The sequence below is a fragment of the Pseudorca crassidens genome, chromosome X (genome assembly GCF_039906515.1).
Source record: "Pseudorca crassidens isolate mPseCra1 chromosome X, mPseCra1.hap1, whole genome shotgun sequence".
Classification (NCBI taxonomy): domain Eukaryota; kingdom Metazoa; phylum Chordata; class Mammalia; order Artiodactyla; family Delphinidae; genus Pseudorca; species Pseudorca crassidens.
In genome coordinates, this window is record NC_090317.1 from 6,860,829 (window position 1) to 6,931,301 (window position 70,473).

The following is a 70,473-nucleotide window of genomic DNA, read 5'->3' on the forward strand; positions in this document are numbered from 1 at the left end:
AATAGATAAACCACTAGCCAGACTCATCAAGAAAAAAAGGGAGAAGACTCAAATCAATAGAATTAGAAATGGAAAAGGAGAAGTAACAACTGACACTGCAGAAATAAAAGAGATCATGAGAGATTACTACAAGCAACTCTATGCCAATAAAATGGACAATCTGGAAGAAATGGACAAATTCTTAGAAATGCACAACTGCCAAGACTGAATCAGGAAGAAATAGAAAATATGAACAGACCAATCACAAGCACTGAAATTGAAACTGTGATTAAAAATCTTCCAACAAACAAAAGCCCAGGACCAGATGGCTTCACAGGCGAATTCTATCAAACATTTAGAGAAGAGCTAACACCTATCCTTCTCAAACTCTTCCAAAATATAGCAGAGGGAGGAACACTCCCAAACTCCTTCTACGAGGCCACCATCACCTTGATACCAAAACCAGACAAGGATGTCACAAAGAAAGAAAACGACAGGCCAATATCCCTGATGAACATAGATGCAAAAATCCTCAACAAAATACTAGCAAACAGAATCCAACAGCACATTAAAAGGATCATACACCATGATCAAGTGGGGTTTATTCCAGGAATGCAAGAATTCTTCAATATACACAAATCTATCAATGTGATAAACCATATTAACAAATTGAAGGAGAAAAACCATATGATCATCTCAATAGATGCAGAGAAAGCTTTTGACAAAATTCAACACCCATTTATGATAAAAACCCTGCAGAAAGTAGGCATAGAGGGAACTTTCCTCAACATAATAAAGGCCATATATGACAAGCCCACAGCCAACATCCTCCTCAATGGTGAAAAACTGAAAGCATTTCCACTAAGATCAGGAACAAGACAAGGTTGCCCACTCTCACCACTCTTATTCAACATAGTTTTGGAATTTTTAGCCACAGCAATCAGAGAAGAAAAGGAAATAAAAGGAATCCAAATCGGAAAAGAAGAAGTAAAGCTGTCACTGTTTGCAGATGACATGATCCTATACATAGAGAATCCTAAAGATGCTACCAGAAAACTACTAGAGCTAATCAATGAATCTGGTAAAGTAGCAGGATACAAAATTAATGCACAGAAATCTTTGGCATTCCTATACACTAATGATGAAAAATCTGAAAGTGAAATCAAGAAAACACTCCCATTTACCACTGCAACAAAAAGAATAAAATATCTAGGAATAAACCTACCTAAGGAGACAAAAGACCTGTATGCAGAAACTTATAAGACACTGATGAAAGAAATTAAAGATGATACAAATAGATGGAGAGATATGCCACGTTCTTGGATTGGAAGAATCAACATTGTGAAAATGAGTCTACTACCCAAAGCAATCTACAGTTTCAATGCAATCCCTATCAAACTACCACTGGCAGTTTTCACAGAACTAGAACAAAAAATTTCACAATTTGTATGGAAACACAAAAGACCCCAAATAGCCAAAGCAATCTTGAGAACGAAAAACGGAGCTGGAGGAATCAGGCTCCCTGACTTCAGACTATACTACAAAGCTACAGTAATAAAGACAGTATGGTACTGGCACAAAAACAGAAAGATAGATCAGTGGAACAGGATAGAAAGCCCAGAGATAAACCCATGCACATATGGTCACCTTCTCTTTGATAAAAGAGGCAGGAATGTACAGTGGAGAAAGGACAGCCTCTTCAATAAGTGGTGCTGGGAAAACTGGACAGGTACATGTAAAAGTATGAGATTAGAACATTCCCTAACACCATACACAAAAATAAGCTCAAAATGGATTAAAGACCTAAATGTAAGGCCAGACACTATCAAACTCATAGAGGAAAACGTAGGCAGAGCACTCTATGACATAAATCACAGCAAGATCCTTTCTGACCCACCTCCCAGAGAAATGGAAATAAAAACAAAAATAAACAAATGAGACCTAATGAAACTTCAAAGCTTTTGCACAGTAAAGGAAACCATAAACAAGACCAAAAGACAACCCTCAGAATGGGAGAAAATATTTGCAAATGAAGCAACTGACAAAGGATTAATCTCCAAAATTTACAAGCAGTTCATGCAGCTCAATTACAAAAAAACAAACAACCCAATCCAAAAATGGGCAGAAGACCTAAACAGACATTTCTCCAGAGAAGATATACAGACTGCCAACAAGCACATGAAGGAATGCTCAACATCATTAATCATTAGAGAAATGCAAATCAAAACTACAATGAGATATCATCTCACACCAGTCAGAATGGCCATCATCAAAAAATCTAGAAACAATAAATGCAGGAGAGGGTGTGGAGAAAAGGGAACACTCTTGCACTGCTGGTGGGAATGTGAATTGGTACAGCCCCTATGGAGAACAGTATGGAGGTTCCTTAAAAACCTACAAATAGAACTACCATATGACCCAGCAATCCCACTACTGGGCATATACCCTGAGAAAACCATAATTCAAAAAGAGTCATGTACCAAAATGTTCATTGCAGCTCTATATACAATAGCCAGGAGATGGAAACAACCTACGTGTCCATCATCGGCCGAATGGATAAAGAAGATGTGGCACATATATTCAATGGAATATTACTCAGCCATAAAAAGAAACAAAATTGAGTTATTTGTAGTGAGGTGGATGGACCTAGAGTCTGTCATACAGAGTGAAGTAAGTCAGAAAGAGAAAGACAAATACCGTATGATAATACATATATATGGAATCTAAGAAAAAAAATGTCATGAAGAACCTAGGGATAAGACAGGAATAAAGACACAGACCTACTAGAGAATGGACTTGAGGATATGGGGAGGGGGAAGGGTAAGCTGTGACAAAGTGAGAGAGTGGCATGGACATATATACACTACCAAACGTAAAATAGCTAGTGGGAAGCAGCCGCATAGCACAGGTAGATCAGCTCGGTGCTTTGTGACCACCTAGAGGGGTGGGATAGGGAGGGTGGGAGGGAGGGAGACGCAAGAGGGAAGAGATATGGGAACATATGTATATGTATAACTGATTCCCTTTGTTATAAAGCAGAAACTAACACACCATTATAAAGCAATTATACTCCAATAAAGATGTAAAAAAAAAACCAAAACACAGATGACAAAATTGTATTTCACAGTTATTTCATTTAAATGTCTTTTCCAGGGTCTTCCCTGGTGGCACAGTGGTTAATAATCCGCCTGCCAATGCAGGGGACACGGGTTCGCGCCCTGGTCCAGGAAGATCCCACATGCCGCGGAGCGGCTGGGCCTGTGTGCCACAACTATTGTGCCTGCACTCTAGAGCCCATGAGCCACAACTACTGAAGCCCGCTTGCCTAGATCACCTGCTCCGCAACAAGAGAAGCCACCGCAATGGGAAGCCCGCGCACCGCATCGAAGAGTAGCCCCCGCTCACTGCAACTAGAGAAAGCCCATGCGCAGCAACGAAGACCCAACGCAGCCAAAAATAAATCAATAAATCAATAAATAAAACTATTACAAAAAAAAGAAAAGTCAATAAATAAATATATTTTCCAGTTTGCAGAACACTTCCATATATACAGTCTCATTAATAAAGGCAAAAGGGAATACAAAGTTATTAATGTTAAAAAGTGCTTCTTCAGCTTTTGGAATCCTGAGAATTTTTAGTAAGAGTTGGTTAGCTTCAGCAAGCTACTTGGGTGGGTTGCATTCTTATCCATAGGACCATCCTGCCTAATATGTGAAACCCATTAATTAACATAAGCCTCTGACCTTGGTCAAGCCTCCTAATCAGCCACCCCTCGAAGCAAATAAGAAGAGTAGGAAGTCAGTCCCAGGAAGGGCTTCTCATGGTGCTGTCTCTGCAGCTATCTCGCTCTATAAAATAACCTGAATGTTTCTACAAGACTCCTCAGAGGAAAGCACAACATAAGTTGCTCGTTTAAACTTCCAAAATTCCTCTAGAATATAAAGCGATTCAGCTTTCATCACGTAGTAGGCCCTTAGGAAGATAGTCCTAATATACAGTTCTTCCCAACTCTCTTTTCTCATCCTGGAGAAGCCAAATAACTTGAAGGCAGGAATTATAACTGTATCTTTGCATCCTGCATGGCACGGTTTTTGTACTCGTAAGCTGCTCAACAAATGTGGAAGGCAGTACAGAGCAGGAGAATTCATGCAATCTGAAGTCACACTAAACAGACCTGCTTCAAGTCATAGATCTACCACTTATTCGGTCATATGGATCTGCCAACTGACCTTAGGTTCAGGTTACTTGATTACTTGTCAGATTCAGCAAATAAAAATCCAGGATACCCAGTTAAATTTGGGGGACATACTTATATAAAAATTTATTCATTGTTTATCTGAATTTAACATTTAGCTGGGCATCCTGTATTTTAATCTGGTGATCTTACTTTGAGCAAATTACTTGTCTGTGTTTCAGGCAGTTTTCCCGGGAGAAACGGCCCACAAGGAAGCAGCATACCCTATTCAGAGTCACACCATGGATGAGGCCAGAGCCCTGGCTTCTCCAGGGGATGGGTTCAGAGCTACTTGACACTTAGTGCCCTAAAGTCTACTTAGGACAGCCTTTCCCAGTGAAGGACAGTCCCTCCCAAAGTACTAATGGTGTCTTATTTGAGAAACACTGTACCAGATGTCTGTGGGATAAGGGTAGCTGTGCTTAATCTAGTGTTGAGTTGGGTATTTTATACTGGATGGAGATTGTTCTCTTCCCCTTCACTTTGACCATGTATGGTCCTGTGCCACACACGAGACTGGAATGGTGAAATTATGAGATAACAAGTTAAAGAATGAGTAGAAATCACTCCAATTCTGTTGACATCACTCCAATGACAGGCAACAAATTCCCATCAGTCAGAACTCAAGGCTTTCTGAGAGAAACTACCTTTTTAACTAGGAATTTGTTTAGATAAAACAGTGGACAAATGCAGGTTATTTCTCTTCCTTCTTCTGCTTATTTTTTTCCAATTTATTTCCCTATCTAGACCCCGAACACTATAGGAATACGCAGAATGTACTATAGTCTCACCCCACAATAAGGGAAGATAAGGAGTATCTTGTGTTATGTCTGCACTGAAGCAGTTGATTATTCAATAACCAGAATAATAACCAGACAGACTTTTGGTCTTGCATCCTTGTCTGGGCATCTCAGCTTATACCAAAAATGTCCCTTCCCCTCCTAAACGTGCTATTACTCTCAATATTGCCGTTCCTGAGTCTGGTCATACATTTGGCCAAAATAGAGGGACTAAAGGGATAATAAGAGTAAAACAGAAAAGAGGTCTCAGTTCCACAAGTAATTTTCTGAGGTTCTCTTCACTGTCATGTAAGGTAGTGGAAGCTTTAGCATCAGGTAAATGGTTTGAATTTTGGCTCTACCACTTACTAGCTCTGTCACCTTGGAAAATTATTTAGCCTTTTTGTGCCTCTTTCCTCATCTGTAAAACAGGGTAGTAACACAGACCTCAAAGTGTTATCATAAGTATTAGAAAAATAAATATATGTAAAGCACTTAGCACAATGTTAGGCAGAGAACAAGTGCTCAATAAACAGCTATTATTACTGTGATGCTTTCAGAAAAGCATCACCTCTGACTCCAAGCAAACACAAGCACAGGCAGGCTGGAGGTGGCCATGAATAACCCATGTCTAGACAACCAGGAGAACGGCCAGCCTATCTCCTAGCTCAGGAAAGCCTTCTAGGAAGCGTCCTCGCGTGCGTGCGCGTGTGCACGCACACGCACACACACACACACACACACTCATGCACCAAGCAAAATGATGGGATGGCAGTTCACATAACTCAGAATCAGTCACGCACATACTTAAAGAAAAGATTTTTCATAAGCAACTTATTATTTGTGAAACATGTGATTCACAAATTCTTAATTGAAGGCATTCGGCTCAGACGCTAGTGCCAATAACAAATGCCATTTTGGGAACAGAGCCAGCTACAGAATGTCTTCTATAAAAGGGAAAAATTAATTTCCATTTTAGCCTGTCTGGAAAGAGTATCTCATTCAGCCTTACAAGCAGATGGCAATATCTCCATGTTTTGTGAATCTCAGGGCTTTCCCTAGCCAGTTAAATCCAGCTGCTTAGCATTTTTGGTTCGTGATTTTACTTGACAGCATCCTTTGACACTCAATATCCATTCCTACTCTCTTCCACGTACCTGCCTGTATACCACAGGGATAGAAAAACTAAAAACTCTATTTCCCTGGCTCTCTTGCAGCTAGGATCCTGGATGTGAATTCCATTTCACCAATGAGATGCTCTTGCACAAGATTTGGAAGGCAGGAGTGAGGCAAAGTCCATCTTCCTGCTGCTATTCTCACTGTTGGTCAAGTGTCACTGGTAAGCCCTGAGCTCTGTGTGGAGGTAGTGGAGGCAGCAGCAGTGGTAACAGGGGCTGGAGCAGCAGCTTCCTAGCCTCTGGGTCCCTTCCTACCCTCTGGAGATCACAGAGCTGCCTCCTGATCTCCAATCTTCTAATCCTTCCAAGGATTTTATAACGGAACCCTGACACAATTCCTTTAGTGCTTTAAAAACCTTTCCATCAAAATACTTTAACAGGGGCTTCCCTGGTGGCACAGTGGTTAAGAATCCACCCGCCAATGCAGGGGACATGGGTTCGAGCCCTGGTCCGGGAAGATCCCACATGCCACAGAGCAACTAAGCCCATGCGCCACAACTACCGAGCCTGTGCTCTAGAGCCCACGAGCCACAACTCCAGAGCCCATGTGCCACAACTACTGAACCCACATGCCACAACTACTGAGCCCGCGTGCCACAACTACTGAGCCCACGTGCCACAACTACTGAAGCCCACGTGCCACAACTACTGAGCCCACGTGCCACAACTACTGAAGCCCACGTGCCTAGAGCCCGTGCTCTGCAAGAAGAGAAGCCACCGCAGTGAGAAGCCCGCACACCACAACAAAGAGTAGTCCCCGCTCGCCGCAACTAAAGAAAGCCCACGTGCAGCAACGAATACCCAACGCAGCCAAAAATAAATAAATAAATAAATAAATAACTTTAACGGTAGTAAGGCATGAACTCTACCTCCTCGGGGTCTGGGAAATAGCCCCAAATGAACCCTTGCATGTACTACATGTCTAAGGCTCATATTTTATTTCAGAAATTAATGCAAAATTCAAATTATGCTTCATAATTCATCTGTTTTAATAGGAAAAACGTTACTTATCTTCGAATAAAACATATGCTAGAGGAAAATGTGCTATGTTTATTGTGTAGCATAGATCAGTGGTTCTCAAACCAGGATTTGCACCAGAATATGCACAGAGCACCAGTAATTACAGGTTCTCAAGCCCAATGCCAGATCTCCAGAATGAGAATCTGAAGATACATGGTAGACCATGGAACCTGAACTTCTAAAAGCCTCCCCCCAGTTGATTCTGATATGCAGCCAGATTTGAAAATGATTTGTTTGGATCATCAGGAAAATATGTATCTGGACTATATTCCCTCAGTTTCCCCAAAGAGACTTTTTCAGTGATTTGAGTTATGATCTGACATTTTGGCTGCATTTTTAAGAGGGCATGTGAAGAAAATATTCAGTCAGAAGTTTCTGTGTCTTTGGTAAACATATAATAAAAAACATTGTCCGATATGTCACTCAGTGTTGCTTATGTAAGACACCATACAATATATTTCTTTTAACATTCTTCCTTCAGTATAAACACAGACAATAGAGCCAACCTAGTTACCTTTCTTTGCTTGGGAACCAGAAACCTCAGAGCTAAACTCTGTGCTTTGTTTAGTAGAAACGCCATTCCATATTCCTGTTACAGTTATCTCATTCCTTCTAAATGGTTATCTCATTTCTTCTAAACAATTTGCCTTTTTTAGTTTATACATTTATTTTTATTGTTCCACTTCAGGTCTTTTAATATTGTAAACAGTTTCAAGTGTAGAAAGGATATAATTTATAAGTTAACTAATTGGTTTTCTTTGGCTTTGGTCTGTTCAAGATGAGTGACAATTGATTATACTGAGCAACAATTATATTCAGCATTATGAAAGTCTCAGAGGATTGTGCCAACATACGCTCCCTCCACATCATTATTTATTCAGATTACTTTTTCATAAAAAATCCAGGCGATAGAAAAATATATAAAGTAGAAAATATAAGCCCCCTTTCACTGCAATACTACTCTCTCCTTCACAACATAAACCACTTTAAGCAAATTAGTGAATAATCTCCTAGATCTTATTTTCTGAACATATAAAAGCAAATATATATTTCAAACTGGGATCATACTTTACATATTGTTCTGCAACTTGCTCTGTTTCTCTTACAATTCAGTTTGGACACCTTCCCATGTCAATATCTACGAATCTATGTCATAATTTTGAACAGCTACATACAGTCCATCATATGGATGTGTCATGATTTATTTCGCCTGTTCTTTACCTAAGATAAGCTCTTCTACCCAACAACATGGCATGACACAGTGTTTCCATTGGGAATACAAGAAGGGAGAAGTTAAAAGTTCCTTTCTAAAGACATGACCATTTTACTCTTTCGTCTCTCACTTGCAGTCGCATCGCTAACTACTGACAGCTCATAGTCGCTCAATAAGGAATTCTCCAAAACGAACGAAGTTGAGAGAGTGAAAAATGCTTAAGAGCTCAGTAAATGATACTTTAAGCCAACTACACACTGCCAATGCATCTTAAATGAGCATTTTATTTTCCCTTGGTAGATTCTAACACATGACCCTTTTTTAAAAATCCATACCACCCAGATAGCCAGACCAAGGTGCTTAGCAGGGATTTTCTTTTATAATCAAGTCAATATACAAGTTCTTAAGACACCTATCTACCAGGTTGCTTTCGACTGCACAGAAAACAAAGCCTGCTCTTTGGTTAGTGAATCAAAAAGGGAAGAGTGTTGTATGGCTTGGCTCTCACATTGCAAGCTGCTGACACTGCAATTTGTAGAAACCTAGTCCTTATCCAAACCAGGAACTCTTGGAGGAAAACAAGAGGCACAGGTGACACTCACAGGAGACTAGAAGCTTTCCGTAATCACAAGAATCTAAAAAAAATGAACCTCAAATATGAACTCTTTTGATATATGTTTATAGAGAAAGTTTTATATGGCTAGCATCTCCATTGACCAATAAACTACCTTTCTCTGGGGAGTAAAAAAATAAGCAGAGGCAAATGACTGATTCTGTTTGGTAAGGAATTGCTTTATGTGACCCCAAATATTTTGCAAAATACTTTTTATCTTGGCGAGTGGGTTGGGGACTGATAACTGACTACTCTGAGACATGGTGAAAGTTGTGGATATGCTCATCAGAAAAATTCTCACTTACACAACATTTTAGATACATTTCAGAAGTTTTGTGGATCAAATTTAACAAAATGGTATTTATTTCAACAAAAGCAATCCATAGACTGATACAGCCAAATGGCATTTTGTCGTGTTCATACTTTTGTATAACTTTTCATATAAATGTATTCACAGAGCAAAAGCAATCCTTTGTTGGATCCTCACATCCTGCTTTTCAGATCAGAAAATAAGGTCACCTTATAAAAGGCTGCAAAGAAGTACATTCTAAGAGCGTTCCTCTACTGCCATCTTGTGGGTTTTTGTTGAGTAACAGGAAAAGGCTATAAGGGTTTTTCTTCCTCCCTTCTACTTCTCAACACCCATACACTCCTCACCTATGTTCGCCAACCGTTACAATCTTGCTACACCCACTCCATCTGTCTACACACCCACACATCCATTTTTCCAAATCATAGAAAAGTAGGCTACTTTCATCATGACCTTCACCATGAAATATTTCAGTATGCGTTTCCCAAGAGTAAGATTTCCCTATTTAACTACAACATTAGCACACCTAAAACAATTCACCATAAATTCAATATCAAGCATACAGTAGATACTAAAATTTCTTCTACTGTCCCCAAAATGTCCTTTATGGATTCCATTTTTCCAATCCAGGATCCACTCAAGATTCACTCAGAGCATTTGGCTGTTGTGTCTCCTTAGTCTCCTGCAATCCAGAACCATCCCCGACTCCCCCTCTTCTTCATGACATCAAATCCTTTGAAGAAGCCAGGTCAATTGTCCTTCATCATGCTGCACATTGTAGAATTGTCTATTTCCTTGTAATGAGATTCAGGTCAAACATTTCCAGTAAGAACGTCACATAAATGACATTGTGTACCTACCACTGAGTCATACCAAAAGCATACAGTGTCACATCAAACCACTACTGGCACTGCCAAGCTTGACCACTTGGTTACAGTGGTGACCACTGGACTTTTCCATTGTAAGAGCATATTTTTCCCTTTATTAAAAGTAATCTGTGGGGCTTCCCTGGTGGCGCAGTGGTTGAGAGTCCGCCTGCCGATGCAGGGGACACGGGTTCGTGCCCCGGTCCGGGAAGATCCCACATGCCGCGGAGCGGCTGGGCCCGTGAGCCATGGCCGCTGGGCCTGCGCGTCCGGAGCATGTGCTCTGCAACGGGAGAGGCCCCAACAGTGAGAGGCCCGCGTACCGCAAAAAAAAAAAAAAAGTAATCTATGGAGTGATCATTTCAGACTTGTTCCCAATAACATTTTACCCAGTCATATTTGCATCAACTGATCATTCTTACCCAAACCATTTATTACTCTGGGGGTTATAAAACAGCACTTTTCTAATTATATTATTCTTTCTACATTTAGTAGCTGGCATTCTTCTGTAAAAATAAAAACAAAAACAGAGTTTTCCTCTTTTTTTCTCCTCTCCTCTCCTTTTCTTTTAAATATCACCAAGGATTTATGAATTTTTCTTAACTCAGTGTATTCCAAACCATTACCATCGTTATTATTTTTGATGTTCAAATTATTCCAGACTTAGCCATTGGGTGCCCCTTTGAGTTGGCTCCTGTGTCCTTATGACATGTTCCCATCATTCTTTGGTCATTTTCTTACTTTCTGGTACAGCAAGATACCCAGGCTTATCTTGTACTTTACTTGAAATCAGCCATTTCTTCAAGGAAATCTGATTCATTTTAGTGAGAAATGATGTATAGAAACAAAGATCTGAATGCTAGATGTGTTCACTGTTATTGGAGAGTTATTGCTCCTATATCGTTTTGAGCAATGTAGAGAGATAAAGGGAAACACACACACACATTATAATCGTGAGTTCAGAAGACTTCTTCTAACTACGATGGAGTAGCTTTGTAGCAGACCAATAACCTAACAAGAAAAACTAGTAAATTCACGTTCTCAAAAATACCTTTTGTGAAGGAATTAGAGGGCTACTGAGGCAGCCAGGACTTGAGAGACAAGATCCAGAAAGAAGGGATGCTCATTAAGGTGAGCCTTACTTTCTGCACACTACTTTTCCCTCAGGATATTTTTGGCATGGAGCATGAGACAGAGAAGCCAGTAGATTAGCTTTAGGTCATCACATGGGTTGAGGAGACTAAAAATGAAGTTTGGAGCTGCCAAGGCAGCTGAATGTTGACAGACCAAGACCCTAGAGAACTAGGAGGACACAGAATAGAATACAACACTTGGAACCCGTTTTCTTTTAGAGGCATTAACAGATTAAGCTGTGCAGAGAATGAGGCTAAGAAGTCAGGTAGAAAGCATCAGCAAAGTAGAGCAAGTTTGTGACAAGCTCACAGTGCTGGGGAGAGCAAAACTGTAGTTTATGACCTACCAGGTAGGAGGAACTCTAGCAACCAATCTTGACTCTTTTTTTTTTGCGGTACGCGGGCCTCTCACTGTTGTGGCCTCTCCCGTTGCGGAGCACAGGCTCCGGACGCACAGCCTCAGCGGCCATGGCTCACGGGCCCAGCCACTCCGCGGCATGTGGGATCTTCCCAGACCAGAGCACGAACCCGTGTCCCCTGCATCGGCAGGCGGACTCTCAACCACTGCGCCACCAGGGAAGCCCCAATCTTGATTCTTAGTTGGAACTCCTAGAGGGCTACACCCTACAAGGGGGGGTTAACCAGAGCTAAACCTGGACATATAAAGATTGCAAACTAGCCTTGAGACAGCAAAGTCCCTAGGTGAATTAAGGTGATCTAATCCTCTGCTGCCTGCCAGAGGAAAAGGGTAGTCCTCTCTGGAGGAAGACAACATGATCAGGAGCCTCTACAATTTCTCATACATAATGTTGAGCATTCAATCAAAATCTACTGGCATACAAATACACAAGACAAGAGAAAAAGAGACAGGATAGAAACAGAAACATAGGTGATATTGGAGTTACCACACACAGACTTTGAAATAACTGTGATGAATAGGTTCAAGAAAATATATGGTAACAGAGAGATTTTCACCATATAAGTGGAAAATATAATAAAAAGTCAAAGGTAAAGTCTGGAACAGAAAATAAAATGGTTAAAATTAAGAACTCAGCATATGGGTTTAACAGCAGATTGGGCAAAACTGAAAACATGATTAGTTAACTAGAAGATACGTCAATAGATAATAGCTAGAAAAATGAGTGGAGAGCAAAAAGGATGGGAATTCCTGAAAAAATGTAAGAGACATTTGAGATATGGTAGGAAAGTCTAATGCAAGTGTAGTTGGCAGACCCAGAAAGAAAAAAGTTAGAGAATGGGTCAGAATCAGCTCTAGAGGAAGTGGACAAATTCCTTGAGAAACAAAACTCAATAAATCTGACAGAAGAAGAAAGAGTCCTATATCTATGAAAGACATAAAACCTGTTATTAAGAACCTCCCAACAAGGTTCCTTAAAAAGCTACAAATAGAACTACCATATGACCCAGCAATCCCACTACTGGGCATATACCCTGAGAAAACCATAATTCAAAAAGAGTCATGTACCAAAACGTTCATTGCAGCTCTATTTACAATAGCCCAGAGATGGAAACAACCTAAGTGTCCATCATCGGATGAATGGATAAAGAAGATGTGGCACATATATACAATGGAATATTACTCAGCCATAAAAAGAGACGAAATTGAGCTATTTGTAATGAGGTGGATAGACCTAGAGTCTGTCATACAGAGTGAAGTAAGTCAGAAAGAGAGAGACAAATACCGTATGCTAACACATATATATGGAATTAAAAAAAAAAATGTCATGAAAAACCTAGGGGTGAAACAGGAATAAAGACACAGACTTACTAGAGAATGGACTTGAGGCTATGGGGAGGGGGAAGGGTAAACGGTGACAAAGCGATAAAGAGGCATGGACATATATACACTACCAAAAGTAAGGTAGTTAGCTAGTGGGAAGCAGCCGCATAGCACAGGGAGATCAGCTCGGTGCTTTGTGACCGCCTGGAGGGGTGGGATAGGGAGGGTGGGAGGGAGGGAGACGCAAGCGGGAAGAGATATGGGAATATATGTATATATATAACTGATTCATTTTGTTGTGAAGCTGAAACTAACATACCATTGTAAAGCAATTATACTCCAATAAAGATGTTAAAAAAAAAAAAAAAAAAGAACCTCCCAACAAAGTAAGACTCTAGGCCTAAATGGCTTCACTGATAAAGCCTTTCAAACACTTGAAGAAGAAATAACATTGATCTTACACAAATACTTCCAGAGATTAGGAAAAAAAGGGAATACTTGCCATCTTATTTTATGAAGCCATCATGACCACAACTTGAAAAACACATTCTAAGAAATGAAAATTACATAACATGGTAAAAGGGGCAGGAAGAAACTTTGGAAGGTGATGGGTATGTCTATGGTATGGATGGTGGTGACGGTTTCTGGGTACATGTTTATCCCCAAATTCAACTTTTATACATTAAATATGTACAGCTTTTTACATGTCAATCATAACTCAATAAAACGGTTTAAAAAAAGAAATAAAAATTGTGTGTGTAAATGAAAAGTGTGTGTGTAAATCTAATCCAGTGATATTTAACAATGATAATATACCTCAACCAAGTGGAGTTTATGGGAAAATCAATTAGTATAATTTACTATATTAGCAGGAAGAGAAGGTAGAAATTATATGATCACTTCAATAGATGCAGGAAAGGCATTTGATAACACTGAACTCCTACTTGTGGTTTAAAAAAAAAAAACTCTTAGCAAACTTGGAAGAAAATGGAAATTCCTTAATCTGAATAAATAGTAACTACCCAAAAAATCACATTGTTAAATTATTTTAAAAATTTCCCCTGAGATCAGGAAAAAGGCAAGGATGTCTGCTGACAACACTTCCATTTAACACTGTACTAGAGGTCCTAGACAGTGTAATCAAGCAAGAAAAAGATATACAAGGCATAAGGATTAGAAATGACGAAACAAAAACTATCATTTGCAGATGACATGATCGCATACATAAGAAATCCAAAAGAATCTACAATGTGAATTAATAAGTGTATTTAACAATGTTGATATAAGATCAAAATATAAAAATCAATTTAATTTTTATAGATCAGGACAAGTAGAAAATAAATATTTTTAAAATTTACATTACCAACTAAAAGCCTAAAATACCTAGAAATAAGTCGGACAAAATATGTGTAAGATCATTACACTGAAAACTAGAAAACACTGTTGAGAGCAACTAAAGAAAACCTAAGTATGCAAACATAGGAAAATACTACGTTCATAGGTTAGAGTCTCAATATCGTTAATATGTCAATTGATTTATCGAGTCAATGAAATCCCAATAAAAACTGCAGCAGGTTTGTGATGAAAACTGACAAACTGATATGGAAATTTATATGGAAATGCAAAAGACCAAGAATAGCTAAAGCAACCTTAAAGAACAAAGCTGGAGGGCCTAAACAACCAGATATCGAGACCTACTATATAGCTATAAGACAGTGTCGTATGAGGGGAAGGATAAACAGATCAATGGAGCAAAACAAAAAGTATAGGAACAGGGCTTCCCTGGTGGCGCAGAGGTTGAGAGTCCGCCTGCTGATGCAGGGGACACGGGTTTGTGCCCCAGTCCGGGAAGATCCCACATGCCGCGGAGCGGCTGGGCCCGTGAGCCATGGCTGCTGAGCCTGCATGTCCGGAGCCTGTGCTCCGCAATGGGAGAGGCCCGCATACTGCCAAAAAAAAAAAAAAAAAGTATAGGAACAAACCACAATTATATGATCACCTGATTTTTATATCCTTAGGATATATCCTTCTGAGATTATTCAGAGTCAAATTTATTTGACTTAATTTTTTCCTCTGTGATTACTGTTATCATTCTAAATCATTTGTTTTTGTATATATTCAACTTAAGGTTTTTCTTAAATCCCTTGATCTGTAAAATATTTACAGAGTTCAAAAGTCAAAACTATATTAAAAGACTGGAAATAAAATAGCACACTCAATAACCACAGGATCAAAGAAGAAATCACAAACAAAATTATAAAATACTTTGAGATGAATGAAAATGTAAATACAACTTAACAAAACTCACAGGATACAACTAAAACCCAATGCTTAGCTGGAAATGTATAGTTGTGAAGACCTATATTAAAAGAAAAAAGATTTCAAATCAATAACCTAATCTTCCACCTTAAGAAACAAGAAAAGGAAGTGCAAATTAAACCCAAAGCAGTCAAAAGGAAGGAAACACATATTAGAGCACAAATGAATAAAACAGAAAGTTGAAAAATAGAGATCAACGACACCATAAAAGTTGGTTCTTGAAACAGATCAACAAAATTGACAAATTTTTAACTACATTGACGAAGCAAAAAAGAGAGAACTCAAACGATTAAGAAATGAAAGAGAGGGCTTCCCTGGTGGCGCAGTGGTTGAGAGTCTGCCTGCCGATGCAGGGGACACGGGTTCGTGCCCCGGTCCGGGAAGATCCCACATGCCGCAGAGCAGCTGGGCCCGTGAGCCATGGCCGCTGAGCCTGTGCGTCTGGAACCTGTGCTCCGCAACGGGAGAGGTCACAACAGTGAGAGGCCTGCGTACCGCAAAAAAAAAAAAAAGAAATGAAAGAGAGAACATTACTACCAATCTTACAGAAATAAAAAAGGATACAGAAATAAAAACAATACTATGAACAGTTATATGCCAATAACTTAGACAACTTAGATGAAAGGGTTAAGTTCAAGAGAGGAACAAATTAGTGAAACTCAAGAAGAAATAACAAAATCTAAACAGACCTTTTAAAAGTAGAGATTCGATCAGTAGTTTTAAAACTATCCCCAAAGAAAAGCCCAGGTCCAGGTGGTTTCACTGGGTTTTACAATCTCTTTCAAGCGACATAAGAAGAGGGAACACTTTCCAACTCATTCTGAGGCCATTTTACTCTGGTACCAAAATCAGACACAGACATTACAATAAAGAAAACTAAGCCAATATCCATTATGAATATAGACACAAAAATCTTCAACAAAATACCAAACCCAGCATCACCAAGTGGGACTTACCTCAAGAATGAAAGGTTGGTTCAGCATACGAAAATCAATCAATGTAATACACTGTATCAGTAAAGTCAAGGAAAAAACCACATGATCATCTCAATAAACACAGAAAAAGCATTTGACAAAATCTATCTAACACCCTGTCAACAACAACAAACTAGGATTGAAAGGAATCTTCCTCAACCTGACAAAGGGCATCTAGGAAAACTATGAAGCTAATATCATACTTAAAGATGAAAGACTGGATACTTCTCCTAAAGATCAGGAACATATGTTTTCATACCTCTTGAGTATATACCTAGTATATACCTGGAATTGCTGGGTCATATGGTGCTACTATGTTTAACATGCTGAAGAACTATCAAACTAGCAATGTATGAAGGTTCCAACTTCTTCAAATCCTCACCAACATCTGTTATTTTCTTTCCTTTTGACTGTAGCCATACTAGTGGTTGTGAAGCTATATTACATTCTGGTTTTGAGTTGCATTAACCCTAATAGTTGTTGAGGCTGACCATCTTCTTATGTGTTTAGGTCAACTCTATATCCATTAGATACATTATGTCTTAATTCAACACAATCTGCATTAACCGTGCATTTGTCAATGAACTTCAAATGGGAAAAAATGATCTTTTTTTTCCAATTATTAAATACGTTACCTTAAAAAATACTTTTCTTGATCTCAGTAAACCCCCTCCACCTACCAACTACTGCTTGATTTCTTTGTTCTTCTCTGAAGCAAAATCTCTCAAAAGAGTTGCCTATATCTGCTGTCTCTAATTCCTCTACTTAGTCTTTTTAAAACTCATTCCAAGTAGGCTTTCACTCCTTCCACTCCATCACACTGCTCTCATCAAGGTCTACCATGACCTCCACATTGATAACCCTTCAAGTCTAAGCTCTTATCTTACTGACCTATCAGCAGAATTTGACCATGGATCACACCTTTCTCCTTTCCTCCCCTGACTTCCTGAAGGCCAAACACTTTGGGTTTCCCTCCTACCTCACTTGACACTCCCAGTCTTCTTTGTTGGTTCTCCTCTTTTTCCTTACATCAGTTTTGGCATAGCCCAGGGATTAGTCTTTGGTCCTCTTCTTTAACTCTCTTATTCATTCTATCCATGGCTTTAAATACATGGATTTAAATTCCCAAATTTTTATCTCCAGCTCTGAATTCCTGACTCATATGTCCAGCAACCTATTCAACATCTCCACTTGAATATCTAATAATCATCTCAAATTCAACATGGCTAATTCCTGATCATCCGCTCTAACTTGCTCCTCCTACAGCCTTCCCTATCTCAGTATTGATAGCAACTCCATCCTTCCAGTTTTTCCTGGATTACTCTTTCTCTTACACCTCACGTCCAATCTGTCAGGAAATCCTATCAACACTTCCTTCAAAGTATCCCCAGAATCAGACCTTCTTAACACCACTTCTCACCTTGCTTCCACACTGATTTGAGCTACCTACATTGCTGCAACAGGTTCATAACTGGTGTCCCTGCTTCTCCTCTTGCCATTTTACAGTCTATTATCAACACAACAACCTAAGCGATTCTATTAAAACACAAGCTAGATCCCATCCCTCCTCTGCTCAAAACCTCGTACCAGCTCCCATCTCATGCAGAATGAGAGCCCAAGTCCTCACCATGGCCTCCGTCTTCTGGCCCCGACCACCACTCTCATCTCCTCGCCTTATACCCCTCCCCTTGCTCTCTGAATCAGCCACACAGGCCTCTTTGCTGTTCTGCAAACATGCCAGGTGCATTCCTGCCCTGGGGTCTTTGCTCTAGCTGTCCCCTCTGCTGGAATGCACGTCCCCTAGATATCAGCTCAGCCAATTCCTTTACATCCTTCATATCTTTCCTCAAATCTTCCCTGCTCAATGAATTCTACCCTGACTATTCAGTAGTGCAACCTGTGCCTCCCCTCGATGCCACTCTGAACTCCTCTCCTTCTACTCTTTTACTCTTTCTCCACAGTATTTATGACATTCTAACATGCCACATAATTTACTTATTTATTATGCCTACTGTTTCTTCTGTCTTACCCCCCTCCTCACCAGAATGCAAACTTCTTGATGGCAGGGCTCTTTATTGTGTCCCATAACATATCCCAAGCACCCAGAACAGTGCCTGGAATATAGTAGGTGCTCAATAAATATATATTGAGTGAATGAACAAATCTGCTCTAGTTCTTCCAGAAAAAGTCACTGCCACTGCTGTTCTTGTCCTTGAGAAAATTCTATGCTCAGGATGCTGTCTTCCAGTGCTCTCAACCTGGAGCTTCCATTCAGTCCTCATTGCACTTAATGCTATATTCCAAGGAGAAATAAAGATGCTCTTCTCTCCATAGGACTCCATCCTAGTCTATGGGGCCAGTTAGAGGAATACAGGCACTCTGTTCACTCACTCATCACCAAGATTCTGCCTCCAGGGGTCAGAAATAAACCAAAATCCCCCAGGAGATAGACACAAACCAAATTAGGCCCCATGCCCTAGGTAACAAACCTATGAAAACGGATGTCTAGATATGTCAGAATCTTAGTTTTTACGCAGATATAAATGTCCGCTACATATAAAATGAGGTGATTGGATGAGAATGTTTGGTCTTTTCTAGTTCTCAATGTTCTTATTGTATTTAAACTTAAACAGTTAAGGTCAATTTTCTAATGTACTAAGTATTTTAACGCTCATTTCAAATATGATCCTCTACTTTAAAAAACTGTGAGTCAAATTGCCTAAAAACTGTTCTGTGAGCTATTTTATCACAGACATGCATCCCATATCTGTCTATACTAGGTGAAGGACTTGACATTCTGACTGATTCAATTCATTAGGTGATTTTTTTCACGCTCCAGTGAATCAACTGGTCATTTGACTGAACTGTCTAAATAAAACAGTTGTAGAAGAATGTTTCAGAAGGCCATTTCTCTAACTGAAGCAAGACACTGTGGCCTATATAAAAGTGAAAATGAATAAGGCTCCTAAGGCTATATTTAGCTTTCTATCGTCTAACACATAATTTGGCAAGGCACACAGATGTCAATCAGCCCAAACATCTTCTCCCAGCCTTGGTACTCAACTAAGACAAAGTAGACAGGATATTTGGGGGTCATGTTGGCTTTTCCTGGGAGATGCTAGTCTACATGACCTATTTTTTGTTGTTGCTGTTTCTCTATGTTTTTATAATTCTGAATTTCTGGGGAGTTGCAAAGAGAACAAAGGGGGGCCTACATATCCTTCACCCAGTTTTCCCCAATGGTTACATCTCACAAAGCTATAGTATAATACCTGAAACTAACATAATATGTAAATCAACTATACTTCAATAAAAAAAACCCCAGGAAATTGACATTGGTACAATGTGTGTGTATAGTGCAATGTCATTTTATCACATGTGTGGGTTCACTGTTACCATCACTGCCATCGGATGTGGAACTATTCCATCACCACAAAGATCTCCCTAGTGCTGCTCCTTTATAGTTACACCCACCCTCCTCCTCTCTACATAATCTATTTTTAACTATTTAAGGAATATACTTCCTCAGGCAGGTTTCCCTATTTTGACGCACGTTTATACCTAAAAATTCCAAGAACAGACCTCCATCATTTTCATGACCAAGAAATCCCTGACAACTCATCAAAGCTCTGTTTTGAGCCTGGGCTCACAGATAACAGTTTGCTTAATTAACATAAAAAATCTGAGATATATCAGAGCCTTTCTAGGGATATTTAACATTCAAATACATTTTAGTTAACTTATTCTATTCTTGCCCTGGTTAAAGCATGGATTTTTAAAAATCCCCTTGGTAAGTGATTGTTTAAAATGCCTGCTCCAATGATCTAGTTACATGCTCAACAAGACAACGTAATCTGGATCCAGGGGTCTGAGGAATAACATTTGATCACTTTCCCTCTCCAATGAGAGGAGTCACACAATGTGAAAAAAGAAAAAGAGCTATGGGTTACAAGTGTTTAAAATACAAACCGTCTCACTACAATGGAAGCATTCCCCCTGTGTTACCTCTCCCAATCTTCACCATTTTTCTTCTCCTAACCTACCATCCTTCCCCCTTGCCAGCTGCTCATCCTATAAGATTTCTTTTCCCTCCATCCAGAGTAATCTCCTCTGAGACTGAAGTCAATTCTATCTGCAGAAGTTCCGCTAGCTATCTCAAAAATTTTCAAAGATACAGATACATGGCATATTTTTACAGTAAAAATAGTACCCAACTATAGAGTTGTGTAGTTTGCTTTTTTCACTCTGCACATGAACATTTTCTCATGTCATTAAACATTTCATTATTCTTAAAGGCTTAATAAGGAAAATTCTGGCAAAAGTACACATAGAGCTCATGTGGATCCATACCTTATGCTAAAGTTATCTAGAAATGCTGGATAAACTGTAATACCCAAACAAATTTAAATACATAGCCTAGCTATGTATTTAAATACATGAAGGAAATACATGAAGGGTCATGAGGGAAGAAAGAAACCAGAGCCGGAACTACGGTGCCTATCTCAGGTTTAGCATGGGAAGTCCTGCATCCAGGGAAATCCCTCAGTCTTGGGCAACCTGGACAGTGGCCATCCTTGCCCAGAGCAATAAGTAAGTGGAAGCTGACATACAATGGATCTGTAGGCATATCAGGCCTGATAAGGACTCTAGGGGATAGATCCAGTACTCCTAAGACTCTCTTATTAGTCCCAATTATTTGTAGATTTTCTTGAATTGTCTATGGAAATGATAATATTTGTATGCAAATAACGGTGGTTGCCTTTTAGTCATTACAAGTAATTTGTTTCTATTATATGATTCTTTGGCTAGGCCCTCTAGTATTATGTTAGATAGCAGCTGTGATATCAGGCATCATTGCCCTATTCTTGACCTCAAAGGGAATGCCTCTAAACTTTCTCCACTAAGTATGTTTGTTTTAGTTTACTTTCATAAGGTTAGGGGAGTTCCCTTCTAGTCCTAGTTTGCTAAGATTTTTTAAAATCATAAATGGGTGTTGATATTTATCAACTTTCTTCTTTACCTTTTCAGAAAATCATAACATTTTTCTCCTTCAGCCCATTAATGTAATTCTATTCCTCTGCATTCCAGTACTGAAACATCCTTGCACTCTTGGAACAAAGCCTACTTAATACATTGTTGGATTCAGTACACACACACACACACTTGTGGGATTTTTGTATCCATGTCCTGAAGTTAAACTGGCCTCTAATATTCTTACCTTGCACTATCTTCTTCTGGCTGTGTTATCTACAACACACTAGCTTCATAAAAGTGATAGACAGCTTTTTCTGTTATTCTTTTCAAAAAATTATTTACTTTTTGGCTGCGTTGTAGCTTCGCTGCTGTGCGCGGGCTTTCTTTAGTTGTGGCAAGCAGGGGCTACTCTTTGTTGCTGTGTGCAGGCTTCTCATTGAGGTGGCTTCTCTTGTTGCGGAGGACAGGTTCTAGGAGCGCAGGCTTCAGTAGTTGTGGCGCACAGGCTTTGTTGCTCCGCAGCATGTGGGATCTTCCCGGACCAGGGCTTGAACCCATGTCCCCTGCATTGGCAGGCAGATGTTTAACAAGTGTGCCACCAGGGGAGTCCCTGTTATTCTACTTTCTGAAACAATTTGTGTACGACTGGAGATATCTGTTCTTAAAATTTTAGTAATATTCACCTAAAAAATTGGGGTCTGACCTGGGGGGCAATGAGGAAATGTAAAGAGTGCAACTAGAACCATTTAGCCTAACCACTCTGGCCTCTGCAGGCCCTGGGCATCTCCCACATTTCCCTTCATATACTGATTCTGCCCAAAGGCCTTTGAAAGGTTTTTAGTTAAGTTTGACACTGAGTTCCATTAACTTCCCTATCACTTTTTTGGCATTGACAGGGGTGAAGGTGGGGGAAGGATCCATATACGATAACTTGGTTTGCCATATGTCACAACTATTCCCCAAGGTGTACCTGGGTGTGCAACCTGTGCAGTCACACAAGGCCCAACTCCTAGAACAGCCCTGTGCTTGGCTTAATGCTCTGTCATCGCCATCTTGAAATTCTTAGTAATTTTGAACATGGAGCCCTGCATTTGCATTTTGCACTAGGCCCCACACATGCTATAGCCAGTCCTGCTATTCCTGGATACCTTTTGAGTTTCACCTCCCTCTGCTTGGTCTCCTACCCTGAAATTATAACCCATGTACAGCTACGTTTTCTTAGCAAGTCTCTGAGATCTGGGGCAGGCAGCAGTTGACTTGGATGGTCCACATATTACAGCCAATATGTAAGGCTCTAAATTCAGCCTGGCAATTCCACAGTAGGTATTATGAGTTTCCCAGTCCTCCTAAGGGAGAGTTGTGCATTATTTAGACCATAAATAGAAAAGAAATAGTCACAAAATGCCATAATGAATAAAATGTGCCTTTATTACACTAAAGAGAAGCCCTTATTTTATGGAGAGCTTCCATTGTCTGTGACGGTGACATTCAAGAGAGATCTTGTCCTCATTTTCCAAGTGATTGAACTTTACATCTATACAGACTCTTTATTTTTTATTTTTTGGTTGTGTTGCACAGCATGCAGGATCTTAGTTCCCCGACCAGGGATCGAAACTGTGCCCCCTGCAGTGGAAGTGCAGAGTCAACCACTGGAACGCCAGGGAAGTTCCTCTAACCAGATTCTTTACCAACGTCTGGTTGGCCAGGGATTCAGGTGTAAGATCTTTGACCGTTTGGTGATTTTTGGTTTAAACTCTCAATGCCCGTGGAGTTCGGGAGAATGTCTATCACCTCGGGTTTTAAAGCAGCCACACTTATCAGTTTCAGTTCAGGCTCTGCATCAGAGGTACTTCTCACTTAACTAGCATCTTTTCATTTGGAACAGATACGGTAATGGCTTGAGGGAAATGACTCTGTGACTGTTAAGGTTTGCATGTTAGTGACATGCTTATGATCCATCTCTTTGTAGGGCTTGATCATCTGTGTCAGACACGACTTAGTAGTGCATTAGGCACTGGGGTTGGAGACAGCACTAAGAACCTTATTTCCTTCCCACTCTTGTGAGGGTCCCTTTGGCTTTTAATGTTTAATAATAACAACCCTCAACTGCTTCAACTTTTCATCTCTACTCCAGCATTTATCTTTAATTGTTCGGCTGCCACTCTATGCTCACATTCTTTCCCCTCCCATTACCCGCTTAGTGGTAATCTCTGTCAGTGTACCCTGCAACTCAGCTTCTAATTTGTTAAACAGAGAACAGTTGCAGATGTTCCTCTCTACTGCTTTCGGAGTGCTGTTTGTTTCACACTATGCTTATCTTCTGCATAGACTGCAGCAGCTTTTGCTAAAATCTCAATCTTATATTCTAAAGTATTTGTTTCCTTATGGAGTTGTCTTATTACTTATTTCTACCCAGAGAATTTTTTTGGTTGTTCTTTTTCATTTAGTTTTCCTTGAAGGCAGTTCTTAAAATTTAGAGAAGCAGTATTAGATTCTTGGGGAATAGCCTTAAAAGCAACCACTTGTTTTACTGAACTCTGGTGATCATTCGTTGTATGGTTTGACTTTTTTTTTTCTAAGATTTCGGTTCATCTTGGAAGTACCTGTTTGTCATAGCAAAAATGAGGAACACCACAAAAACATCTGTTTCTAATCCAATCATCCAAGAGGTATTTTATTTGTTGCGCACTTACTATGTGCCAGACACTGTCCTAGGCACTTGGGATGCATCACTGAACAAAACACATAAAAATCCCTGACCTCAGAGAGTTTATATTCTGGCAGGAGAAGGCAAATAATAAACAGTAAGCATAATAAATGACTAAATTATATAGCATATTCACAGGTGATAAATGCTATGGAAAAAACAGAGCAGGGCAAGGTGGAGATCAGGAGGGCAAGTTGAAACTTCCCTACCTCCCCAGCCTTTATACTCAATGTTCCATCTACTCTCCTATCTTGAAAAAAATTATTCTCCCCATTCTGTACTACCAGTGAATCACTGTACCATTATTTCTGATTCCTTTCACAGTCAAATTTCTTCAACAAGTTGTCTACACTCTCTGCTTTCACTTTCTCACTTCCCAGTTACTCTGCAACTCAAAGTTATCTAGTTTCTGCTCCTACTTCTTCACTGAAACTATTGCCAAAGTCACCATTCATTTCCATGTTACCAAATCCAGTGGAAATGAATCCAAATTTTGATACTTTTGAGCACTGCTTCCTCCTTGAAAAGTGCCCCCCTCTTGGATTTCATTATATTGCTCTCTCCTGCTTACCCTCCTACTTCTCAGTCTCCACTGACAGCTACACTACTTCTGACCATCCTTTAAATGCTTGTGATGCTTGTGTTCCTCTGGATTCTATTCCAGTCCCTTCTTTTTGTTCTTATTCTTTCTGGTTGGAATCAATCATTCACTGTGATTTCAATTACCATCTATATACTGATGACTCTAAACTTTTATATCCAACCAGACCTTTCTCCTGAGCTCCAGAACCATGTATCTAACTGCCTACTAGTCATATCTACCTGGATGGCCCATAGGCACTTAAAATAGCCCATCCAAAAATGACTCATCTCCCCCTGCCAAACCTGCCCTTCTTCTCACTGTTCCAGCTCAGCACCATCTTTCCAGTTGACCCATCATTTAGAAACCTGAAATTAATACTCTCTTTTCAGCACCCTAATTTCTTCCCTCACACACACTGATCACCAAGTCCTATTGATGCTAAACAGCTCTCAAATCTACTTCTATCCACAAGTGCCACTACTCTAGCCGAGTATACCATATTTTCTCATCTACATTAATACAACGGTCTCATAACTGGTTCCCTTGACCCCAGTGTTGCTCACTCCCAAATTCTCACACAGTAGTCAGAGTGACCTCTAAGGATTAGATCTAACCATACCATTCCTTTGCTTGAAACCCTTCATTGGTTCCCGCCAACCACAGGATAAAACCCAACCCTTTAGTGTGGGTTATAAGTTCTTCTGATTGAACATCTAAGTCAAAGTTGCTGCCATCCTGAACTATCTGCAGTGCTCCAAATACTCCATGCATTTGGGCCTTCATACCTGAAACACTCCTTCCACCACACAGTGATTCCATGGCAAACGCTTGTTCATCCCCCTTACCTTTCATTTTAATGTCTCTTCCTGAACTCTGGGCTACTGTCCCTGCCATCTGCTCCCATAGAACTTGGTACTCCTCCCATCACAGCCCTGTCATTACTTCTTTACCTGACTTCTTCCCCAGCTGGATGGTGAGCTCCGTGACGGAAAGGCTAAGTCTATCTTGCTCATGATTATATCCCCAGTACATAGCCTAGCAGGGGCTAAATCAATGTTTGTTGAATGAATGAGCAATAAGCCCAGGTAAACTTGAGCCCTACACATTTCAAAGAGGAAAGTAAATCATAAAAAAAGATACAATTTTTTTAAAAAATCAATTTTACGTATGTCACAGAACACAACTGTTTTCTTCAAAAAGTAAATATAAGATAATAACAGTGTTCAGCTCTGGGTAGTAGATTATGGTTGAGTTTTTTTCCTTTCTTCTACATAGCCTTTTTACCAAATTGTCTATAATGAGTGTGTCTTACTTTTATGGTGGAAAAAATGTTATAATTATAAACTACAAAGAACCCTAATACAAAATATTTTTACCTCTTTTCCTCAAAACAAAGAGTGCCATATACAGTGAAATATGATCACTGGGTTTTTTCTACCACTTTGCTTGAAGGTGAATAACAACATGAAATCCCTGCTTTATTTAACACCAACAGAAGTATATATATGTTGATAACATAACCCAAGTTGCAAAAATCACATCACTATCTAGGACCTGAAATGCAAGTAGTGCTTTTCATATGTTTTTTTAAAATTCTGTAGGAGCTATTTTTAATAAGAATTCGGATTCTGGTTTGATGCACAAAAACTGAATTATATCTTTATTTTATATTTAGAAATAAACACAACAAAAATAAGAACTAATTTTTATCCTTCTAGAACACTCCATCAGATTTGGATGACTGGGACAGTCTCCTCTGCTCTGAAAGACATGTCCTTCTCAACGGGAAAATAATGCTACAGGAGAAAAGTAAAGTAGAGTTAAACAACTTGAAAACTACTATACACACATCACACTTTGTTATAGAAGGAACTGACTGCGACAAAGTTCTCAAATTCTCTATATTGAATGCTATGATTAACTTAGCTATTTTCAGTTTGCCAATGTATCATCTTATTACAGTGAGGCATACAGACAAAATACACTATAGAAAATACCATTACAATGACAATTTCTGAATAACAAAGTTAACTTCCATGCCTCAGAGAATGACCCACAGAAATCAAGTTTTGTTAGTATAGTTATAATGTCATATGTGTGCATACACACGTGTGTGCATATATTGGGTTGGCCAAAAGTTTCATTCGTTTTTTTCCATAAGATGGCTCTAGTAGCGCTTAGTTGTCTTTAACTTCATTCGAAACCATTTTGCTAGATTGTACTGTGACAGCTGTTATATCAGCATGCATTTTAAAAAAACTTATCAAAACTGGTGAATTTTTGTGTAGCCATTTTAATATTGAAGATGGAAGAGAAAAGCAACATTTTCTGCATATTATGCTTTATTATTTCAAGAAAGGTAAAAAAGCAACTGAAACGCAAAAAAAAAAAACGATCTGTGCAGTGTATGGAGAAGGTACTGTGACAGATGGAACGTGTCAAAAGTGGTCTGCGAAGTTTCGTGCTGGAGATTTCTCGCTGGACAATGCTCCACGGTCGGGTAGACCAGTTGAAGTTGATAGCGATCAAATCGAGACATTAATTGAGAACAATCAACATTATACCACGTGGGAGACAGCCGACATACTCAACATATCCAAATCAAGTGCTGAAAATCATTTGTACCGGCTTGGTTATGTGAATCGCTTTGATGTTTGGGTTCCACATAAGTTAAGCGAAAAAAACCTTCTTGACTGTATTTCCACATGCGATTCTCTACCTAAACATAACAAAACGTTCCAGTTTTTAAAACAAATTGTGACAGGTGATGAAATGTGGATACTGTACAATAATGTAGAACGGAAGAGGTCGTGGGACAAGTGAAATGAACAACCACCAACCACACCAAAGGCCGCTTTTCATCCAAAGAAGGTGATGTTGTGTATATGGTGGGATTGGAAGGGAGTCCTCTATTATGAGCTCCTTCCGGAAAACCAAACGATTAATTCCAACAAGTACTGCTCCCAATTAGACTAACTGAAAGCAGCACTCGATGAAAAGCGTCTGGAATTAGTCAACAGAAAACGCATAATCTTCCATCAGGATAACGCCAAGATCGCATGTTTCTTTGATGACGAGGCAAAAACTGTTACAGCCTGGCTGGGAAGTTCTGATTCATCCACCATATTCACCAGACATGGCACCTTTGGATTTCCATTCATTTCGGTCTTTACAAAATTCTCTTAATGGAAAAAATTTCAATTCTATGGAGGACTGTAAAAGGCACCTTGTTACCTATGAGCTTCAGGAGCTAATAGAGTGCTACAGTGACACTCCAACTGTCAGAATGAGAGTAGCTGAGTAGCAGAATTTTGAGTGTCAGGTTATACTTGGGTGGGGCGGGTTGAGGGGTACAACTGCCCAAGAAAAGAGGAGTCTTGAAAATACACTGGTGGGGGAGATACTCGTAGAGGGGTACACTGAGCTAATACTCCCGGCTCTTTAGGAGTGCTGGAATGTGTTTTAAAAGGCGGAAAGAAAGAGTCCTAATTTTAGGAAGTAGTCCACAGATTCATGCTCTCATATTATAGATAAAGCTGCATAAGTTTACAAGTCCACATAGATATACCTACCAAAAAAAACAAGAAAAGCAGCTATTCTGAGACCTTTTCTGAGGATCACTCAGAGGTTTTAGGTTAAAAAAGAAGCATGTTCAGGATGTTTTAAGCTGTGTAACAGACCTGAAGTTGTCACCAGGGTAGGGACAGGGTGCTACTGTTAACTCTTCCGTAAACTTACTGGTTTATTATTTCTTAGTGGAATCTTTTTTCCTTAAAATAAAAATAACTTTTCTTTGCTCAAAAAGATAAAAAGTTTTGGGAAGATGGAATTACGAAGTTGCCGGAAAAATGGCAGAAGGCAGTGGAACAAAAGGGTGAATATGTTGTTCAGTAAAGTTCTTGGTGAAAATGAAAAAGGTGTCTTTTACTTAAAAACTGAAGGCACTTTTTGGCCAACCCCCAATATATGTGCATGTGTGTACTGCATTAAAGTTATACAAAGTAATATATAGGTATGTATAATAATATACATGTACTATTATTATATGTATTTATGTATTACCTTATATAAATAATACATCAATTACATACACACAGATAATACCTTGTATAAGAATTTTCTTTTGTTTCCTCTGAGATAAGTCACTTTTCCTATTCATCTAGTCCAAATCTCCATTTTGTATTTTCATGAACTGAGCCCAGGAAAGTTAAGGGACTTGCCCAAACTCCCACCGTAAATAACAGGAGAACTGGGACTAAAGCCAGTCTCCTGACGCTCAGTTTAATGGTCTGTTATTCCACTCCTCTCCTTCTCCATAACTGAGGCTAGAAATGAACACCTTGAGTAATGCACTGCAATTTTCAAAGCATTTTCACATATGCTTAAGCTACACACACACACACACACACACACACACACAGATACACACACACACCCCCTCAGCTGATGGTATCAAGGCTAAGTTACTTGCCCATGGAAATGCCACTACTTAATGGCCTGAGTCTCCTGACTCCCAATCTAGTACCCTATTCCTTGAAGTATACTTCTTTTCTCACAAACCATTTTATTCTTACTGGGCCCTTGGTAATTACTTTGGGAGGAGGAGACCCAGGCCAAGGCTAGGGGATCTGTAAGTCTGCGCAAGTGAAATGAGGCCCAGGTAGTCCCCTCGTGTGTGATCCTGGGATCCCCTCTCTGAACCTCTTCTAATACTGGATTGTGTACGTTTGGGGAGCAGGTAGCTGAAACTACACCTAGGATCCAGGATTTGATCTCAGATTTGTCAGACTCCTGAGGCTATGCTCCTTCCCCCGGATATGCCATGTGGTCAACACACGTGGAGGACCATGGTCATTATTATTTAGCAAGGGTGTCTATCATGGAGCTTCAGAGTCAGGGCAGGCAGATTCCATTTCTTTGTTTCCCTGAAGAGCTGAACTATGTATACCAAATAATATGGCACCCAAACAACCTAGCACATTTCTTGTCCACCTTCCTCCCATCCAGATATCCCTAGTGATAATATTTGTTTCAGAAGCTGATACTCCTGTGGTCCAAACATTTGTGGGATAAAAAAAATAGGCATCAATTGAACCAAGATGTTGATAACAAGAATCAAATATTAAATACTTCAACTTTATATGCTATTGTCATTACCTGTGGTCTCCTGCTCCTTTTCATCACCTAACCCTTCCTCATCTGTTGCTTTCTCTAATGTTCCAGCAACCCTCTTTGGTTTGCGTCTTCGGTTCTTGAAACCCTTTAAAATTCTGTTGACTTTCCTTCGTAAAGGATTGGCCCATATGCTGCAATATTAAAAGTTCAAAGTGAAACCTTACTTCTCAACAGTGACAGAATAATAACAATGGTGGGTTATAAGGAAAAGGCTATTTGCTCACATAACTCTTTACACATTCCCACCTAATTGTTTAATTCCAGATTTAATAACTCTGATAGAAAGTATTATACTTGGCTCACTCATATTTATCATTGTAACCATAATTATTATTCTATATAGCATTATTTTGATCATTGGATCCTCTGCAACAGGAATGCCATCCTACTTCCCTCTGCTGACATCAATGTTACCCACCCTTCAAGATCCAGCTTATATATTATTTGTCTAGATAGCCTTCTCTTTCACTCTTAGCCTATAGGGATTCCTCTCTCTTATGAACTTCAAAACTAAATAGTAATAGTTCACATTACATGATCATCTACAATTTTACAATTTCACACTCACACTCACTATTGCTATCATTGGGTATTCAATCCTGTTCTTCTTTGCATTTGTGTGGACAGTGGATGGAGGTGGGTACTTGAGAGCCTCTCACAGGCCAAGAACTTGGCCAGGTGCTTTACATATTTTATCTTATTTAATCCTCACGACAGCCCTATAAGGTGCAAATGATTAAACTGGGGCTTAAAGAGGTAAGATAACTTATCCAAGGTCATACATAGCTAGTAAATAGAGGTGTTACTAGTATTTGAACTTATGTCTGTCTGACTCAAGTACAGACGTTTTCTATTAGACAACACTGCAGCATTAGCAAATAATGACTAATAACGGCAGGTATGATAGAATTTCTGCATTCCAAGGCCTGTGTATAAGTACTTCATGTGCATGATCTTATTTAGTTGATGAGGCAGGTACTATTTCTATCATTTCCATTTTTCATACAGGAAATTGAGGCACTGAGAAGGAAGGTAATTTGCCCAAGGTCACCAGACTACTCAGTACTGGAGGCAGGATTCAAATCCAGACCTGCTTAAATCTAAAGCACAATCTCTTACCCACTACGCTATTGTAGTCTATTTTGTCTACTGTTGTCTTATTTTTCCCCCCAGAGCTTGGAAATAACTTCAGGCTAGAGCTTTACCTTGTAACTTCATATATCCCACAGAGCCTGGTAACCCAGTGAGGACTCAGGAAATGTTAGTTGATATTTATGTTTACAGAACTTTCACTTTCTAAATACCTAAAAACAATCCAAGGAAAAGAAACAGGAATGCCCAAAGCAGAGGTAAGGATGGAAACACAAAAGAGAAAGAAAGAGAGAAATATTTTCATATAAGATTATGAAGAGGTTTGCATATAAGATTATGAAGAGGTAATGACAGATACATATTCCTATCCTCAGCTCAATGCTAGATAGTGTACAGAAGAGGATACCTGGCCCCAACAGTGCTACTTAGCTATACAGAGCAGCGGGTTCTGTGTATGTGGGGCCCAAAGATAGAAAATCCTGATTTTGACATGACTCTGAAGGTAATACTCACTTTTCTCCCCTAAAACTACATTACTGGGTTGTCACTGAGCTCCACTAGCTAAGGCAGATATGGAGCAAATAAACACCTTTTTCTCAATGAATCATAAAAAGTCTCCAGGCATAAATGAAACAGTGGGTGAAGGCCAAAAATACATTTATATGATTTACCTATGGTCTATTTACATTGCAGTACTGTTAACTGCAGTCTCAAAAAAACCAAAAAACAAAAAACAAAAAACCTGAAACAACTACATAGTTCTCAGTCCCCTCGGGCTACATGTGTTTCAGAATGCAGAATATTTTGGATTTTAGAAAGGTAATATGACATGATATACTGCATATTACATGACACTCTCATGGGGTCTATGGCAGCATCTCATGATCAAACAGTAATATTTCTACAACAAAATATATGAATATTCACTCTAAGCGTTAAATAATGACTAGAAAGTGTCTCAGGTCAGGTCAGATCAGGTTTTGCTGCCAAATGAGTTAGGAAAAAAGTTTTAGGTTTGCAGAACTTCTTGAATTTCAGAATTTTAGATAAGAAATTAGGGACTTATACTTTTTTTCCAATGCTGTGACTTCAATGTATCTTACTTCACATAATTAAAATGACTGTGTTTTCTTTACCCACAGATTTTATTTTAAATTTCATGGTGTACATTTCCCCTTAATTAACAAAGAAAAATGCAACACAGCCTTATTATTTTAAAACTCACTGCACTGGTTTAGGTTGCAGAGGACTTGGTATTAGGTTCAACCTTCTAACATTACTGAGATCCAAAGTTACATTTTCTACCCAATATCTAATGAGAATGCTCAAGGGGGAAAGTAGGGGTGAGATTATTTGTTCAGTGTCCTAGAGGTGATTTTCTTCTTTTCATATAAAATGTCATATACTGTCACCAGCATACTCACACTTGAAATATACAGATCAACTTATCCAATACTCATTCACTCACTGACACATCTGCTCATTTATGAAATTAACGCTATTCTAAACAGCGAGACATAAAGATGAGTAAGACATGGGACCTGCCCTCAAAGGAGCTTAAAACTTATAAGGGAAGGCAGATATATAGGCTGATAATTATATCACATTGAGATAATCCAAGTAGAGGTAAGCAGAGGTTGGTAGAAGATAAACAGGAAGAAGCCTGACCCGATCTGGGCAGCAGGTTTGGGGTAAACTTCCTAGAGGAGGTGACATCTAATATGAGGCCTGCATTCTGGGTGGAGTGAGCCAGATAAAGAAGAGTGGAGATAGATATATGACAGCATTTCTATCACTGGGTAGGTACACTGTGTGAAAAGCTCAGAGTGGCAAGGCAGCAAGTTGTTTGTAAGCATCAAGTAGAATAGTGTGGCTGGAAACACTAAGTAGGCCCACTGGGAATTTCTAGTGATACATATCTATACAGTTGTGAGACTTTTTTTTCCTCTAGGAATTCCCAGAAGCTTAGATGTAGAAGCAGAGAAGTGGTGTGGATTCAATTTCAATGAAGCAAAGGAGCTGGAAAGACTGTATTGATGTAACAGGCAATAGGATCCAGGGTAGATAAAGAAATCAGATGATGTTAAAAAGGTAGAAGACCAGGGGAAAAGAGAGCGTTAAAGAGTCTGGAGGTCTCAATGAAAACAGGGGTAGCAAAAGTAAAGAAAGGAAAAACCTAGAAAACAAGGCACACACACACCCCGCTCCATGGTCAAAGAGTAGGATTTTGAAGTTTAAGATTTCAGAGACTCATAGGTTCAATGTTTGATGAATGATAAGGTTCAGGATATGGGCACAAAAATGGGTGGCCAATGCAGAGTGCAGGCAAGAGTCCTCAGAATTGAGTACATCAGGGAAGTCTAAGGCTATGGACTTAGATGGCTCATAACATGGACAGCGAGGCTATCCAGGAAGATGATCAGATGGAGAACACAACATCTAGCAAGTGCCTAAACCAAGCAGGAGCTCAATAAAGATATGCAGAAAGAATGAATGAATAAACGGTTGAACTGGAGAACCTAGTGCAATTCCAAATGGGCTGTGTACCAGATTCATTTGGGGTGCTTTAAAAATATAAATTTCAGGACCAAACCTCAGACTTACAAAATCGGAATCTCTTGGGTAAAGCCCGGCAATCTGTATTATTAAATATTCCTAAGGTTACTTCCACAGAAGCCATCTACAGTCCACAGTTTGAGAAACACTGATCTAGTGGGTTGATTTTTCCATGTTCCTTAATAAACTATAATTCATTAATATAAATATAAATTATTTAAGATAGTTAAAGAACATAACATCACTTTTATAGCTAGGAAAGCTTATAAATTTAACTTATCATTTGCAACGTCACAAAACAGTCATAAAATCCACAGAAATGACTAACTAGATTATTCCAATAATTATTTACTGATTTGCTTACCACATGGTCTAGAGATCAGTGGTTCTCAAACCGGAGTGTACATGAGAATCACTTGTTGGGCTTGTTAAAACACAAATTGCTGGACTTTAAACCTAGAGTTTCTGATTCAGTAGGTCTGGGGTGGTGCCTGAGAATATGCGTTTCTTACATGTTCCAAAGGGATGATGATGATACCTGTGCAGAAACCCCATTTGGGTATCCCCAGTTCTAGACTCAAAGAAGTATGAACTTGGCCCCAGTGTCCTCACAGAGGTTACAATTTAGCTAGAGAAAGAAAACAAACAATAGGAAACAAAGGATAATTACATGTTAGATTATGTGGATAAGAATACCAGCACAGAAAGAGGTTTTAAGACAAGACAAAACACTGGAATCTGGAGCAGTTGCAGAGCACTTCATGGAAGAGTTGGGGCAGCTGCAATTTGAAGGTAAGAAAGAATTCAAACAAGTGAAGAGGATGAAGAAGAACAATCCCAAGATCTAGGAAGAACATGGGCAAAAGAACAGAGGCAAGAATAAAGCCTGGGGTATGCCAAGAAAAGTAAAGAGAGTTCCCTGGCTGGAGCAAAAGATACATGGAGTATTACAAGAAATATTACTGGAGTTATAGAATGAGTCCAATATAGATGAAAGCCACAGCCCTTCGAGTGGACTTGAAGCAACAAGATGCTGCTGTTTTTATCTAATTTTCTTCCTATTTCCTATAGTAAAAAGAGAAAGAAATCGGAAGACAGATTGGAATCCTTGCTCTATCACTACGTAATCTTGAGCAAGAAGCCAAACCTTCCTGCACCTGTCTTGAAGGTCACACACGACAATGTATGTGAAAACTTCACATAAACTGGAAAAGGCCAAACATGCTCATTGTTTTTATCTGTGCCTTTTGAGTGTGACTTTCTATCTTGGATACTTGTATATACCCTTTATTAGACTATGTGTCCCTTGAAAGCACAGAGCATGATCTGATTCACCTCTTTGCCCTTCACAGCACCGAACAGATGGCCTGGAATCCAGATATTCTTGAATGCATTAGAAGTTCTTGAATGATATAATGAAATGAAATAATGCTATTTTAGGAAGATAAGCCTGGCAGGATATAACAGGATGGATTAGAAGGACAGTAGACTAGGGGTCCACGTATATGTCCAAATTAGCTTGGCAAGCATCCTTACTCACTCTCTCCTTCCTAACGGCACAGCCACACATTCCTATTGAAGGGCCAGGAAACTTCTCCAGGACCTAAAGCCTAGCCATCTTCCAAAAACCACCTGCAGCCCCATCGCAGTTATTGTGTCTCTTGTATAAATTATTTGCATTGGACATATCATCTCAATGCTCTCCTCAGTTCCCAATTCTGCCTTTGCATTTGGATGCTAGCTAGTCTTGTGTTACGGACTGAATGTTTGTGTCCCTAAAATTCATCTTGAAGCCCTAGCTCCCAGTATGGTTGCATTGAAGATGGTACCTCTAGGGAGTAATTAAGGTTAAATGAGGTCATAAGGATGGGGCCTTGATCAGTAAAATTAATGTCATTATAAAAACTAATTTTAAAATTCTTTTTAGTAAAAACCAGACAGCTTTCTCTTTCTCTCTCTACCCCCCTCACAGGCATCATGGAAAGACCATGTGAGCACACAGAGAGAAGGTGGCCATCGGCAAGCCAGGAGAGCCCTTACCAGAAACCAAATCAGCTGGCATCTTGATCATAGACTTCTAGCCAGCAGAACTGTGAGAAAATAAATGTTTACTGTTTAAGCCAACTGGACTGTGGTATTTTGTTATGGCATCCCTGGAAGACTAATATATTTTGCTCCCCTTTTGCTCCTCTCCTGAAACCACTTACTTAGGACAGCAGTTGACAACATAAAAGGCCTGGACTAAGCTGCGACTATAAAATATGAAGAGGTAAATCCCAGACTCATCCCAAAGGAAACCAAAAAAATGACAGGGAGCCTGAAGGAATAGAATTACATATTAAGGATAAAGGAAAGTAAATAGTCACAGATGATTCCAAGGTTTCTAGCCTGGGAGACTAAAGAAATCACTGACAGAAATGAACGGGTGTCAAGGGGAGATGATTTGGGAGAAAAAGAAGTTCAGTTTTGCAATGCTGCAGTAAGTGCATTTTGCACTAACAGAACACCCAATTCATGAAGGCAGTTGGAAATATAAAACAGATAGAGGTGAGGATTTCAGGATGTATGTTTAAGAGTCATTTATCCAAACAAGCACAGAACATTATGTTCAGAAAGGACTTCAGAAATTTTCTAACTCAATTCTCTACTCTAACTTTATGAGAAAATCAACACCAAAAAAAGTTAAGCTCACTATAAAACTGGTAGTGAAGGCAGAAGTAGAACACAGATCTTTTAAAATATTCTTTCTACTACATACTTGTAATATTCTCTGATAGATGAGAATAAGGCTTTGGGAGACAACCACAGTTGGGAAAACAAAGAGAAGCAAATTGAGGTGGATCAGAATGGTAAGGAGAACAATGAAATCCAAGGAAGGAAAGTTTCAAAAAGGAAGCAGTCAACAGTGTACTTGTGACAAAAAGGTCAAGTTGGATGGAAACTGAGAAAAGGCCACTGCATTTTGCAATGAGGTTATTAGTTACTTGGCAACAAACTCTTCTTTTTAATAGTACCTAATATCCCAGAATTCTCTAAAATGCTGCCCTTGGAGTCCCTGCAATAGGAATACCTCAGACATATAATCCGCATATAATGAGGTTCTCTTATTATTTCAATAACTAAATTACCTTGAACAGGGTCCAAGAAGAACTGGCTTTATGTGAATTTCAAATCTATAGTGACTCATGTTAGATTAAGGGTTCCAGTTTGCTCACATTCTCATCTGATCATATTTTGTCAAAGTTCTTACAGCCCAGCCATACTTTTAAAATTTATAGACTTTATTTCCTTTCTTTGAATTCATATGTATATAATCCTAGGAACTTCAAACCTTTCAGCAGTTGGCTAATTACTGCATAATCCTTTTCAAAATAACATTACTAATTATATTGTACAGTATAATGAGACACACAAACATAGGGATTTGAAAATGTAAATGCCTATTTTTAAAATTCAATGGGTGATGATTTTTAGGCAATTTTTGACACATTTATTCCCAATTCTTTACCTCCCATTCTATGAGAGTAAGTGGTATTAAGATTATCTACATAATGAAAACCACATTATAATACAGAGAATCACTCAGCAGGATTTGTCTAAATGTAGAAATTTTCAGTAACAGCCATCTGGCAAGCAGCAACATTGAAAGTGTATGGGGGATGTGCTATTTACATCATCTGTGTATCAGATGATCTACAATCTTAAAAAAACATGGCTTTTTTATTAGTTGAAAGAAAACATAGTCTTGTCATTTTCAGACTGAGTTCTGAATTTTTCTTAATTCGAACTTACAAATTCAATCTGACAGGAAGAAAAAGAACATTGAAAATACACTTCATCTGATTTTAATAGGCATGGTATTACAATGTTTGAATCTTTCACCTTACTAAAGCTATGTACACACTCAAGTATCATATCACTATATAATACACAGGATGTTTAACTGGCATATACATACAGATTAAACTTTATATAAAAACAGATAAAGATTAGAAGCTGAATTTTGCACTTGAAACTACTGTTATTGGCACTGTATTACTGTAACAGGAAAAATTCAGCCACCCCCTTTCTCCTCTCTCGCCCTAGAGCCCCCTCCCCTGCTTCCTTTTGTCCCAATCCACCTGTTTGTTCCTTCATCTCTATGTAAGTCTTAAGCCTACCAGTGACACTTAAACCTAATGAGGCTTCTGATCCCTATTAATGAGAATAAAAATAGATCTTACATAACCTTGAGGACATAATGAATTTCAAAATGCATCTTATATGCGAGTTTAATAAGGCTATTAGTAGCAAATTCTTAGAAAGCTTTTCACTAATGCTCTCTGTTCCCTTTTGTATATGTGAACCAGTTCAAGCTGGCTTGAGTTTTCTGTTTACCTGGTTCATACCACACTTGAATATAGAAGTAAACTACAGATTCAGTTACAGATTATTAAAGGGGCAAAGTTCAGCCACTCCTGCTTAGAAATGATAAGCATTTAAGGGATCTATAATAAGGAGACTCCATCTGGATGTAATGAATTCTGTGGGAGGGCCCCCTCCCCACCTAACCCAAATCTTGTCCTCCCTTCAAAAACTCAGCTCAAATAGCACTTCCACCATGGAGCCCACTCTTTCCTCTCCCACTCAGCCTTATCCCCAATGCCTCAGAACTTTTATAAGTTACTGCCACCACTCATTTTAGTCCTTAATTATATTCCATCTTATATTGTTCTTAATATGTCGTGCTTGGGATTTATTTTAAGGTAGACTGAAGCTCCTTAAAACTAGAGCCTATCTCTTAGACATTGCTGCATCCTCCACAATACCTAGCACAGCAGTGACTGAACATGGTCAACTGGAGAAAGCGTGAATCAGGCATTAAAAAATGAAATGCATTTGTCTCTGGAAAGTGATTATCCTCTTTAGGTAAACTGCTTTCATTCCTCCCCTCTACTCATATTACTTCTCATTTTTCATCCCTCCAACTCTTGCCAGTTGTTAGCTCCTTAGGTTACCTGTAAATAAAAGGCACTGCCCAAACTATAGGAGCTGAGGAATGTCAAAACATCATTTGTTTGGCTTATGACTGAAGGCCAAAATAGAAGAGCTACAACAGCTTTTTCCTGAAGGAATGTATATTCAATGTATAGGAAAGGATCCAGCAAGAGGAGCTTAAGAGTATCTTCCAGGGACTTCCCTGGTGGCGCAGTGGTTAAGAATCCGCCTGCCAATGCAGGGGACACGGGTTCGAGCCCTGGTCCGGGAAGATCCCACATGCCGTGGAGCAACTAAGCCCGTGCACCACAACTACTGAGCCTGCGAGCCACAACTACTGAAGCCCACGCGCCTAGAGCCCATGCTCCGCGCAACAAGAGAAGCCACCGCAGTGAGAAGCCCGCGCACCGTGACGAAGAGTAGCCCCCGCTCACTGCAACGAGAGAAAGCCCGTGCGCAGCAACGAACACAACCAACACAGCCAAAAATAAATAATACATAAATAAATAATTTTTCTTTTTAAAAAAGAGTATCTTCCAATGCCTCAAAGGTTCTTCTAACAACGAGGCCCAGATCATGTTACTATAGATATGCATTTCGCTGTGGGCCCCTCTGATTCAGACAAACAACTGTGTTTGGCTTCTTTCTTTTCTTTTTCTAAACCACTACACTTGATTTTACTGCTGCATCTATTTCCCTTTTATGGGATCATTTATTTTACCTACTGTCATTTACTACTGTAACAGTTTATCTAGCTCTTTATTCTTTGAGATGGAGAACAGAAAGTGAGTTAAGGGGATAGCTCTAAAGAGATACCTTGCCCCCAAAAAGGAGGGTTTAGCAGGCTTTGGCCTCCATTTAAACTCCTTGTTTGGTATCAAGGATAGGATCTTTGTTCTAACACAATTATTCTCCTTGCTTCTAAAATCAGCTTACCAGGAAAAGCTGACAGTGCCCCATCCACCCTCAACCATCCACTGTTCCTGGAAATTCAGCTAAGCAGCAAGCTGAAACTGACACCTGCTCTGAGGTTGCAACAAAGAGCTCAGGATGACTGAAGGTACATACCACTCTTACACAAAATAGTAAAGTAAGTAAATAAATAAATAAACTATAGTAAACCAAAATTTATGGCATTCTATATATATACCATTCACATTGTTCAAGTCTCTCAAGCAGTTTGTATTATGTAAAAAGAAGAAAATATGTTCTATTAAAGGATAATCCTCTGGAACTCATTTTAGAGAAAACTCCAGTGTACCTTAGCATCCCCATAAAACTCCTTGGCAGAGGCATAACAGAGGGACCATAACGAAATTATTATACCAGGCCTATTATAACAGATATTCTAAATTGCATGGCATAATCCTAAGCTACCTATTTCTAGCAAATAGTATTTCATTTTTATTCATGGGTTATTTTTATATGAAATCAAGCTTTGGAGGGAAGACAGAAGGGTCAAAAATTCCACTCCTATTCCCATTCACCTGTGAAAAGAAAGAAAAGAAAGAAGCCTAGGAATAGAGATAACTCACTCATTATAGGAAACTAAGTGAAAACTGAGAAAAGAATTGACAGTCATGCAAACTGGAAAAGCTGAAAGGCTGTGACCCAACGGTGTCTTCAAAATGGTCTGAGCAAGTGATGAAAGCAATGAGAAAGTTTAAATCACTATATGACTGCCTTCCAGGCTAGTCAACTCCATCCACTGTATTTCTTTATTCATTTATTCAACAAAAATATATTAAGCATCCACTATATGTGAGGCATTCTGCTATGAACTGAAACTACAATGATGAGTATGACAAATTCATCAGACTCAACGAAAAGGTACAAAAAAGAAAAAAAAAAGACTTAATGATCTTTATTGAAAATAAGGTAACATGTATAGTCTAAATCTTCTGGTGAAATCTAAATAATTTCTTGGTAACTCAAATATCACCTTCTTATTAACTCAAATAAAAACATCAAAGATGCTTAATCTTCAACAGGCAACTTTTCTTTACCAAAAAGTTTAAGGAGGAACTTGCTCTCAGGGTTGTGCTAGTGCCGACCCTGCACTTGCACAAACCTGAGAGTGAGTGCCTCACTCATCCGACCCTAGCCCTGGCCCTGCTCTCTACCTCCACACCCACTCTGTCCCAGCAGGTAGGGAGCTATTTAGAAAAACTTACAAGCATCATGCCAACAGCCCACTGGGATTTTGTATAAGATGCTAATAAGAAATCTGATACAAATTGGCTTGAAGGAAGATCAAGACTTTAAGACCCAATGGTAGGTGACCATCTACTAGATGGAAGCTAACACTTCTGGGAATCCTTCTGATTTGCAGTTAATAACCACTTCCACTCCACATACCCTCAGCTCACTGATTTATTTTTCCTTCCAATTGGGATTTTGTTTGATGAGGGAATGTATAGACTATGTAAGAGGATGTCTTAAATTTATGGAAAAATAAAATAACATGCATTGAAGAAATATTATGGTAACTCAACTTTTAGGTTTTTCCCAAGCTACCTTCTTTTAAACAAAAGGGACCCAAACATAATCCCTGTGCTTTTGGAGCTATGAATAAATGTGTCTACACAGAAATATTCAAGTATACTCAGCAATCAGCAAATAAAAGTTGATGTTTGCCTACCTCCTCTGGCAAAGCAAGTAGCAACAAATGGGCAGACATCCCAGGATGAGAATGCTGATCACACCAAGCCCAAACATCCGGAACATCTGCATAGGCTCTGGTGGTTTAATTATATCCTGTTATTTTTATGACTTAAGCAAGAGAAGCAAATCTGAGCTCTTTCATAGTCTTTATTAAAAAAACTATCAGTTAATAAAGTAAAATAAGGAGGTATTCTTATATGACAGGTAAATATCATTGGTACTCTGTAAGTAGCAGGAGTTCATGAAATGTTCTTGAAATACAACTAAAGGTTACACTTTAAGTATGCTCCCCCCAATGGAAGCCTTAACCAAATGATCCTACTGTTTTTGTTACCAGATTATTACGATTCAGACTATATATATTTCTTCCTATGACCCAAGCATGTTTTTTCCTTGGCCATATGTTATATATCCTACAATACTCAGGAAGTGAATTCATCTATGAATACTTAACTTGACAAAGGAATTGTTTCTTAAATGTTTACTTCTCAACTATAAAACATTATATTAAATGAGAAATCAAGAATATGCAGGTGAATAAGTATATTTTATTCTTATATTCATTTGGAAATGCATTCTAATATGATTGGGGAATTGTAAGTCACGGTTCAATTTTTCCCTCTACAAGAACCAAATGTCTCTTCACACATAATATAAAGACTAAACTGATGAATGAATTATAAACACCATGTGACAGTGTTAAAATTGTAATACTATGTTCATGATCAGGTTTCAGTCCCCATTATTAATACTAGATATTCAACAAAGACCTGTAAATTGAATAGGGACTATATTAACCTAAGACACTGTTTTGCATGTGTCCTTTCTGTACCATTTGTTAGTAGTTAATCATATCAAATATGTCCATGAAGGGACCAACTGGTAATATGTCCCCACTATCCAAATGAAGGAGCAAAAAACAGATGGTCTAGTATTCAAAGCATTGTAAAGAAAAAAAATCTTAAGAGAAGAACCTAATTCAAAAACAAAAGAACAAAGAGAGAAACTGACAGACAGACTTAACAGGAAACATTCAAGTTACTGTTACATACTGAGATGCTGAAGAAAAGATAAATGAGAAGAATTCTACTCAGGAAGAAAAGATGGGAAGAGAAAGTAAGCTAAGGCATGCTTGACTGGTATCTTCTCCCAGGCATTGAGGGTTACATCTCACAAAGCCTGGAATCTATGGGACAAGATAGTGACTAAAGCAAAAGAAAAGATGAAACTAATTTCAAACTGCCATAGTCACATCTAAGGACTAAGCAGAAATGGCTCATGAATAGAGGCCTGACCACCTCAGGACTTTCTACAGGTGGTATTGCTCTAGGGCTGGGAGCCTCCTTTCAATGTTAAGCTGAGGGACCCAAATTTAAACTTATGCCATTGTGACCTGTTTATTCAATTTTTAAAAACAGGAATATAATAAATGTAAAAGGATTAACTTACTGTCTCGTAGCGGGGCAAAACAGTTGAATTTACTGGTCTTGGATGACGAATAACAGCATTTGTATCTCAAACATTCACTTTTGCTAAGATCTTGCAGGTGACGGCAAGGCTTTACCTCCTGATTCTCCTGTACAATGCATGCTTTTAGAAACAAAATGCAAGAAAGAGAATTCAGCATGGTTATTAAGTACTTGCCCTAATTAAATAATTGCTGCAAGACAAAAGAAAAGAAAAACAAACACTTAAGCTTGTACATTTAAAGAAAAGATTGAATGAAATATACAAATAGTAATAAATGCTGAAAAAATAAGAGTTAAATGAAAAGTTACCACAAAGTTACTTAACATCACACATTTTCAATTCTAGATAAACTGCAGAAAAATATAAATTGTTAACAGATCATTGGTAAGGTAGTTTTTGTTTTTTTGGTTTTTTAAAATTTATTTATTTTTGGCTGCATTGGGTCTTCGTTGCTGCACACGGGCTTTCTCTAGTTGCGGTGAGCTGGGGCTCCTCTTCCTTGCAGTGCGCGGGCTTCTCATTGCGGTGGCTCCTCTTGTTGCGGAGCACGGGCTCTAGGCGCGCGGGCTTCAGTAGCTGTGGCTCGCGGGCCCTAGAGCGCAGGCACAGTAGTTGTGGCGCATGGGCTTAGTTGCTCCGCAGCATGTGGGATCTTCCCGTACCAGGGCTCGAACCCGTGTGCCCTGCACTGGCAGGCAGATTCTTAACCACTGCGCCACCAGGGAAGCCCGGTAAGGTACTTTTAAAATGACTATAAACATAAGCTGAGTAGTAGTGATACAAACTTACAGAAAGGGCTAAATAACTAGAACAGGCCAAATGCCCTTAAAACTAACACCTTGTTAAAAGAATACCACAGATACACTCTCACTCAATTTTACTAAGCTGCAGAAATGCACTGAATCCATCAGTGAGACTGAATGTAAGTAAAATTCACACAGTTTACTGCTAGAGAGTAAAATAAGTAATACTATTGGCATTGACCTACTTTCTGTGAACACTTAATCATATTGGCACTGCAGTATGTTTTAAGATTCTTCCTTTTGGCCTTAAGTTACAACTCTATAATTTTGAATAGGCAATGATTTATGGCATGAATACCAAGATTCATGCAACTGTAAGAAATTCATACATATCTGAATCTGTAAGATTCACAAGCTGAAACAGCTGATTTTTTAAACATCCTGCTTTATATAAAAAACAAGTGACAACTAAAAACGCAGATATCAGATTTTTATTTGAAAAGAAAACCTCTACAGTATGGCTTAAGGCCAGCATAGATTCAGTTCAATCTCCAATACTATCAACAACTACAGACTTAGAAAAGTAATAAATGATGTTTTACGATCACTCTGAAGCACTTCAACATCAGCAAAGAATAATATAATGGTTATAAGTATATTATTACCTCTTGGTATATTTTTATTATATTCCTCTACTTTAAAGACTGGCAATTCCTGAAGCTCAGGTAAGAATAACAACAGCTACCATTCATTAGTCACCTATTTGGGCCAGGTATCTTGCTTTACGCACATTATTTCCAATCTTCACAACAAACTCTCAAAATTAGTTTTACAACCTCCATTTTTAAAATGAAGAAATAAAGGATCAAAGTAACTTGCGCAAGGTCACAAATTTAATGCGTTACCAGTTGGCCTGGATATTCATTTCCCAAACATTTTAGACATGTGAGAGCTTAGCCTACTTTGTTGTTATACTCTAAGCAATCCGTTCTTCAATTCTGCCAGGCCCAGAGTGACTCTCCTCCCCAGGATGGGCTGCATCTAGGATACCATGTTCAGTCCTGGACATCACACACTCAGGGAAGGGTGACAATTGTCAGGCCCTGGTCAGAGATCGGATGGACTTCCTGTGTGCTGAGTTCCTCACTACAGATATTGTTCAAAGACCACTTTCCAGGAATGAAAATCATACAAGAAGAGACTTTAAATCATAGAAGAGACTGGACTAGATGATCTCTAAGGTCCCTTCTAATGCTGGGCTTCTGTTATTTTATACCTAAATTGCATCTGATGGACTTTATGCCAGATACTAAAATTAGCTTTTAGACTCAAATTACTAATTTTGAAGAATAAAAAGGGTAGAACAATTTTTATCAGTTTAAGTGTATGATTTTATCCAAAGGGAGAAGGATTGTGTGACCTCTCAAGCTTCCCTGCCAGTCTGTCTCAAGGTTATCATTTTAATCTGCAAGAGATGAATCTATTACTAACAACAGTCTAATGATGAGAAGACGGTCTTTTTGTTAGTGCTTAAGTGGGAAGAATATTCATTTTTAATTATATAGGGAAGGAAATAAATTGGTTAAAAGTACTTCACATTTTATGAACTTGTAGTTATTCTTTTTCAAGAATACAGTATATAACATTTTATAAATATTTAATCACTGTTGAAAGAGTTGAATCAACCTAGGTATGATATTTCTCTTAAAATAGAACGGTCTGATTGTTTTGGGCAAAAACGTCATCTCATAAATTGATTTTGGCTCAACGTACTGCACCAGGTTGGAGGAGTATTTCAGAAATGCAGATATCTTTTTTTTTTTTTTTTTGCGGTACGCGGGCCTCTCACTGTTGTGGCCTCTCCCGTTGCGGAGCACAGGCTCCGGACGCGCAGGCTCAGCGGCCATGGCTCACAGGCCCAGCCGCTCCGTGGCATGTGGGATCCTCCCGGACCGGGGCAAGAACCCGTGTCCCCTGCATCGGCAGGCGGACTCTCAACCACTGCGCCACCAGGGAAGCCCAGAAATGCAGATATCTTATTCAGACTATTTTTAAAGGTGGCGTCAGTGTTTGTATAATGTACTTATTATAGGTAGCTATGGGACAGTTTACATCTGCTATCTTCTCAAGCTCTAAAGCTTAAATCATCATTTGTTGTTTATGACGAACTCCAGCGCTCACTATTCTTTCAGCTTCACAACATACCACCTTATCAGACTTCTCTTTCTCCAATCGATTTGACCATGGCAGTATTTTTAAATAAATTATTTAAGGAGTTTGTTTATTTTGCTATTCTCATTGGTAGTAGATGTCATAATGCTTGTTTTGAACTGGAAACCTCTTAGAGAAACATGAAGAGATTTATGCAAAATCACAGAAGAATTCAGTGGTAGAGTCGGAATTAAACAATGGATACAATTTTGTGCTTATATATGTACATCAAATTTTATTAGAATTCTGCATGATTTTTAATAAAAGCTTCATCTTTATAATTCACATATGTCAATTTATTTGAACCTTCTCCTTGAAAGGGCACCACATGCTGTACAAAATGAAATGTGTTTATTTGTGGTTAATCTCAGGGGCCATCATGTGCTTGATAAACACATTATATACAGAATCACAAAAGGACAGAGATGATGTGACTTGAAACCTGAACTTTTTATCATTGAAACAGATGGGAAAACATCTGGTATATTCCATAACATTAGAGCTACACAGTACCCTGATTAATGCCACAGAAGACACTAATTTCACAATACTGGATCAGTGACTAAATTTCAAGCAATGCCATTAAGGTAAATTTTGAAAGGTTTAGAGATTTGTAAAGGAAAAGTATTCTGTAAAGAGTAACAAATATTTATGGAATGACTTAAAATACTGTCTCAGTTCATCTTCGCAATTCTTTGTGGTAAATATTTTCATTTTAAAGATGAAGACATTGAGGTTCAGAGGTTATCTTGCCTAAGGCAAAGGGCAGAGTCAGGATTAAAACTCAGGTTTGTCTCACTCCAATGCCAATAGACCACACTGCCTCCTAAACATTTAACTACTGTTTTCAAAACAAGGACATTGGGAGGAATAAAATAAAACAGGAACTTACTTGTTGGAAAGAAAAAACTTAACAGAGTTTCCCCGGCAGCAGTTTCTTCCAGAGGTTCCCAGGCAGCAGTTTCTTCCAGAGGTTGTCCATTAACATTTTCATTGCTCCACAGAATATTTTCAGTTGGAGACACAGAATTCGAGAACCCTTAAGAAAAGTGAAATTATTAATCCCAACATATAAAGTATTTATCATTTTCTTTGACCCTTTAAAAGTAATTACCTGTGCTTAAATTAAATATGGAAAGTCTAAGAGCTAACAGACATTGCATTTAAAACCCATAACAGCTTAGGTACAATTAATAATCAGAATATGTTTTTGCTGTGAAACTGAAAAATGAGTATTAAGTTTAAATAAATTAATTAAAAAATAAATAAATTTCAAAATGCTTAAGCTGTAGGCTGACATCCCATTGTTGCACTGTAAACTAATTTACAATAGTGAACTTGCCTCTGACAATCTTGACATTCGGAGGCCCAATCAACTAACAACATGGAAACAGTATGTATTCCAACTAAGTCAGGCCCCATCACAGAAACTCTTGGCAAATATGTTGGCTTCTTTATTTACGAATAAAAATCAAGGCCTTAGACACTGTAAACCTTCCTTATCCTTCCTCACTACTTCAACACAACTTGCTTTTAGTTTTATTTGCATGATTCCCTCCTATATAAGAGGAGAGGATATCCATCCTCATTCCCATGACATGGATTTGTCCATATCATTAAATATTTTCCAACACTATCTTTAATAATCTTACAGTATCACATTATACGGCTCTATTATAAATGAGTTAATAATTTCCCCCGTACAAAGACATTTAAGTTTTTTACAATTTATTGATATTATGAAGAACACTGCCTAGAAGAACACTCATAGATACAGAGAACAGACTGGTGGCTACCAGAGGTGTGGGGTGGGGTTAGGGGTGGGGTGGGAGAAACGGGTTAAGTGGGTCAAAAGGTACAAACTTTCAGTTATCAATTAAATAAGTCCTGTGGTAATGTAATGCATATTTAAAAGTTGTTAAGAAAGTAAATCTTTTAAAAATATCTATTTATTTATTTATTTATTTATTTATTTATTTATCTGTATGTGGGATCTTCATTGCAGCATGCGGGATCTTTTAGTTGCAGCATGCGGGATCTTTTAGTTGTGGCATGCGGGATCTAGTTCCCTGACCAGGGATCAAACCCAGGCCCCCTGCATTAACCACTGGGCCACCAGGGAAGTCCCAAGATAGTAAATCTTAAAAAGTTCTCATCACCAGGAAAAAAAAATTTTGTAACTGTGTATGGTGACAGATGTTAACTAGACTTATTGTGATGATTTCACAATTTACACAAATATCAAATCATTATGTTGTATACCTGAAATTAATATAATGTCAGATGTCAATTATACCTCAATAAAAAAAAGAAAAAGAAAAAATAAAGAACTCTGCAATGCAATGATTTATCACTGTAGCTATATATTTGCAGATATTCATGAAAAATTCCTTAGGATAAATTCTTAAGGAATGGCTCTTGACCTTGGTCACACTACCCTCCAGTAAGGCTGCCCCAAGGTATACATCTACCAGCAGTGAAGGCAAGTGTCAATATTCTTGGACCCTCACCTTTTTTGTTGTTTGTCAGTTTGATGGCCAAACTAATGTTACCCCTTGTTTTAATTTGCACCTTTAGTCATCAGTGAACTGATCTCTTTCATATATTTGTTGTGTAATAGAGAACTTAACCCTTAATCTGCCACATATATTGTAAATATTTTTCAAGGTAGTCAGCTACGTTTGCGTTTTTTATGGTGTTTTAAGAAATTCAAAAGTTTAAAATGTTTTATGTAATCAAATGTATCAGTCTCTTCCTTTACTATTTCTGCCTTTCAGGTCATGTTTTAAATGGCATTGTGGACCTTTTAAAGAATGTCACCTGCCATTACAGTAAACAAAGGATGTAGCTGGCCACATACACCAAGCCATAAGTCACTGAGCCTCCACAGATGGTGCACCCTGAACGGATTCAGGATGGAGAAAAGCAGGATACTGGCCCTAGATAGTTAAGATGCATATCAAGGGAATGATTTCAATAAGCCCAGACTCTTGCATCTTCCCATACACAGAAAAGCGCTAAATTCATTAACTTGAGATGTCTGGTTTTTCTTTAATTAGCAGTAATCTTTTGATCTTTGACTATCTGGGTGTTTTTTTGTTTTTTGTTTTGTTTTTTGCCAAAACTCCTATATCCTGGCTCCTCCCTTACCTCTTTGGAACAGTCCCTCAGAGCTAATCTGAGAGGCTGTTCCCTGGGCTTAAGTCCTCAGAAAGTCTGCCGAATAAAACATAATTCTCAAATTTTAGGTTGTGCATATTTTCAGTCGACAGCATTCTACACTCTAATATTTCCTTCTAACACTTTTATAGTTTCACTTTTTATATTTAAATCTTTAATCCACCTCGAAAATATTTTGGAGTATGTTATGAAGTAGGGACACATGTTTTCCAGTTTTCCTAATACCATTTATTAAATCTATCCTTTCCTACTTATGACATCACCATAATATTCTAAGTCCTTAGTCATAGATTTGTTTCTTGACTCTCTATTCTGTTCCACTAATCTATCTGTTCATGCACCAATACCACTGTTACAATTTACCTTGTATTATCATATGTTTTAATAACTGGATCTGGCAATCTTTTCATTAGTCCTCATTATCAAAATTTTATTCTCAACTCTGAAGAATATTTTAGATGAAACTTAGAATCATTTTGTCAAATCAAAAAATCCTAATAATATTTTTATGGTAATTATGTTCCTTATTTAACAGTCATTCAAAAAACATTTATTGTGTGCCTCATGTACTAGGCATGAATTTACTTAAATATAGACTCATTTGGAGATAACTGATAACAGTACAAAATTATCTCACCCAAGAATCTCACTCATTCAAGTCTCTTTTTATCTCCCTGAGTATAGATTTATAGTTGCATTCATATAGGTCCTGTACCGTTCTTATGACACTTATTTCCATATGTCAAATATATTTTGTTGTTATGTTATGAATATGCTGTCATAAGAATATTCACTTATCATTTTTAAATCTCCTTTATATCAATGATAATATTCTCTTTCTTATTTTAATGAGACCAACTTCCATACATATACACTTGAATGTATATTCTCAGCCTGTAGGGTACTTTAATATGAACTTTATTATATGAATATGAACTTTATTATACATGTTAAATCAAGCTAACTTGTATAATTCAAATGGTCAATATCTTTATTTTTTCTGTCAAGGACTAAAATATATGTATCATAGTCTCCCACTACGACTGTAGATTTGTCCATTTCTACTTGAAGTTCTAAAACCATTTTTTTTTATATATTTCAACACTATGCATAAGTATTCATTCATTACAGTTTTATCTTCATTGTGTAGTACATATCTTGACAATAACCCATTTTTTCCTGTTTGTTTTCTCCTAACCCCTACTCGTTCAATAACTATGTATTTAATGCCTACTATATTCGAGGTTTTGGGGATACATCAGTGTACAAATCAGATAAGATCCCTACCCTCATAAAGCTTACAATATAGTAAACAAACAAAAAAGTAAACTAACAAATTAAAAAATTATAAATTGTAATGCATGCTATGAGGAAAGTGGATACCAATACAATATAAGGTAGGGGACCTACTTTAAATAGGGGCTGGCCTCTCTGAGATGATATTTCAGCTTAAAAAAAGAAAAAAGATTAGAAGAAACTGGCCATACAAAGGGCTTGGAAGAGTGCTTCCAGCACAGGGAACAAGAAGGGAGACTAATATTGCCAGCCATACTTTGCCAGGTTAGAAGGCTCACTGCCCTACATTATACAGGAAAGGAGCTACAGTTGGAAGCAGCCTTGACAGGACCTGTGTTCTGTACTGCCATTTGTTCACTCAGTGCCCCCCTCGCACAACTGACTGTTCTTGTCAACACGCCATCTGAAGGAAGTATTGGCTGGCAGTAGCACACAGTGACCTGAGTCTCCACACTAGGTTATCTTCTGCAGGGGGTGTGCTCTCTGGAGTCCCTCTAGGATGGAGATTCATCTCCAACTCAAAGTACCTTAGCCTCTAGACCCTGCCAGACAGGCTTGGCTTTAGCTAAAGTGAAACACGGGTTGCTGCAACTTCTCTCATTAGTGTCTGGCCTGGCCTTCTTTCTATCTTTCAGAAATCCCTCCAAATTTCCAGCATGTCAATAAAGATAGCACCTGGGACTTCCCTGGTGGTCCAGTGGTTAAGACTCCATGCTCCCAATGCAGGGGGGCCCAGGTTCGATCACTGGTCAGGGAACTAGATCCCACACGTGGCAACTAAGAGCCCGCATGCTGCAACTAAAAAGATCCTGCATGCTGCAACAAAGATCCCGCGTGTCGCAACTAAGACCAGGCTCAGCCAAAATAAATAAATAAATAAATAATTTAAAAAATTAACAGAAACAGGATCAAACTACACATTAACTAAAAAAATGTTTTTAAAAATAAAATAAAGATAACACCCTTCTTGGTTCTCTGGGTTTTCAACTATTACAGATCTTTTGGTCACTTCGATGGGTACAAAAGGAGGAGGCAATTAAACATTTACTCAGAAAAGCACCAGCAGCAGCAGCCTGAACCCAAAACCTCCAGCATGTTTAACCTGCTCTCTACCACTGGTTTCTTCCCTACTCTGAAAGACAATTATTTATAAATTAACTTGAGCACTATTTCCCAAAGTGTGGCGTAAGTACCATCAGCATTACATGTGTTGATTTTAGGTGGAACACAGTTGAATACTTATGGATGTATTTAATTTTCGCTATTATTTATTATGAAAAGTGTAGAAAAAATATACATGACACCAAACATCATTTACCATATGGCAAACCTTTATAAAATCCCCTTTGACATTCCTGTTCTTTCATTACTGGAAGCAACTTCCTTTCCTCTCTCCAAAATCTTCCATCAGCCAGTGCCCAGGTCTTTTCAGAGCTTCCCCTTCACCTTATTAAGCTCCAGCCTCTTTCCCCTCCCCCACTGTTATTCATATGCAGAATAATTCCATCCCCTATGCTTCTAATTTGCATCTGTACACTCATTAAGCTCAGCAAATAAAAGACTAGGAGGCAGCATCCCTAAATGGCAGCAAGAAATGGTAAAGAACCAATTATGTTTCCCTGTCACAAAGAATTTTTATTTTTTAATTTCCCTGTTACCAAAAAAAGACTGAAAACCTAACTACGTTTCAAAGGGAAAAAAAAGGCAGACTCAAAGCTGTGGGCTTCATGGGCATGTGACCTATGCAATGTACAGAATGTGGCTCTTAGAACGGTTCCACACTTGGTTTAATGTTCTGCTATCATCTTGAAATTCATAATACATTTTGAACAAGGGACCCCCACATTTTCATTTTGCAAATCATGTTGCCAGTCCTGCTCTGCAGTGAGGTCTCTCAGATGAGGAACTGAATTAAAGGGCGAAGAGACAGAAGGTGAACAGTAGCTAACGGTATCAGCTTGAAGAGGATTCTGCTAAGACTTAAGTTGAGGGTCTACCTATGCCGCAGTCTTTTCTGGGCCTTGTGCTCAAATAGACCTGAACTTGCATCTTGGCTCTGCCACATACTGGCTGGTGAACTTGGGCAAATCAGTAAACTTCTCTTTGCCTCAGTTTACTCATCTGCAAAATGGGAATGATATTTATTTTGAAGAACTGTGAGTATTAAATGAAGTCATACACGAACTGCTTAGCACAATGTAAAACAAGTAAATATTTTATCATATATCTTTCATTTTTTTAAATTGTTTCTAATTTTAAATTTAATAACATTACTTTGTTTTCACAATACTTATTTTTATAAATAATTCTCTTAATCACAAATATGACCAGTTTCCCATTTATAACGGTGCTATAATTTCCTTTTAAAATAAATATATTTATTTAAAAAGTGAGGCAATTTAAAGAAAAATATGAATAACTGATAGCATTAAGATAACAAAGAATTGTGAAGGTGTTATACAAATGACTGAGGCAGGAGAAACACCTGTCTAGTGAAATCTCCTCAATTTTTAGACAAGATAACTGAAGCCTAAAGAGGCAAAATGCCTCATCAAAAGTCACACAGCAAGTCAGTGGCAGAATCATGACAACTCAGGTCTCCTAACTTCTAGATCAGGGCTCTTCCAACTACACCACATACACAAATGGTTAAAGCAAGACCAAACTTGGTGCCTAGTGTGGTACAAGGCAGTCAATCAGACCTATCTAGGTGCACTGCCTCATGCACTCCCCCAAATAACAGATAAATGAAGTATTATATAATAATATAGAAACCAGTCACGTGGTTTTTTCCTATGGAGCTAAAGCATTCTAAAAATATTACCTATTAGTCAATCTTTATTTCTCTCTTTTTTAATCTCCCCAAAAAGGATGTGCAATAAGGGCTGACCCAACAGGTTACAGAGAATTGGTGGAGGAGGTGGGATCAAACTCCTAGTCCTGATCTACTAGTCTCTTCATCCTGTATGCTACTAGTCTATATGCCTTATGCATAAAAGTAACCTTAAAAACAAGGTCTAAAAGACTATACAACCTGGAGCTCTCCCAGAGTTAATTCAGATCCCTCAACCTCAATTCTCCTTGGTGGCATTAAGTCTAAGAGAACTCAGAAGGGTCTATCTAGAAAGAAGGGAAATTTTAGCTCTGGGACCAGATGCCCTGCTTTCACTGCAATACTCCAGGGGCATGGCCAAATTATTTTACCCCTCAGTGTATTAGTTTGCTAGGGTCACTGCAAAAAAGCACCATAAACTGGATGGCTTAAAACAACAGAAATTTATCGCCTCAACAATTCTGGAGGCCAGAAGCCCAAAATCAAGTCCAAAATCAAGATCAACCAATAGGGTTGGTTCCTTCTGAGAACTGTCAGGGAAAGCCTCTCTCCTTGGCTTATAGATGGCTGGTTTCTCCCTGTGTCTATTAGTATAGTCTTTCTACTAACAATGTCTATCTCTGTGTCCAAATTTCCCCTTTTTATAAGGACACCATTCATACTGGACTAGGGCCCACCTCACTTTAACTTGATTACCCCTATAAAGACCTCATCTCCAAATAAGGTCACATTCTGAAGTGCTAGGGATTAAACGTCCAACATTTTTTGTTGTGGGGGGGACACAATTCAACCCATAACACAATGAGTTTAGTTACATTAATTAAGTTAAATCATTTTAAATAGAAAATAATATTTAATCCATCCAGTCACATATTACCTCCTGAGAATCTGGGACATCTGACAACATTAAGAATGAATCATGGATTATTTTAGGAGAAAACATGTTAAACCTATATTGGAAAAAGTCCTCATGGAAATAAAGAAATCACACTGAATAACAGTATTCTCCTTTTATAACAGTTCTACTCAAAATAGTAGAAAATGAAGAACTCACGGACTAAGAAAATAACACGTACAATTTATAGTTTTGTTTCTTAAATTATGTTTTCAGAGAATGAAAAAGCTCTCAGTTTGTAAGGTTCTCAGTTTTATTTGTAACTAACATTTACAAATACAGTAAAACTAATTCAGAAATATATTGTATTTTAGATGAACAGTAGGAAAAATAAATATGGATAATTCAAAGTAATATGATTTGTAGATGATCATTTAAAAGGCATCTTAAAATGTTTTTCAAAGAGTAGGAATAATATTTTTCTAACTTATTTAAAATAGTTGATAAAAGAATGCATAACATATACTTTATTCAACACTGAATTTCATCCCCAAGCAGCTGAGACACAGTGTATAGTGGTCTCTGTTCATTTTACTTAACAATGCCTCTGCCCAATTTTTGCTTCCTTCTTTGACTGTGGGAGGACCTTGGCTGAGGAGATGGAAGGCCTCTGGGTATGGCAGGGACAGAGAAGTCATTGAGATTAGAGGTGGGGATGATGGAAGGTCTTTGGGCTTGAAGCTGGAGCTTGAGGGAGGGAGGGAGGGAGGAATACTATGGGAGAGCCAAGTCCTTTATGCGGAGGAGGAGACAGAATACCACTGTGAGGGGACTGGGAGGGAGGGCAGGCCAAGGGAGGTAAGGTAGAGAAGGCCCTTTTTTTGAGAAGGCTATCTTGGAGCTAAGGAGAGAAGGCTGTGGGGAAAGAAAAAGTATTTGAGTGGGGGGGGGCAAGAAAGATCTGGAGGAGGTGGGAAAGACTTTGAGTGAGGCAGCAAGAGCATTGAGTAGAAGGAGGAAAAGAAGACTTCTGAGGAAGGAGAGAGTTAGCTTTGGGTAGTGAGGGAAGAGAAACCTGTTAGTGGGGAGAACGGGGGGCCTTTGGAGGGCTGAAACAGGCATCTGAGAGGGGGGTGAGCAAAGGTCTCAAGGAGGGTAAATAAGAAGGGAAGGGAAGGATTTTGACTGAGGAAGAGAAGGCCTCTGTGAAGGTAGGTTAGAGAAAGGACAATGTGACATAAGAGAATGAAGGCATTTTAAAAGGGACGTGAGGGGGACTTCCCTGGTTGTGCAGTGGTTAAGACTCCACGTTCCCAATGCAGGGGGCCCAGGTTTGATCCTTGGTCCTGGAACTAAATCTCACATGCATGCCACAACTAAGAGTTCACATGCCACAACTAAGGAGCCAGCGAGCCGCAACTAAGGAGCCCGCCTGCCACAACTAAGGAGACTGCAAGCCACAACTAAGGAGCCCGCCTGCCTCAACTAAGACCCGACACAACCAAATAAACGAATAAATAAATAAATAAAAGGGAGGTGAGGGAGTGAAGACCTTGAGTGAGGGGAGTAAAGGGCTTTGTGAAATAAGGAAGAAAGGCTTTTGAGTGACGGGAGAGAAGGCCTGTAAGGTGAGCAAAGGAAAGTTGTTGTGGGGACGTGAAGAATTAAAGGACCTTGACTGAAAGTTAAGAAGAACTTTTAGAGTGGTGATGAAGAAGGGAAAGCATTTCTGAGAGTAAGAGAGGAAAGGGATTTGTGAAGTGAGGTGACAGACAGAAGGTCTTTGTGAGCACAGGTAAAGGAGATAAGTTCTTTGAGTAAGGAGGTGAGGGAGTTTAGTACTCTGTGAGGAGAGGGAATTTCCTACTTTGTGAAAGGACTGGAAGGAGGGAGGTCTTTCAGGGGAACAAGTGAAGAAGGGAAGTCATTTGTGAGGGTAGAGGAGGCAGGGAAGGCAACCATGAAAGAAGAGAAGGCCTCTGTGAGAGGAATTGAGCAAGGAAAGTCCTTGAGAAGGGAGGTGATGGGGAAACGAATTTGAGAGGTGAGGTAAGGAGGGTTAGTAAGGTGAGGTTAGAGGTGGAAGAGCTTTAAGAGAGGAGGTGATGGAGGTCAGCACTTCGAGTGGTGCGGTGAGGGAGATTAGTACTATGTGATGGGAGACAATGAAAAAGCCTTAGGAGAAATGAGGGATGGAAGTCATTCATGAGGGAAAGAAAGGCATTTGTGTAAGTTGGTGAGGGGATTTAGTAGTTTGTGAAAGGAGGCTAGGGAAGGAAGACCTTTCAGAGAAGACCTAGTATAAGTAAAGAGACTGAAACACTAATCAAAACCTCCCTGAAAAGAAAAGTCCAGGAGCAGATGGCTTCATTGGTGATTTCTACCAAATATTTAAAGAAGAATGAACACCAATCCTTCTTAAACTCTTCCAAAAAATAGAAGATGGAACACTTCTTAACTCATTCTACGATGTCAGCATTAATCTGATACCAAAGCCAGACAAAGATACTGCAAGAAAACTACAAACCAATATCACATATGAATACAGATACAAAATACTGGCAAACCAAATGCAACAGCATATTAAAAAGAATATACAAAATGATCAAGTGGGGTTTATCCCAGGAATCCAAGGATGGTTCAACCTAAGAAAATCAATAGAACACACCACATTTATAGAATGAAGGAAAAAAACTCACATGATCATCTCAATTGGTGCAGAGAAAGTATTTGGCAAAATCCAACACCTTTTATCATAAAATCACTCACTCAACTATGAATAGAAGGGATTTTCCTCAATAGATAAGAAGCATTTATGAAAAATCAACAGCTAACATCATAATCAATAGTGAAAGGCTGAAAGCTTTCTTTCTAAGATCAGGAGCAAAATAAGGATGCCCACTTTTACCACTTTTATTCAACATTGTATTGGAAGTTCTAGCCAGAGCAATTAGAACATAAAATGAAATAAAAGGCATCCAAAATGTAAAGGAAAAATACAACTATCTATTCACAGATCAAATAATTATATATGCAGAATATTTTTTACAGTTCACAAAAAAACCTACTAGAGCTAATAAATTCAGCAAAGCTGTAGGGTACAAGATCAACACACAAAAAGCAGTTGTGCGGGCTTCCCTGGTGGCGCAGTGGTTGAGAGTCCGCCGGCCGATGCAGGGGACAGGGGTTCGTGCCCCGGTCCGGGAAGATCCCACATGCCACGGAGCGGCTGGGCCCGTGAGCCGTGGCCACTGAGCCTGCGCGTCCGGAGCCTGTGCTCCGCAACGGGAGAGGCCACAACAGTGAGAGGCCCACACACCGCAAAAAAAAAAAAAAAAAAAGCAGTTGTGCTTCTATATACCAGCAATAAACATTCCAAAAAGGAAATTAAGAAAACAATGCCATTTACAATAGCATCCAAAAGAATAAAATTTCTAGTAATAAATTTAACCAAGGAGGTTAAAGACTTGTACAATGAATACTACAAAACATTGCTGAAATAAATTAAAGAAGATAGAAATAAATGGGAAGACATGCCATGTTCATGGATTGAAAGACTTAACATTCTTAAGATGGCAGTACTGACCAACATGATCTACAGATTCAATACAATCTCTATAGGGACTTCCCTGGTGGCCCAGTGGCTAAGACGCCACGCTCCCGATGCAGGGGGCCCGGGTTCAACCCCTGGTCAGGGAACTAGATCTCACATGCCACAACTAAGAGTTTGCATGCCGCAACTAAAACAATTAAAAAGACCCTCTCATGCTGCAACTGAAGATCCCGCACGTAGCAACGAAGACCCAGCACAAACAAACAAACAAATAAATAAATAGAAAAGTGCTTTAAAAAAATACAATCTCTATCGAAACTCCAGGGGCCTTTTTGCATAAATGGAAAAGCTAGTCCTCAAATTTATGTGGAACTGCAAGAGGCCTTGAATATTCAAAACAATATGAGTAAGGAACAAAACTGGAGGAATCACATGTCCCAATTTTTCAACTTTCTACAAAGCTATAGTAATCAAAAGAGTATGGTACTAGCATAGGGATGATCACACAGACAAACAGAACTTAGAGTCCATGAATAAACCCATAGGTCTATGGTCAACTGCTTTTCAACAAGGGTGCCAAGACTATTAAATGGGGAATGAGTAGTCTTTTCAACAAATGGTACTGAAATAACTGGATATTCACATGCAAAAGAATGACGTTAGACCCCTAACATATGCCATAAAGAAAAATTAATACAAAGTGGGTCAACAACCTAAATATAAGGACTAAAATCATAAAACCCTTAAAAGAAAACCTAGGCATAAATCTTCATGACTTTGCATTTGGCAATGGATTCTTAGATATGACATGAAAAGCACAAGTGTCAAAATTTTTTAAAAAAAAAACAGATAAAATTGGACTTTCTCAAAATTGAAAACTTTTGTGCATCAAAAAGCTATCAAGAAAGTGAAAAGAAAACCTACAGAATGAGAGAAAATATTTACAAATCACATATCCAGAGTATATGAAGAACTCTTACAATTCAATAACAAAACCACAAACAATCCAGTTTAAAATGGTCAAATGATTTGAATAGATATTTCTGCAAAGAACATATACAAATATCCAGAAGCACATGAAAAGATGCTCTACATCATTAGTCACTACAGAAATACTAATGAAAACCACAATACAATACCACTTCACTCACACTAGGATGGTGATAATCAAAAAGAGGGGGTGGTAACAAACACTGGTGAAATGGAGCCCCTCATACACTGTCAGTGGGAATATAAAATGGCTCAACCACTCTGGAAAAGTCTGGGACTTCCTCAAACAGTTCAACATGGAATCCCCATACGTCCCAGCAATTCCACTCCTAGGTACATGCCGAAGAGAACTGAAAACATACTGACACAAAAACCTGTACATGAACATTCATAACAATATTATAGCCAACAACTGGAAACAGCCCAAATGCCCAGCAATCTGATCAATGGATAAACAAAATGCAGTATATTCATACCACAGAACAGTATTCGGTGGTAAAAACGAATGAAGTACCAATACATATACAACATGCCCAACTCCCGAAACCATTATGCCAAGTAGAATAAGCCAGACACAAGGAAGGACAAATATTCTCTGTTCCCATTTATAGGAAATGTCCAGAACAAATCCACAGAGACAGAAGTAGACTGGTGGGGGCCAGGGGCTGGGAAATGAGGAGTAACTGCATTCTCAGTGGGTGTGGGTTTGAATTCGGGGTGATGAATGAGATAGAGGTGGTGGCTGCTCAACGTTTAAATATCTAAACGCCACCGAATTGTTCACAACCAAACAGTTAATTTTAGGTTCCGAGAATTTCACCTCCGTTTTTTAAAAAATGGCGGGAGGTGAGGGGGTAGGGTTTTGTGAGGACAAGTGGGGAGGAAGGGAGGAAAGGTGCTTCTGAAAGGAGATAAGGAGGGAAGCTGTTTGTCGTCGGACGGACGGGAGGGCAGACGCAGCGGGAGAGACGGATGGCCTTCGTGCTACCGCGCAGAGCCCCGCCCTTCGGCGCCCTCCCCTCACCCTCCCGTCCCCCTGAGGGGCCCTCGCCCGGTGTACCCCGGGTGGCACTCACTGGCACTCAGGTAGCAGTAGAACAGCAGCATGAGCAGGGCGCAGACGCCAAACAAGAGCAGCCGGGAGTGTTTGCAGGCCCACACCTTCACCAGAGAGTAGCAGGCCTGGATGCCGCACAGAAACGCCCGCGGGCCCGGTTTAGGCCTGTCCGCCATGATGGCCTGGTCCTCGGGGGCACTGCGGCTAGTGGACGACACCATCTCCGTGTTCTTCTCTTGGTTCCCCGCCTGACAACTGCTCTGCTTGCGGCGCGCCGCCCGCAACGCCCGAGTCTTCGGCCGTCTCCTCCCCCGCGACAACTGCCCCTTGGAAGGCATGCCTCAGAGGGCCCGGTAAGCTGAGACGCGGCCGCCCCGTCCGCTGCCCATTACCCAGAAGCCCCCAGGGCGGTGACGCTTACGTGATACCCCCGGCAGCACGTGCGGCCGTCGTGCCGGGCCCAGGCCTCGCCCCTTCGTAATGGCCGGCTTTAGTGGCTTGTGCGCATGCACCGCTCAAGGCCTGCCCCTTCTAGGGTTTGTCAAACGTTGCCGAATGAATGAACGGGGCTCCCAAGGCCTGAGCCAGTAGCGGGACTGCTTGTCACCCATCAACTAAATGGCCTGGCTGGAGTCATACTCCAGCCCTGGCTGCTAATTCCTCCTCAAATTCAGTCCTCTGGCACCACTATAGCCTCTACGGTCACCACAGGCAATCACTGCAGCACCGCCAGATAAATGTGGCTTTTTAAATGTAAATTTTCGTTATTTAAAATGAAATGGAATTAAGAAATCCCTTCTTCCTCAGTCCCAGTAACCCCATATCAAGTGCTCGGTAGCCACACATGGCTCAGGCGACCATATCTGACAGAGCGAAAAAGGAGCATCTCCATCATGGCAGAAAGTTGTGATGGGCAGCACTGGATGTGAAGAGTGACGATCGCGAATATGGTAGATGTTCAATAGGTTGCTACACTGTGGTAGGAGCTCTTAAGTGGAACGAGATGGTATTTGCCTTTAGAGACCTTAAGGTTGAGTCACAAATAAATCAAACAATAGGACAATATGAGGACAAAGAGTGCGTGGGGAACACAAAAAAGCGACTCAGAACACTTCGATTTGATTCCCATCATTTGTCACCAGTGAATTGGGTGGCCTTAAGTGCCTTCCTTCTGCTGTGCCTTAGTGCAACACGTGTAAAATAAGACAGCGTTGTCTCAGAGTCCCCTTTTGACTCTAAAATCTGACCCTTGGGCAAAATCCCATTAACTCGCTTTGTGTGGGCACATCTGCAAAAGCACTTTCTAGATGATGCTGGAACACTTGTTCATCTACCTCCGTCTAGTTTTCAAGGGATGTGAAACGACCCCCTTCAACTGCATTTCCATCTTTCTTACTACATTTTACTCTGGCTTTCCAAATGGTTTTCTACTAATCATATTCTATTGTTTTTATTGTTCTTTCCGATGTTAATAAGCATTCCATAGGGGAAAGGAGGAAGGAATTTTTCCTATGTAAATAATTCTTGAAATTTAGCGCACTCCACTCTACCACCACATCTAGGAGCAATTCATAATGCTCTTTAGTTTATTAAAGGAGCCGGCAGGAAAAGAAGCTGCTTTCCTTTCCTTTTATCTTTTCTTAATCTTTTTTTTGGGAGGGAAGGCCTCAGCTTTTCCAAAATTAATTTGACCAGAGGATGCCTGTATTAACAGCTTTTGAAATTACTGCCTTCAACTGTAAGGAACAGGAAAGTGTCTGAGATTTTACTGTACTTCTCAGTAACAAGGCAGCCCGCCACAGCTTTGTAAATGCTGGCAGAAGATGCAAGACTACTGGGTCAGAGACAAAGGACAAAAGCTCCCCTAGACATTCAGACACTCGAGAGACCCATGAACAATTGCCTCCCAACAGCAAACTTGTTCATGTCATAGAACCCGTGGAAAATGACCGTATGACCAGGTACCACGCAGCTGCCCTGAGGGCTCAGGGATTAAGCTAGAGCACACGGGTTGGAAACTCAGCTCTCTACCACCTCATGGGTTGTGCTCTCTGAGCCTTAGTTTTCCCTTCTGCAAATAATGGGCTGTGGACATACTGATTGTGAGGATTCTTTCCAGTTCTGGCTTGCTGTGACTCGCACTCGACTGTAGCGTTTGGGGTTGCTGTCAACAGGCAAGGCATGGCAGTTTATGGCAACAATGCAATACTCATGAGCAATCCACATTATGCCGCTAGAAATAACAAAAACTCGGGGACAAAATCTCTAAGATTAAGCCCGAGTACTTCCTGGTTTACAAAACACTAATTCAGATTGGGGACCAGGGCACAAAAAGCCATCCACTTTGTAGATTATCAGATGTAGATTTAAATCCTGCCCTGGATTTCCTCTTTCATCCTATATTTTCAAGGGAACTAAATTTGATACTAGTCAACCTAGAGCTAATTAGGAAGGAAAATCTGTTGCATGAGCATGAATACAAGGGACTGCTTCACAAGACGGTACATACCACTGCTCAGAATGTAACTACCATTCTTGTGGAAAATTGACAATTGACACTTTTTTAAATATCACTATAGGCAGACATGAAAAGATGTTCAACATCAGGTAATCAGGGGAATGCAAATTAATCAACAAGGAGATAATTTATGCTCATCGGATTGGCAAAAATTAATAAATATTCACAAGAATGTACAGAAATGGGAACTCAATCATTGCTGGTGGAGGTGCAAATGGATACAACCACTTAAGACAGCAATTTGACCACAACTTGAAAGGTTAAATATTCACATATTCTGTGACACACAAATTCCACTTTTAGGTATCTATCCTCTCACCCATGTGTACAAAACAACATGTACAAGGGCATTCATTGTTATAATGAAAGCAACATAAAGGATGTCTCAGTAGGGAAATGGAAACAAATTGTTGTTCATTCCTATAATGTATTAATATATAGTACTTAATAATGGTTAGGATCAATCACCTTAGCCGACATAGTAATTCTTTTTTTTGGCGGACCTGCCTAGTGGCATAAGGTGGCAGTTTCAGCTTCTAATTCAGTGGAACCACTGTTGTGTTCCCTGAAAGAGATATTTCTCTCTTGAATAATAATCTTCTAAAATAGCAGAAATCAGAGAATGAGAAGCAAAGTGCAAACATCTGTATAAGCATGTCGTTAGGCATCATTCTCACCATCACTCCCTTAGTCCTTAGCCCCATGTATTCTAGTTCTGGGACAAACAGTGCCTTATGTTGATTACTGGTCCTGGTTCAGAGTGCACAACACATCCTGCAAGACAGCACCACAAACTTATAGGGTGTTTTCTCCTAGGTGGTGTCATAACTAGGTTTTTACTAGGTGATTTCATTGTTCTAGTAAGCCAACTTATTTTTTTTCCAGCTTTTTTGTGGTATAATTGACAAATAAAATTGTAAGATATTTAAAGTGTACACGTGGTGATTTGATATATACATACATTATGAAAAGATTCGCACCATCTAGTTAATTAAGACATCTATTACATCACAACTCTCTCTTTTTTTTTGGTGAGAACATTTAAGTTCTACTCTTAGCAAATTTCAATTATGCAATACAGTGTTATCACCTATAGTCACCATGTTATACATTAGAACCTCAGACCTTATTCATCTTACAACTGAAAGTTTACCAACCTCTCCCTGTTTCCCCTACCCACCAGGCCCTGGCAACCACTTTTCTACCCTCTGTTTCTGTTTCTGACTTTCACTTTTTTTTTTTAAGATTCCACATATAAGTGATACCACACAGTATTTGTCTTATTTCACTTAGCATAATGCCCTCAAGTTCCATCCATGTTGTCACAAATGGCAGATTTCCTTTTTTCTTATGTCTGAATAATATTCCAATGTGTGTGTGTGTGTGTGTGTGTGTGTGTGTGTGTGTGTGTGTGTGTATCTCACATCATCTTTGTCCGTAATTCTTCAGGAGACCTTTCCTGACCCTCAGACCAGGTTAGAGCCCCTTCTTATACTTTCCTGTGAGGTTAGTGTGGTTAGTGTGCTCCAAGCACAAAGAACAAGATAAACTCAAAGGGCCAATATTGCCAGAACAAAGGCTACAGGACTTCTGTCACAATGTGACCGTTGCAATGTCCCAGAGCCCTCCCAAGCAGCATGCCCTGTCCCTTTACTATCCCGTATAGGGAAAGACATTGGCCCCGTTTTTCTCCCGCTCAGCACACTGAAAGTATACATACTCTGCCCAGTCAGCAGATGACTTACAGGTTCCCTGCCTATAAAAACAGACAAGCAGGGCTTCCCTGGTGGCGCAGTGGTTGGGGGTCCGCCTGCCGATGCAGGGGACGCGGGTTCGTGCCCCGGTCCGGGAAGATCCTACATGCCGCGGAGCGGCTGGGCCCGTGAGCCATGGCCGATGAGCCTGCACGTCCGGAGCCTGTGCTCCGCAACGGGAGAGGCCACAGCAGTGAGAGGCCCACGTACCACCAAAAAAAATTAAAAAAAAAGAGTAGCCCCCACTCGCTGTTAAGTAGACAAAGCCCGCACGCAGCAACGAAGACCCAACGCAGCCAAAAATAAATAAATAAAATTTATTATTATAAATAAAATTATTATTATTATTAAATAAATAATAATTTATTTAAAAAAAGTTCTAAAAAAAAAAAAGAACATTTTCTTACGTAATCATAGTACAATTCTCAAAACTGGGAAATTAGCATTGTCCTACTATGTAATCTACTTTATTCATAGCCAAATTTCCCAATAATATCCCTTATAACAAAAGACAACAAGATTTTCTGGTTCAAGAGCCAATCCCATATCACATATTGCATTTAACTGTCATGTCTTCTTAGTATCATTTGATTGCAAACAGTTCCTCAGTATTTGTCTTTCATGACCTTGATAGTTGTGACGAGCATAAGCCATTTATTCTGTAAAATGTCCATTTTGTAAGCTTGTCCGATGTTTCCACATGATTAGATTCAGCATATTAATTTTTTTAGCTGGAACACTACTGAAGTGTGTTGTGCCCTTGTGCATCGTATGAGGAAGCACATATCTATCTGTCCCTGTAATTATCTTTCATGCTAATTTTTCTGTCTGCCAATGTCTTTTTCTTGTGTATCTCCAGCATCAAATGCCAAAGTCTGCCTGACTCATGGTATATGTTTAATAAACATTAGTTAAATGAATAAATCTCCCTTCCTCTAAAAGAAAGCTATAGGGGTTTCTCTGGTGGCACAGTGGTTAAGAATCCGCCTGCCAATGCAGGGGACACGGGTTCGAGCCCTGGTCTGGGAAGATCCCATGTGCCGCGGAGCAACTAAGCCCGTGCGCCAAAACTACTGAGCCTGCACTCTAGAGCCCGTGAGCCACAACTACTGAGCCCACATGCCACAACTACCGAAGCCCACACGCCTAGAGCCTGTGCTCTGCGACAAGACAAGCCACTGCAATGAGAAGCCCACGCACAGCAACGAAGAGTAGGCCTCGCTCACTGCAACTAGAGAAAGCCCGTGCACAACAACAAAGACCCAATGCAGCCAAAATTGAATAAATTAAATAAATTTAAAAAAAAGAAAGCTATAACTCAAGCCAAAAATCTGTAAATCATAATGCTAGTTTCTTCACTCTCCTTTCCCCCCACAAGTAATAATCACTAAGCCCCACTGATTCTATGTCCTAAATATCTTAGCAATCCCACCTTTCTCCATTCTCACTGCCATTGCACTGGCTCATTACTCCAACATCCTAGCCTCCCTGCCTCCAGTCCTGCCCCCTTTTAATCTATCTTTGGAAGGTGAATTAAAGAAAATACCACTATATCATGGAGAATGGGCACAATAATAGGTTTAATTGGGATAACTTACAAGCCCAAGTGTTAGTAAGATGAGGTAGGTGGTTTCGAGTTCTGTCAGTATCCCACAGTGAGACATTTGGGGACGGAAATTGATTGGCTTTTTCAGTGGGGTTTCTGAAGTTGGTGAGGATGGCAAAGAAGACGTTGTGAAACAAGGAGGCTTCTAAATAAGAGTACAAAGTTCATCATGAAAACTAGAGTTTTCTGAAACCTCTAGTCATGGACTCCAGACCAAGCCATGAGAAAAAGGTCCCAGGGCTTAGATAGGGAGTGGTTTAGAGCCCTGTGGCCAGCTCCTACAGCTTGCAGTGAGGTATTCAGCCAGAAGTTGGCCACAGTACACACTGTCTAGTCAGTAAATAACCCAAAGCTACGCAGATATCCGACACAATCAGAGGCAAGGAGGCAAGAGTATCTTTGGTAGAGAAACTCCCAGCTATCTCTTTGGTAATCTCCCAGGTGAGCCTTAGAAACACCCCTTGATGGGGGAAAATGCATGTAAAATGGTGATGAACTGCATCCATAATGCCCCCAAGGACAGCCTACTAATTGCACCAGAGGCTGGGCATATATAGACTGTGCCCAGTGGATCTTTGAATACCGAAGAGTTGTGTCGCTACCCACACGAAGAGGGTCACCCTGTGTCCAAGTGGGAGGCAGTGGAGGCAAGGGAGGCTGTCTTAGCACACAGAAAATCTAGTCCTGGAAGTGGGTGGGAAGCACATAATGTTGCTTTGAGTTGGGTCCAAGGTGACCCTCTGCATCCATTTAGCATGGACATCACAGGATATGGACACATGAGTGTAGAAGGCAAAGGCAAACAGTGGCTGAGGCCACTGCCTGGTAGAAGTGATACCTGAGGCATTGTTTGATAGTGGGATGCTGATAAGATCCCTCACAGACAACTGAAGTTGGGGGTGACATATCTAGCTTTGTGATAGTTGGCAGTATGGTCACTGCCCCAGACAGGTACAGTCTGTCCATATCTGGATTAGGAAAACGGAGAAGTTATTCACTCCTCAGTGCTCTCCTTGATTCACAGGTTTGAATCTGTCCGTGCCTCACCAGTTGGGGCCCGTGAGCTACCCTCAGGAATGAACCAGACCTGATTTTCTATCCTGGAATGAAAAGTTGCACAGAGACCTGGGCTAACAATTCCTTTACCCAAGGCAGTCTGTTCAGATGAAGGAAGATGGCTTCAGGACAAAGGCGACTTTGTTCATCAGCATAAAAATCACAGAAGTATCCCCCAACTTTCAGAGGAGGTGTGTGGCAAACCCAACATCAGAGTTGTCTGCCCAGTGGGAAAGGACACCAGATGCCATTCCAAATTTGTGTTTATCCACATTTCTGTGATCCATGCAGTAAAATCTTCTTACTCAGCATGGTCAGTGCAGGTCCAAAAAAGGAGGGAAATTATCATTATGTAGTATGGCAGCCAGGCAAGTGTGCCACTCCAGTCCGTTGTGGAGAGCACGATTGCCTAGCAGCCCCATGGTGGTGCCCTGCAGGCTCCACAACTGTGTTTGTGCCAAGGCCATATTGCCTATAGACTACTTGCAGTCAGTAATTGAGCACGGTGGAGGTACTAATGCAGATTCGGCTCAAGAACTCCCCATCTGCCTGCGATACTTGGAACTGCATTATAGTCTAAGATCGTTCTTACCCAATTCTCCTTACTTCCTTTTCCTTCATAGATGTCAGATCTGCATCATGGTCTGAAGTCTCTATTGACCTTCTCTGGCATGTGGCAAAGGTAGTCCGTCAGAGCCTTCACTTTACGTGTGCTATGTGATTGGAGGAGGTGGGCGGCAACCCTATACCTAGAGAGTGTGTCCAGACTATGGAGGGGCAGGGGGGCTGTGAAGTATATCTGCCAGTGTGAGCCAGTCCTATCTTTTGTGGTGTGACCAAGCTAACCCTGAATGCCATGCTTGTGTAGCTGCCACCCAATGCAGGCTCTGGGGGTGCCAGTAGTTTCTTGTGTGTCAAATGACAACCCTTCATGGTGGTTTTGTTACTGTGGTGGGTCTGGATGTGGGTCCCGTAGGTCAATATGGCTATGATGGCTCACAGGCCCGGATGAGTTTCTCATTGCAGATGCTTTGCTTTTCTCAGGATGTGCTCTTTTCTAGGAGACAAGTGCATATGTGACTTATTAACTGAGCTTGTGGGTGAGTTGTGTTTGTTTCTATGGGGTATGACTTTAATAGTCCTGCGTGGCTTAGTGACCTGACTAAAGAGTGAGGCCATTAGCAGCAGCCCCTGAGTCTATGTAAAGGGATATTTCATTCATTGAAGAGTGGAATGCTTTATGACCAAAAAAGCACTGCACTTCCACACAATGTGCAGAGCAGCCAGTGCCAGGGGTTGTCAGCATTTATCACCACATAACAAATGGCTTAGCAGTATTCCACTGAACTTGCTCACCCATCAGTGAAACAGGCTTCCTTGTCTGGTACCAAGTCTCAAAGTTGAGGCCCACTCGAGCCAGTAGCTCAGGCAAAGCAGGCAATAGGGCCATCTCAGTACCTACTGGCTGGGCAGCCACGTGTTCTTGCAGTTGGCTTGACCCCCCGTTGGATGTACCATTTCCATTTCGCATTTTTTTCGGTTTGTTGCACTTTGTCAATTATTAAGCTACTGTATCTCAGTTCCAAACCATCCTTCTACACTCTACTCTATGAGGCTGGGGCTGGGATTCTGCACACCACATTTCTCCTTTGCCGGTGCTGCCTATTAGGGTCTGCCAATAAGAGGCTCTAGAAGGAGACTGGAAGACCATGGTTCTTCACTCTGGCAGGAAGAGTTTGCTCCAGTAGCAGCTGCTGAATCCAATTTCCAGATTCCGATCCCCCCCGCCCCGCTCTCAGAACCAGCATTATCACGTCTCCTTGGTGCTCTAAGCCCAGCCACATGGGGGTCTGCCTGCATGTTATCAAGGTACCTGTACCGACCGATAGTACCCCTTTGCTTGAGATCTGGGTTTTTACTCTGTGGCCCTCATTTTTGAGCCTTTGGGTTCTCACCATCCCAGCCTCCTCCCTTTGTTCCCCCAGGCCTCAGGATGGTAAATGCTTCCCGCAGAACCCACCTCTGTGGAAACGTAATGCTTCTGTTTTGCATTTTCAGTCCTTTAAGGTCTGTTTAACCAATCCCTGTATTAAATTCTCGGTTAAAATCACTGGTGTGATTTCTGTTTTCCCAACTGGACCATCACTGAGACACCCATCTGATGGAATTGATTTCAGTAACAACCCCACTAGCAGGTTGGGAATGTTGGATCTGAGAGTCACACTTTTCCCTTCAGTGAGATAATCTGTCCCCAACAGGGCCAATAATTGTCATTCACAACGCATGTACCATCCAGTAGTGGTGAGATGACCCACCCCCAATATTGGCAGAGTCTTCTTGTCAAGAGACATCAGATGTGAGACTGGTCACAGATAATTAAAACTCCAAGGGCTCAGAATGAGTTGGGGGCGGGGCGGAGCTGGTATTGTTTCATTGCTTCTGTGGCTGCTTCCTGCTGGGGTCCCCAATCGAATTTGGCTACCCTTCTGGTGACTTACAGATTCTTGAGTAACATTCCTATGTGCAGGATGTGTTGCCTCTAATACCCGAAGAGGCCAAACAGGCGATAAGGGCTCCTTCTGTGTAGTTAGTGTTTGAAAGGTCAGCAGTTTTTCCTTATTAGGTTGTGGAATATCTCTTTGGGCTGCTGCTCAGATAGCCCCCAACTTATGCACTCCAGTGGCCTGGCTCCGATATCTATCTTCATTCAAGGCCCTGCCACTTGCGCTTAGAGAGCATGCATTATGGTGAAAAGTTTCCTCTGGGCGCCACTATGGAAACTGTCATCAATGGAATGGAATGGGCTTTCCCAACGTATTATTGATATATTGCAGTATTGCTGGGGAAGTTCAACATGCCTGAGGTAGGACAGTAAAAGTGAGCTCCCTGCTCTGCCAAGTGAAAACAAAATAATTTCTTTTTTCTTCTTGGAGAAATCTAGAGCAAGGAACATGAGCAATGTCTAGGGCTATTCTGTCCAAGAGTAGTATAATGTGAGCCACACATATAATTTTAAATTTCCTAGTAGTCACTATATTAAAAAAAAGGTAAAAAGAGACAGGTATAACTAATTTTACTAACATGGCTCAGTTAACCCAATAGATCCAAAATATTAATATTTCAGCACTTAAATATAAAAAATAGGTATTTTTCATTCTTTTTCTCAAAATAAGTCTTCAAAATCCGTTCTAAATACATGCATTCTAAATACACTGAGAATTGCACATCTCAATTCAGACTAGCCTTTGATCGCTCAGCAGCTACATGTGGCTAGTGGCTGAAGGCCCGGACAGTGCAGCTGCCGGCCACATACTGAGTGCCGGTAATGGATGCAGTCAGTTCAGTCACCTACTGGTATATCAAGTGCTTTGAGTGACATGGCGGCCACTATTAAAGCCACAATGATCTGCAATCAGGGGCCACAGACACTGGATTTACTCACTGGCTACACAGGCTGGGAGTTGGAAGGTAGTATGCGCTACCACTCCCTCCTGGCAACGGAATAAGCCTTGCGGGTTGTCTTTCTCACCTACTGGTACTTGATACTGTTTCAGCTGCACAATCCTGGCAGGCTTTGAAAATACAAGAGGCTCTGTAGTCACCAGGAGGGATGGCGATGACCACACCCACCCGGCAGATGAGGGTACTATGCTGGATTGAGGGAACCCAGCATGTCTGTACCAATCCTGCAGTCTGACAAAGGGACCATGAGCACGGTCCCATCAAAGGGGCCAATGGCATCTGAAGCAACTGTGCCAAGTCTCTGGGTGTAAGTAAAACCAGTCTCAAATCCTGCCAGAGAAACTTACTGTGGACCCATCGGGTCCAAGAATGACAGCTCCTTGGGCTCCAGTGGCTGCCAGGTCTGCAGAATCCTCCCCGCACCTAAGTTCCGGAAGACATGGACTAGGGCACAAACTCAGCAATCCCTATGACGAGGGCAGAGGACTGGCCCCCAGGCCGAGTTTGCTCTTGAGGGCACTCAAATCTGGATTGAAGGGCCCTCTAGCAGTCGGGCTAGAAAATCAGTCTCCTGGGTAGCACAGAGGCCTGTGGGGCTGGGGAGTCTCATTCCAGCTGCATTAACGTGTGCTTAACTGCTTCGCTTCCTCCCCTGCACCCTTCTCCAAGGACACAGGAGGCGGCTTTGGAGACTTGCCGTCCAGGTAGTGGGAAAACTAACGGCCTTCATCACCCAGGATCTCCTTGCGTCAGCTCTCCACAGGGGTCTCCTTGATGCCCGCTCAAAAATCAGTCATTTTTGATTCCTGCACCCCTACCTCC

General features: G+C 39.9%; 1 protein-coding gene across 1 annotated transcript; it reads right to left on the reverse strand.

Moving 5' to 3' along the window:
- Window positions 1-29,760: 29,760 nt before the first annotated feature.
- On the reverse strand, window positions 29,761-59,593 carry FMR1NB (FMR1 neighbor). Its single transcript, XM_067723974.1, has 5 exons — window positions 59,275-59,593; window positions 46,404-46,550; window positions 42,537-42,677; window positions 41,065-41,161; window positions 29,761-29,929 (listed from the first exon to the last, which is right to left on the reverse strand). Exons 1-5 carry the CDS (start codon window positions 59,591-59,593, stop codon window positions 29,761-29,763), a joined length of 873 nt encoding a protein of 290 aa, XP_067580075.1.
- Between the last annotated feature and the right edge of the window lie 10,880 nt (window positions 59,594-70,473).

What these genes read in the sequence shown, in the direction of transcription:
- FMR1NB (XM_067723974.1), bottom strand. Translation starts at nt 59,593, where the DNA reads ATGCCTTCCAAGGGGCAGTTGTCGCGGGGGAGGAGACGGCCGAAGACT. An exon ending in CTACTGCTACCTGAGTGCCA is followed by an intron (nt 46,551 to 59,274) that starts GTGAGTGCCACC and finishes ACTTTTCTTAAG; the next exon opens with GGTTCTCGAATTCTGTGTCT. An exon ending in AAGTTTTTTCTTTCCAACAA is followed by an intron (nt 42,678 to 46,403) that starts GTAAGTTCCTGT and finishes TGTTTCTAAAAG; the next exon opens with CATGCATTGTACAGGAGAAT.